Source organism: Amborella trichopoda, chromosome 8 (assembly GCF_054954075.1).
Source record: "Amborella trichopoda isolate Santa Cruz 75 chromosome 8, AtrichopodaSantaCruz75HAP2 v2.0, whole genome shotgun sequence".
NCBI classification, from domain to species: Eukaryota; Viridiplantae; Streptophyta; class Magnoliopsida; order Amborellales; family Amborellaceae; genus Amborella; species Amborella trichopoda.
Window position 1 is genome coordinate 8,591,934 of NC_142343.1, and position 72,089 is coordinate 8,664,022.

Genomic DNA, 72,089 nt, shown 5'->3' on the forward strand with positions numbered 1-72,089 from the left:
AAAAGTATAAATAATCAAGAATTTAAGAAAGGTATTTTTAATTTTTAAAATCATAGTTGAAAAATAAAGTCTTAGATTGAGTATAATATAAGGTGCCAAGCAATTATAGTCAAACATTTATAAGATTGGAAAAAGAAAATTTGTGAAAAAGTCTATTGGCCGAAATAACTAATAAATTTTATTGTGAAAGGAATAAATGCAAAATATAACTATGAAAATTTGGAAGAAAGTAATTAAGACAGAAATGAGCATATAATAAGCCTATAAAAAACCTACAAAGTGAAAGAAGGACTCATGTAATCTAGCTAGAGTATATATATATTTTTTTCTTTTTTTCAATTCTTTTTCTTTTCTTCATGGCCTATATCACTTACAAGCAGTCTTTTTAAAATAAAATAACTTCAAATAAAATAAAGGAAGAGAATACAATAAGATCTCAAGAACTTGAAGTTATTCAAACTTTACTTTTCATTAACAAAGAAAAGACACAACCTATGCTTGGCGGAGATTACTTCAATCGGGCGTCTTACACCTCACTTTGAGTCACCACCTTTCGATGGTGTAGGATCTAATAGTCAACCTTTAATTTCAACTGGGAAAGTAATTTTTAGGCCACTCCAATGGAACATGAACCCCTTTAATCAAAACTCAATAGCTAGGTGAACTCCCTTTGATAACCTAGTTTGATAAAGATGTTTTTCTTTCTACCATACCCTAAACCCTTAACCCAATATGAGATGAGATGATGGGAGAGATGAGAGAGAGTGGGGCGTGTCCCTTAGATTGAAGGGAGAAAGAGAGAGCAACTTTCTAAAGAGAGGTGTTTTCTTAGAGTGGGGCGTACCCCCCTAGTTGGCTTATGAGAGAGATGGAAAGTTTCAAGGTGTAAGAATATGGGTACGGTGCTCCCCTATTTATTGATAAATAAATAGGGAAGCATCCTATCCATATTTATAGTGCTTGAATAAACTTAGGGTTTCTTAAGGTTTTTCCTGACTTGCTTCTTTATGTGATATTGAATATGCACCATTGACCTTGGGTGACTTATAGAGTAAGAGATATGACCCGTTCATTCTATAGATAAGTCATCAAAAAACATATGAAAGATGCTATAACTACTATACCCCATTTCTTAAACCATTTTCTCATCAATTAATTCAAATAAGAAATTAATATATGATGATATTATCCTTTATTATTTTATGTTCAAGTTTTCTCATACATGCCAAATTTTATTCCAAAAATTTTCTCAAAGCTTAGCTTTCCAAAACATATCTTACTTATCCCGCAAAACAATAGCTTGTGCTCTAAAAAATAGTAAGTCACCTAGGTGGGGCATACCACCCTTTGTGGCACATAATGGGCCGTACCTAATTTGTCACTGTGGGTTCATAAGTTCTATTAGGCCTCTCATGCAATATTTAAAATAATATTTATTTTTTAAAAATTCATAAAATCATATTTGAATATTGAAATCGATATAAAATCAACATCTCTGTTTTTATAAATCCAAATATGATAAATGAAATATCTATAGATTTAGCAAAAAGCAAATAACAATTTTAAAAAATCATATATTATTAAAATAAAAAAAGTAAATACTATGATGGGAAAATAATCCATATGTTATAGGAAGAAATGTGCACTAAGGCATTCTCCCTTCAACTGTGGACTACGAACCATACATGTTTTTTCAAACTGACCCAGTGTTGCCTGTGACCCACAATCCATGTAGGGGATCATTAGTGGGTTACCAAAGTCTAGCCAATGGGCAAGGGGTCACAGTCCTAGTCTGTGAATTTCAGGTTCTCTCCTAGTCTGTGGACATGGGTTATCTCTCGCACATACACATACACATACACATACACATGCTTCAGTTTCCAAAAAATGGCTATCAATGTGCATACCGTGTGATGGTATATGAAAGAGACTTTGGCCCATCTCTGAAGGCCTCCATCACACACAATGGTCACACAGTCCTCGACCCACTTTTCTAAACATACTTGATCTTATTAAGGGATGACCCATCTAAACCTTATTGGTTTATTTTTCTACGCCCAAGTAATATGAGTTTTTTCCATCCAGACTGACCTACGTACAATTCAGTATCAGCAAACATCGTTTGCTTAATATGATCCATATGAGCTACTGAGTTCATGTTCCACTATATAATTCAGTTACAAAGACTCATGAAGCCTTTAATGGCCACACACACCTGACACAAAGTATATTTAAAATAATGAAAAATATAGAATAAAATGGAAAATATATCATTTATAGAGGATGAGAAGAGAGTGTGGGTCTCATCAACTAGGTTTTTATTATCTAAAGATATATGTAAATTAATTGATTTTCAGGGGTTTTAATATCTGAAATACATTCTAAATCATTACAAATCCATTTTTGCATAGGGTTGTTAATGGTATGGGCCAGGCCTTATTTTTGGGCTTTTGGCCAGGCTGGCCCGGAAAGCTCGAAAAAGAATGCGACCCTGCCCAATAAGCCTAGCCCTGCCCGACCTAGGCCATTTAGAATGCCCTTAAAAATAAAACCTCTACTCTTCAAATTTTCCTTGTTTGTAGTATGCATAAAAAAAAAAAGACACAAACAAACAAAAAAGCAAGATGCTAAAATATTTTAAAAAAAATTTAAAACCAGTAGAAACTCATCTCTCTTTTTTCTCTAAAAACCTGTTTTTCTCTTTATCTGGAAACCCAATCTCGCTTTCTCTATAAAAACCCAATCTATCTTGCTATAGAAGCCCAATATCTCTTTCTCTCTCTAAAAACCTAGTCTCTTGCTTTCTCTAAAAATCCCATTCTCTCTATCTAGAAACTCAATCTCTCTCTCTCTCGTTTTAAAAATCGAATCTCTTTATTGAAACCCATTTTATCTCAAGAAACTCAATCTCTCTTTCTCTCTTTTAAAAATATTTTAGCATTTTTTTTCCTTACCACCAAGAAAAGTTTGAAGTATGAGAAAAAGGCTTCTTAATGAGCCGCCCGGGGCCCGCTTAGCCCAATAGTCTTAACGGCTGGCCCGGGCTTTTGGGAACAATTTCGGGCTGGGTCTAGATGATTTTGGGCCTCGGGCTGGATTGGGTCTGGCCTGTCGGCAGCCCTAGCCTCATGTCCAGGAATTTACGACTCAAAAGAAGTAAATATGATAATTAAATGAACAACAAAAAAAAAAGACAATAAATAGACCAGTTTTAGGGCACAACATTAATTTTTGTTTTAAGATTCATCGTCATGGTTGTTGAAGTGATAGACCTTGGAAGTGTTGGATGATCCACAATTAATTATCTTTATAATGGGTCTTTGATAGGGATGCTCTAGAATAGGTACATCCCAAGATGCATTTAAACCCTACTCTTATTTGTTAGGACGGTGTTCATTTTTTTCATATCAAAATGGAATTTTTTTTAAAAAGATAACTTTATCATTTTTCATCAACAACCGCATTTAAAGTATTTTTTGTAGTTCAACAACAAAAAATACACCAATTTTGGTTATTAAAGAACTAAAAATTTAAAATTTTTGATTGTTGAATAACCGAAAAATGTTTTCTTTCTTGTGGCGTATTTTCTCTAACTCTCTGAAGTCATAGTTATCCGGTAAAATCAAAAGGGAACAACTAATTTGAGCTCTTAAATTTAGAAACAATTTTAGGGATTATGAGATTACAAGATTAGGAGAAATCTTGTAGCGTATTCTCCCTCTACCTCTTTGAAATCATGGTTATCCGATAAAATCAAGGGAACAACTAGTTTGAGCCCCTAAATTTAGGAGAAATCTCACAGATTATAGACTCACCAAAAACGCTCGCAAAAGGTAGAGAGAGAGTTTTAAAAAAAACCATTTTTATCCATATAATGTTGGGAGAGGTAGAAAGAGGATATGGAGAGCCACAAGAGAGAAAACAAATTTGGATTATGAAAGTTGTTTTTTTTTTTAAATTCCCATTTTGACATGAACAAAATGGACACGGTGGTAATAACGGAAACTATTCGATAGAGCTGTAATAACGGAAACTATAACGAATATGTATGTAATTTTCTCTAAATGTAATATGTGTAGCATAAATTTGACTATAAGCACCATAACCTTTCCAAGCCACTCTGAATAATGATTGAAAAAGAATTAAACATTTTCCATCTCTTTCTCTCTAATCATAAAACCCAAAAACATACTTTCTCAATAATTATTACCCCTAAAAAAAAATGTAACCCAAAGTAGTAGCTATTACAATGAGTTGTAATGGACAATTTAAAATGTAATTAAAATCTTTAAGAAGAATACACTGGGCTCTAGTAAAAACAGAAGCAAAATAGAACATCGTATTTTTCGTCTTTGTTTGCTTAAATATTATGTTTCTAATCTCTTCAGTGATTTTTGGCTGTAATTTTATACTATAGAATTAAGGTGCACATAAAAAATCCAGTAGGAAATAATGTTTCGAAGTTGGTAAACCTTCGACCTCCAAAAGTATGAATATAAAGAAAAAAAAGAATTTCAAGCCATAAAAATAGTGCATCATGTAACAAGTTATTTAGACCTTCTATTTCAAGATTTTTAAGTGTTCATAGATCTCTTTGATCTGCATAGTTTTTGAAATATTAAATTTCATTAGTTAACGTTGCATATGGATTTTCAAGCTATTGTAAAATTTTCGACACCAAAACCACATCATTTGGCAAATTTTAGAGGTGCAATTTACTTAAAGTATAAGATCCCACCTTATATGAACTTCACCCTTTATAAAAGGATGAGGTTTCTGTGAGATCTAGGCTGTATGAAAACAAAATAAAGCCTCACCTCAAATCTTCATCTAGAAAGTACTTTCGGTGATTGAAATCCCTATGATGGCTCTAAAATCAATTTCCAACGTTGACAAATAAAATTTGAAACTCAAAAAATGGTACAGATCTTACGGACTTGTGAATACTTATTTTCAAAGTAAAATGGACAATCTAGATAATTTGTTTTAATATACATTATTTTTAGAGTTTGAAATCCTAATTTGTTTTCACAACCATAATATTCAAGTCGAGATGATCAATATAAAAGTTTTCCAATGCTTGACTTACAATATGCAATGAGTTATGAGGTGAGGATTTACTTATCTTGATAGGGTTGCAGCCCTATCAAACCATTTTCCTTTAAAAAATGATACCCTAGATAATATAAGTCCTTACATAAAACATATCTTCCTAAAATGCTTTGTATTTAAGATGAGGTTTATGAGGCACTTACACAAAAGAAAAGAGATTTTTATAAGGACAAGGCTTCATGAAAACAAAATAAAGCTACACCTCAAATACTCGTCCGGAAAGCACTTTCACAAAGGAAATATCCATGATGGCTCTAACATCAATTTTCAACACCAACAATAAAAATTAGAACGAAGAAAATACTATAGATCTTGTGGTTTTGTGAACACTTAACTTTTGGGCGAAATAGACGTTCTAGATAATTTGTTACAATATAACTATTTTAGAGCTTACAATCCTAATTTTTTTTTCACAACCATAATGTTCAAGTCGAGATGACCTATGTAAAGGTTTTTCGATGCTTGAAATCTAATTTTGGATGAGTTATGCAGTGAGGCTTTACTTACTTCGATAGCATTGTAGCCTATCAAACTATTTTCCTTTTATTTATAGATGTAGTTTTTGTAAAAACCAAAACTTTACAAAAAAAAAAAAAGAAAAAAAAGAAGAGAAAAGAACAAAGAAAAAAGAAAAAGTAAAGCCTCACCTCAAAATTTTATCCAAAAAACACGTTGACTATGGGAAATACGTAAAATAACTCTAAAAACTATTTCTACTACTAATTATTAAATATATAACTTAAAAAATAGTGCAAATTTCATAGATAAATACTTGAAAATAGACAATTTTAGATAAAAATTTCAAAATCTTATCCAAAAAACACTTTGAGTATGGGAAATACCTAAAATAACTCTAAAAACTATTTCTACCACTAATTATTAAATATATAACTTAAAAAATAGTGCAAATTTCATGGATAAATACTTGAAAATAGACAATTTTAGATAATCACAATATACACTATTTTTGAAATTCTTATCTTTTAATAACCATGATAATTAAGATCAAAATGATCAATTTGAAGATTTTCAACACCAAAACTTTATTGAAGAATTTTGAAGTAAAATCTTTACCCTGTTTTTCGTATAAGAGAAAGTATATAATGTCTTATTTTAACGTCGACGGGCGCTTTACAGTTTACACGGTGTTTTCCTCCAACGTTATTGTTTCATTTGAACCTCTACAATAAGAGTCAAGGTCATTTTATCGGTGCGGTTTTCACAAGGTTGCAACCGTAAATAATCAAATGAAGGGGTATCATCAAATTTGATAATAATAAATCATTTTGATGTAAAATATTTTTAGGATTATCTTAAAATCTATTTTCATATATCTAATTATAAAATTTTAAACTCTAAAAATGGTTAAAATCAAGTAAATCTATAAACATTTAAAAATTTAAAAAATAAATGGTCTAGATAATGTGTTGTAAGAGGCACTATTCATAAGACTGAAAATCTCTTTTTCTTTCATAATCATACTTCATGTCGAGATGCTCAATTAGAAGACTTTTGAATATTAAAATAAGGAAAAAATTTATATGAAGTCAAGGCTCAAAACAATCAAATTAGAGCCTATCTCAAAAATTTCACTAGATGAGGTTATTATGATACTCAAATATATTCAAATTGATCATCTCGACATCAAGATCTATGGACATAAGAGAAAAATGGATTTTAGATTTTATAAATAGTGCATTTTGTAACGCTTTTTGGATTGTCAATTTTCAAGTATTCATAGATTTGACAATCTAAAATTATTTTAAAGCTTTTAAACTTTATAAATTAAAATTAAAATTTATTTTAAAGCTATCATAAAGGTTTTCAGTATTGAAACCACCTTTCTCGAAACTATTTGAAGGTAGGCACTAATTTGATTGTTTAGAGCCTAAGCTCTATACAAATCGCACCCTTAAAATAATATTTTCGGATAGATTTTTGAGGTCCATTCGTAGTTCATAAATTTTTTCTTTTCATCAAAGGTAAGGTCAAATTTAGTCATTCATACTTAACATCCACTACAAGCGTCGCACGTGTAACTCGGTTGACCTCCATAAAACTGCCACAGGAGGGGTGCTCTTGAATTTCAAAGCACGTCGCGAGGAAGGTCCCGTGTGGTAGCAGCAGCTGCTGTATCATTTAGGGTTTTTCTCTCTCTAAGAAGGCGTTTTAGGGCTTCTCTCTCTCTCTAAGAGGTCCATCTCTCTCGTCATTCAATTCCCAGAAAAACTAGACACAGTCTGCTTTCTTTGTTATTTATTTTTATATTTAGGGCTCGAATCAGGTGCTGTATTTGTTGTCTGTAGTCGGTTTTGCATGTTTGTCATGATTTCGGCATTGGTGTGAAACATTAGAGTTTTGATATCGGGTCTCCGAGTATGTGTTCTAGGGTTTGTACTTTGTACATTGATTCGAAATACTAGGGTTTTGAAATGGGGTTCTATGAGGTGCGTGTAAGTTCTTCTAAGGGTTAGGTTTTTTATTTTGGGGTTTTGTGGGATGGTTTTGTTTTCTTGCCTGTTTCAGTTTTGAAACCCTACTTGATCATATATTAAAAGCTTAGGCAATCTCTAGGGCAAAAGTTTTTTCTCTTCAGAATTTGGGATATTGGTGCGCCGGGGCTTGCTAGACTATGGTAGCAATTGTCTGGGTGTATTTATCTTTTAGAATCATGCCCCTGTCTTGATTGGGGATGCATATTGTTTGATATTTTGTTAGAAAAAGTGGGATGTTGATTAGTTTTGTTATGAATTGCGCAATGAAAGGTTAGCTTTTTTGTCTCGAGGTGTTACGTCAAGTGTGGTGGTTCCTTTTCATGATTGGTAGTCTTTGAACGATTTTGTTCCTTGAACTCCTGGTTTGGGTATATTTTTGACCCAGCCTAAACTTTGTCTTAATATCAGCTTAAGATCACCCTAAATACTCTTTAAATGGTTTACTCGTGTGAAAATATGAATCTTAAACCACGAAGTATGAATCCTTTTGAATCCTAAACCACAAATTGACCCTTAATTTAAAGTTTAAAAGAAACTATCAAATAACCCTTGGAGAGGTGGTTTGGACAGTAAAATATTGTCTTACTGGTTAATTTGATTCCATTTCATGTTGATTTTTCCCCTTTTTGTTATGTTTTATGTGGAGCTTACACGCCTCATTTTCACTTTCTCTGTGGCCAAATTGTCATCTTGTCCATGAATGGGTGGTTGTAACTGAAAATCGTGCTTTTATTTCATCTATATCAGATTATATATTGTGATTTTTCAGGCTTACAATGAGAAGGTACAGTCCTCCAAGGAGGGCATATGGGGGTAGGGGAAGAAGCCCACCCCGGGGCCGACATGGAGGATATGGTGGGCGCAAAGAGAGTAATAATGGTAGTCTTCTTGTTCGAAACATTCCTCTTGATTGCAGGTATCTATTTAATATAATTATTTTATTTCATTCTTATATAATTACATCTATTCATACATTTTCCACAAAATATTTCCATGAGAAGTTTTAGGGCTAAAGAAATGCAGATTTGTGTCGCAAATACTCATTGTTGTTTCTGTTTCTTTAATCTTTGGGAATTATTTACCATCTGAGATTTTATCAAAATTTACAGACCCGATGATCTTCGAGTGCCATTTGAACGCTATGGGCCACTACGAGATGTGTATCTGCCGAAAGACTACTATACGGGGTGAGCTAGACAGTCATATACTCATATGTAATGCATCTCTTAGGCTGACAATTCCCATTTCTCATCTTTTGCAATACATTTTTCCTCCATTATCAAACCATGCCAATAATTGTCATAATTTCTGTCTTGAACTTTAACTGTTAATTGCAATATCAGGGGGAGGACAGTAGCTATGTGGTCCTTCAGGCTTGTCCAAAATGTATTCTGAATGTTGTGGGTTGTGGATTTGATGATGTCGGAGTTTGATTTTGATACTGTATCATTTTGGCCTATTTTCTTTGCAACATTATTGCTTTTATAAATGGTATTTATGTGTCCTTCAGGTCCAAAAATTATTCTGAGTTGCAGTCCTGATGATGTAGGAGTGTGATTTTGATTCTGTATCATATAGTCGTACTTGATTTGTAACTCTGTGGTTTGCAATTTTCCCGCTAGGGTAATTTGAGAAGGAGCTGGATATGCTTTTTGTTTGCCTCTCACAATTCTTTTTCTTCATAGTGAGTTGCTTTGACCTGGTGCCCAGGGGTGAAACATTTCAAGTTTAAACACGTCCAAGACTCTTTGACTATGATGACTTTTCAGTGTTGCCTAACATGTTGGTATCTTCGGGGGTATATAATAATGTTCAAATGAAGAAGTTCCTTTGTGAAGAAAAATAACATAATATCCCACATTAGAAGTTATGATGAGAAGAGAACGTTGGGCAATTGAAGTGGGAAGCATGAGAAGATAGGTTTGAAGCAATGTTGAAATCCAGTGCTTCATGTATTATCAAGAATGTGAAGAATTTGAAGTTTCATGCATTTTTTGAAGTTGCAGTTCATACTGAATGTATTAGAAAGGTCAGCCACTAAGCTTGGTTTGCTAGCTGCTTTTACATTAAATGCACACTTCTTTCAATCGAAGTGTCATTGAGGTTTAGATGGTGCATAGGCAGCATCAGACGTTACAAGACATACTATGTACATAATTTGGCAAACTACTAGGAAATGGGGTTTGTAAACCTACATCTTAATGCCCATTGTCATCATAAATAAGTCTTGGTTGTTCTTTGGCAAATCTACTGAATTCTGAAATTTGAAAATGTGCTTGCAGGGAACCTCGTGGTTTTGCATTTGTGCAGTTTGTAGATCCTTTTGATGCTGCAGAGGCCCAATATCACATGAATGGACAAATGTTTGGTGGAAGGGAGATAACTGTGGTGCTTGCTGCAGAGACTAGAAAGAGACCCGAGGAAATGCGAAACAGAGCAAGAGTAAGGTACAAGTCCGCCGTGAAATCCCAAGGCTCAACCACTGTGATTTTATTGTCCATTCTTTCTATGCTGATGTGGTTCATCTTTGTAATTTTATTTTGTACCTGTGGAGTTTCCTTGTTTGTGTCCACATTTTCTTCCATTTTCTTCTGACAATAACATGTCTGATGCACCAGAGGTCCTTCAGGCTATGATGGACGGCGATCATCTTATTATGGTACACTACCTTCTTTCATATAACTAATATGTTATTGAATTTTTAGCTCTATATCTAATATGTACCAATTGTATTGTCTTATGTGCGAGAATGAATCTTTGGATACCTGTCATGGTATTTCTCAAACTTTGAGTTATTGAATATGGACTGGTGATTCCTGAACTTAAGGTTTTACAGAAATCAATGCAAGTTGTGCATGATCTGCGACTAAAATTGTTGAAGTTCTAGATTTCACAAAATGACATTTTGTGTGTTATAATTCAAGGGCATATTCTGTTTTTGGGTTACTTTCTTTTGGTACTTATTGTGTTCTGTGTTGTTAGTTCACATGTTTTACCCTTCCATTATGTTCCTTGGTGGTGTTAATTGAGATCCTGTGCATGTCATGTATGCAGAGACTTGCTATTGATACTGTTAAGTGCCATGATTACATTGTTCAAATGGTTGTATTTGATTTCTTTCTGATTATATAAGGTAATAGATGATACCTTTCCTTGATTCAATTCTTAATTTTCAATGATCTCTAGTTTGGTAGGGCCTAGGCATAATTTCTTTCCTCCCTGCACAGTTCATGTTTGATCCTGCTTGCGATGATTTCCAGGACATCCATATTCATCTCCATGATGGTTTGCAGGATATAGGGCCTTTTTTTATCTTCATGTTGAGGCCTCATGAAGCCTCTCTGTTTGTTCAGATATCTACAATTTGAACTGTTGACTTGTAAAATTAACTGGTCAATCTGCTTATTCTTCTGAGAGTCTCCAGTATGATCTGGCTATATCAGTAGTTGGTTGTGATCCTGTTTGCGAGGCATGTAATACTTGTACTAGAATTTTATTTTAGAAAAATTGAGAATTTCTTATTTGGATGTGTGTTCCACGTATGACAGGCGATTCAAATCCTGGACTCATGAATATGGCCACCTCTTTTGGGTGCTCAGACTTCCTAGGTCTCCGAATATAACTCATTTGAGAAATGCATTTCAAGTTGGACCTGACGCATAGGATTGAATTTAAAAAAAAAAAAAATGAAACGAAAGAATTTTTTTAAAACACAACAGGGATTATTATTGCTGTAATTTGATTGGCTAATTCTGAATGCATTTTATAATTTTGGCTGTACTGAATTGTGAGCACTATTGGCCATACATAGGATTGAGTTTAAAAAAAAGAAAAAAGAAAAAAAGGAAAAGCAAAATAAACTTATATATATATATATATATATATATATATATATATATATATATATATATATATATATATATATATATATCCATGAAAAGGGATTTTGTGAAGGTGCTGGCCATGAATGGAATCACATTAATTTATCTTTCGAGTGATCAGTATCCCTCAATAATCTGGTGCTTTCCATGAAAAGGGATTTTGTGAAGGTGCTGGCCATGAATGGAATCACATTAATTTACCTTTCGAGTGATCAGTATTCCTCAATAATCTGGTGCTTTCTCGACATTGTGGGGGGACTTAATTTTGAATTATGGATACTTGGTGATGCTTACATGCTGATTAGAGTAGTGCTACTTTGTACATTAATTCTTTTATCAGTGAGTAAGCAAAAAACAAGGTGAATATCCATTTCTGATTCTTATTATGATTGAAAATATGGCTGAATATTGTTATGACCAAAGCTATAATGGAATACTAATATGACCAAAATATTCAAAAATATTACTATGACCAATAGCCAGGGATGAGCAATCTTCTCTAGGAAGAAGTCATATAATAGCATGGTGGATATCCTGCAAATCAGTAGATGCCCTTTAACTTGCAGTCCGTGTTACCCTCCATTGGATATATTCTTCTAGTGCTTCAAATTTTGATATCAATCGGGATGAGGTTTGAAAGTATATCATGATCATGTTGCATTATGGAGCGCCATGATATCTTCAATGTGTTGAATACCCTTTCATGGTTGGAATTTAGATTGCTATCTGATGACCTCTTATTTCCATTTATGGACTTCATACTCTAGTGTCTGTGATTGAAAATTGAAGTGGATACCTGGTTTCTAATGTACTGATTTTTTCCATGCAAGGACTTTAACCACCATTGTCGAGGTTAATACCTTAGTGGTGGATAAAATGTTGCAAGAGGATTGCCATTGGGAAGGGACCACAGAAACGATTTGTTTCTTTTAATGGAAATGCATAGAATTTTGCAAGAGGGTACTGGGTATTATAGTGGTGAAGCTGCTGTGTCTGTTGCTTAAAATGGCGCAAACAGATTGATATGTGAGGTAAAAGAGAGACACTACTAGGAAAACAACAAATTGGTGGGGGACCAGGATCCATGAAAAATCCCTTCCACAACTTCTTGTGAGAGCTAATGTGTCAGTGAGGCCAGTAGCCAATCTCGGGGCATTCTGAAAGCTCACTTGCTAATTTTAATGCATGTTTATATCTCATCCAACGTGTCTGCTAATCGTGGGGTACTTTCGCATTTCAGGAGTTAAGGAATCACCATCAACTAGTAGCGGACCACAGAAAGGCTGGAGGAATATGCACAGTCCCATGAGAAATGCCAGAGCTTCGGCTTTATCTTTGATTAGTTACTCTTTTGGGAAAGGGGCTGGGGTCGTGGTGGTAGCACCCCACACATCAGTCACCACGTTGTGGTTTCCATCCATGCTACTAACACCATCCCACTAATATCTAAAAATAGCTAACTCTTAATCTACTCGAAAAAATGGGTAGCGGCCTGTCTTCCTCGCTGAATTACTCCCCCCAAAAAAAAAATGCCAGAGCTTCGGCCTTATTAGCATCTCCACTCCCAGCTGGCTTTGTTTAGATAACCAAAGTCTCTTCCAAATGGCCTCTATTCCCAAAGGGTCTGGGGTGCTCAATGAGGTCCTAATGAAATTAAGCTTGAGAACCCCAATTGGAGGCTTGCTCCATGAGACGTGTAGGTGCCCCGTTACGCTATTCACCAGTTCATTCCATCCTCTCACCAAATCCAATGCCCAAAGACCTTGGAATTCTTTTCTAGCTAAGGCCCATGGAATAGTCATGTGCCTAACTCGATCCCCTACTGTTGTGGCCTAAGAATGTATGCACTAAAAAGATTCTTCCATTCTGTTCTAACCATATAGCTTATAGGATGACAGCAAAGCTGAGTTTCCATAATGCCCCTTTTGCGAGATAGGACCAAACCTCCAGCTCGATAACACGTTTGTAATTGATTTCGGAAATATCATTTAAATGTCAAAGAGATCCAATATATAAAGTCAAAGGATCATACCAGAGGAGCAATGAATAAATAGGTGGTTCACTGAGTCTTAATCTTCTTGGCAACTGATACATATATGTGGATATATATGACTCTGTGCTAGAAATGATCCCCCATAAGAGTTTTGTCTCGAGAGCTTTGTCTAAGACTGCTCAACATCCAAAGTATCGCACTTTATGAAAGGTGTTAATATCCCACACCAAGTATCCTTTTGAGGGGCCCATGCCTCTTGGGATAAGGCACAGGCTTATGATTGCACTGAAAATTCCCCCTTTAAAGTCATGTCGACACATAAGTCTGCGAAGGCCATATCTGGGTACATACGTTTAGTTCGAATTGTCCAAGAGTGCACTAGGTTCTCAGTTTCTAAATCATTTGAATTTTCTTCGAAAGGCTCGGGCCCACAAAAACTTCCATAACATCTACCAATGCTTGCCTCTTGTGCTTGGGCTACACAATTAAAGAGTAGCAAAATTCTCTTGGATATGTTTCTTTACACCAACAGTCGTACTAAAACAAAGCCTGATCACCCTCCCACAACAATTTCGAGTTCTTCCCTGAAATGATTGTGCCCTTGATGGAACAGAATATCATACAGTTGATGGTCATCAAATGATTTCTTGGGGCATTTCACAATGGGTACTGTAGTTTCCTGTGGAATCCCCAAGAAACTGGGAGGCCTGGAAACCGGGGGAAAATGAAACTGGTGGCCTGGGAATTGGAACTCCTTGTTTGGTAGCCTGTTTGGGTTCCCTGGTGTAGGCAGTTTCTCCAGGAAACTAGGAGGCCTGGAAAGTAGGGGGAAATGAAACTGGTGGCCTGGGAATTGGGAGCTTGGGTTCCCTGGTGCTCCTCCTTTCTCCCGCGCTCCCCTTTCTTTTCTCTTGCCAATAGTTGCTTTGATGGTTTCCTTTAGGATGGGTTTTATTTTTTGGATTACTCATTTTCAGCTCAAATAACTTGTCAAATATTGGTATTGAATGTTGTTATCCGTTGTCAAACAATTCAGTGTCATCACATGTGGTCATCACTGATCAAAGACTCAATCCACATTGACCATCACGCGAAGGTGTCCTGAGTCATCCCCACAAAAGTCATCCACATATTTATGAAATAAAGATAAACGCTCATTCTCTGATACAGGGAGCCAGCGTCATAAGTCCTAATTCACATTGATCGTCTGTGAAGCACATAGTCATGAAGGGTAAAGTTTAATTCCCTCGTACAGAATTTTATCCCCATGAAATCAACATAGCACATAATTATGTAAGAAATATTGAAGTTAATCCCATGCTTCTTACTCCCAAGGCTTTACTTGTCAAAATTGTTGGTATGGAAAGAAGGGGTAATCTTGGATTGTCACCATTAATGCCTTTTGGATCATGGGAGAGGTGACATTAGGTGGTCAGACCCTGGGTGGTTTCTTCTACCACAGATTTTCTTGACAAGTAATGGCAGTGTCAAAAACTTAAGAGCTGTTTTTTTATGGGGTCTTGAATGCTGTGTGTTTCGATCCTGAACCCCAAAAATTGGAGGTAGGAAAACACCTTAAATGTAAGAGGTTAACAAAGAGTGAGTTCTGTACTCATTATGAAAAATCAGTCTACATCCCTATGTGGGTGGTAGAATTAAGAGGCCGAAGTTGTGGTGTTGAGGGCTTGGTGCACGTTTCAAGCAATGGGGACTTCGGCAGCTTTGTATGTGCTTGGCTTTGTAAAATGGTGACCTTGGATTTGGTTTGGTAGGAAAACTACTCTTCATGGTCACAAATGAGTTTATTACAGTCATTGAACTTCTGGCCTCTGGTGGGTGGTCCTAAGTTTATTTATTTATTTGCTTTCCTTTATTCTTCATTTATCTTTGGTGACAGTTCTCTGGGAAGGTTTCTAGTAAGCGGCTGAGTCTTTGGGTCATCCATCTTTAAGAATGATTTCTTGGCCTGGACATGGTTGAGTTCCATTTTTATTTGTTCGGTGAACATGATAAATTGTTATTATTGCCTGTGAAAGCCTAGCTCTGTATTTTTAGCAGAACATTAGATATCCTTTGGGTTTTCCTTATTGAACTTGGCGATTGTGTTCTTTTTAAACAACTTGCCAATTATTTTGTGCTGCTTGTTCTCTGATATTTTTTTGTTCTCCATTGGCAGATTAACTCGGGTATATGCTTTGACCTATATGATGTTTGACTTTCTAGACAAGTATAATGGATTATTGATCATCAGACTTTGGCTGCAGGTCGCTCACGCTCTCGTTCGTTGTCCCGTTCTCGCTCTCCACGTTACCATTCCACTTCTAGAGTTCGATACCGTTCAAGGTAATTTGAGAGACGTTACCATTCCACTTCTAGAATTCGATACCGTTCAAGGTAATTTGAGAGAGAGAGAGAGAGAGAGAGAGAGAGAGAGAGAGAGAGTATATAAAGCTTCAATGTTGTGCAGATCTTACTCTCCAGCTCCAAGGCGGAGAGGCGATTATTCTGTTTCTCCTGAAAGGAGAAGAGGTGGGGACTATCCTCCAGTGCATGACTATGGCCAGAGCCGTGGCCGAAGGTCTCTCTCTCCTCCACAGTATGCCAATGCAAATCGCAGCCCTGCTGGGAATGGCTATGATGAGTGAGTGGCTCCACTTCTGAACCTAGACCAATATTTCTGTTCCTAGGTAGTTAGGAATTACAGGCTCCATGAAAGAAAGGAAGCCATGTTGCATGATGCTATAAGAATCGTTAGAAACCCCTTTTGGATTTGCTAATTTATTTTTTATTCTTACCAATAGCAAAAGAAAAATTGTTTCATGCGGCAGGTACTGCATTTACGGTCCCCTAGGTATAAAGCATCCATCTTAAAGATGGATGCAAATAGGTGGTCCATCTAAACAATTGAAACTAACGGTCGAAATGTTTTCTTAATGGAATTATTATTTTTAATTTTCGAAATTTATTTATTTTAACATATTCATGATCTCCGTGTTAGAGATTACATATCCTTAAAAATTAGGTAGAAAAATTCATCTTAAAAATAGATGTTTTTAGAGGCGACTCATTTCTACATCGACTCATAGAAACCGTGTCCATAGAAAAGGGCCCCAAACTGTGATTACTTTGCTAAAATTGTGGTTGTGAGATAGATAGCCTTCTATTTGTTAAATGAAGAGGGGCATTTGCAGGAGAAATGCATATGATGAGGCTGAAGAGGAACGCCGTTTCCCAAGATCTTCAAGAGGCATTTCAAGGTCACCATCAGGCTCTCGCTCAAGATCTGCAGACTTGTCTCCAAGGCGTGGGAGGCCGTGAGGTAGCAACACTTCTTCCGCCTGCTCTTTTTGCTGATTCCCTTTCACTTTAGCTTTTGGATGTTGCTAAAGCTTATTATGTTTGATGTTCATTGTGCAGGCAACAGTAAAATGGTCGGAGTGATATTTCATCTACAGGAATGTAAATTGATAGAAATCTTTTGAATGCTAGTGATTTTAGTGTTTTAAGGAGTGTTACATGCAACAATCCTTAATTTTATTCCCTCTTCTGACTGGTAGACTCAGTTTGTTTCTTGTTAGCTATCAGTGGATTTGTCTTTGCGGTATGGCTTGATAGACCTGAGGCCCTCATGTGACAAAAATGGCATACAATTCCTTTGGATGGGGTGCTCCAGATGATCTTTATTTGGATGATTAGTGTGTTTAGTGTCATGCATATGCATGCATTATTGAAGAACATAAATGATTTTAGAATATTCATTGTGCACCTAAATTTGAATGGGTGTGCGTAAATGTCGGTTACCTGGAAAAGATGAAGGAAAAGAAATTCAAAATGAGTGGTTGTTAGAGTGCCACGGACTGGACCCATAGTTGAAAAAAAAAACCCCTTTGTGATACATCTTAAGCCAATGTAATTTAGCTCCTAATGACTAGGACTGATTGAGATCTCCTTGTAACAACAATAAGCAGTTTCATAATATGCTTACCAATAATACTTCAAGTTTCCTTAGTTACAAGTGGGTATCCGACCGGTTGACCTTACCATGTCTTGGTCTAGATCCCGACAATGAATCTGATGGGTTATCCATTGGACCATGATTTGATTTGGTTAGATTTTATTTGAAAGTTGGATTATGTAATAAAGTATGGTGTATAAATATTTTAAAATTTTCTTTTTTTATACCGGCATGATCATTTATAACGTCAAATTACAAATAAATCATTCTTAAAATAAGTAGACAACCATTTTCACTTGTTACCTGTTAAATGCACCTAAGATAAAAACAAGTAAAGTTTTTGGAGACTATTTCATTTGGGTTGGTACAACTTACGTCGAGTCAAAGTTGTTGGAGAGTATCTTAATTTAGGATAGCATGCCTCACATGGTGTTTCCTCATTCCAATGGTGTTATGGGCTGGTACGTTCCATGTTCAGTTTTCTCTTTCAATTGGTGCTTGTGATTAATGATCATATTTTTATTTTTACAAAATTCTATCAAAAGCATATGGATTTCGATCTAGAATTAAATTGTTAGGGCCTCAATATTTAGTCTTCTTCAAACCCTTTTGTCTTGATCTTATAGAGATGAGAGAGAAATGTTTTAGGCGGGATGTGTCCCCATTTCTACTCTTCTTATAAGAGAGAAACTAATCAAAAGAGAGAGAATTCTCATAGTGGGGTGTACTCCCTTTTCAAGCCACTAAAGGGGGAGAATCCTTAAGAGAGAGAAAGAGAGTTTAGAGGGAGAGAGAAAGAGAGAGCTCTTAGAGAGAAGAGAAAAGAGTTGAAGAGAATTACGAAGGAAAGAGCCTCTATTATAGATTTTTTTCGGTTTTGAGCCATTCGTTCTTTAGGTTTACCATGAAGATTCAAATGAAGGTACAATATAACTTTATCTTTCATTTCTTAAACTTATTCTCACAAAATATTTAAATAAAAAAAATATTATTTATACTTTATGTAAAATATGATTAATAATTTAGACAACTTTTTATAGCTTTCTTGATTTAATGCCTTAATGTAAAATTTGATTAATAAGTAACTCTTATCTAAATTTGATATGGTCAACTTCAAACAGTAGATCCAATTATTAAAAAGTAAAAAGTAGAAAGGGACGAAGGAGTCATGACCAAAAGTAAAAGAAAAATAAAAAGAAAAAAAACAGTGCGAGGCATAGATGTTTGTTCTTCGTAATGTACTAACGGATACAATGGAAATCCAAATCATTTTTATTTTTGTGGGATTGGTCATTGGGAAGGTCCCTTGTGGTAGGAATGAAATTTAGGACATCATATTGTGGTGAAAATGTAAACTATTGTTGACTATGTGACCAGGGAGTGTTTCAAGACTAGGCCCTTGGTTGAGTAACTTAGCCTCGGCCTATGGTCGACGCGAGTTCCAAGAGCCAACTTGCTCATGTTTAAAATTATTAAAAAATCCTAATTATTGTTATAAAATCTTAAATGCATTATTCAGAAATGTATTTCGTTATGTTTTATAGTTCTTGTGATGATTTTGAAAGTTTTGTCATTTGATGTTCAATATTTTTATTTAAAAGCTACTAATTGTTGTTCAAAACTAGAAAGGGATGAAAGTACAATGAGCAAAACTAAAAATAAATAGAAAAAGAAAAGTGCAAGGCATAGATGATTGTCCTTCATAATGTACTAATGGATACATTGGAAATCCAAATCTTTTTTTTTTTTTTTTTTTTGGGGCTACCATAGTAGGAATAGAATTTAGGACATGTAATCCATTGTTGACTATGTGACCAGGCAGTATTTCAAGACTTGGCCCTTGGCTGAGTAACTTGGCCACGGCCCATGGCCGAGGCGAGTACCAAGGGCCAACTTGCCCGTGTTTAAAATTATTAAAAAAATCCTAATTATTGCTAAAGAATCTTAAATACAAGATTCATAAATGTATTTTGTTATGATTTATATAGTTCTTGTATATGAGCGAGAGCTTTGGAAGTCTTACAAGTTCAAAATTTCTCCATATATCACAAAACATCAATTTGACAAGGCTTTCATCTACTTTCTCATTGAATGCTAGCAATTGTAACCTGAAGGGGATGATCTCCGATGACTTTGAAGAGTTATCTTCATTGAAAACTCTGGATCTCAGCAAAACCAATCTCCGGAGCTTGCCCAGAAGCATTAGGGGCCTTTCTCAATTAGAAAGTCTGACCATAAACTATTGCAAGCACCTGGTGGTTATCCCTGAGCTCCCCAACAGTATGAAACTTTTGGATGCTTCCGGATGCAAACATTTGCAAACCTTGCCCAAGCTATCTCACATATATAAACTAGCAAAGCTGCTTATATGTGAGTGTGAGCATTTGATAGCTATCCCTGACCTCCCCACCAGTCTGGAATATCTAGACCCTTGGGAATGCAGAAGTTTACCAACCATGCCCAAGCTATCTCACCTTTTTAAACTTCAAAGGTTGGATGTTTCAGATTGTATGTTGCTGTTAACTATCCCGGATCTTCCTGCCACTTTGAAAACTCTATATGCTTCCAACTGTACGTCTTTGCAAAACATACCCAACCTCTCTCAACTTGCAAAACATACCCAACCTCTCTCAACTTGAAGTATTGGATCTTCTAAATTGTAAAAGGCTGATTGAGATACAAAGTCTCAGTGGTTTGAAATCCTTGAGAGCTTTGCATTTGAATGGGTGCAGCCCTCGCATTTTGCACTTGATTCAGCGAGGCCCTCACCAAACAATATGCGTATTTGATTCCCCAGCTGCAAGAAGCAACCCAATTTATGATGCATTCGAGCTGCAGTGGCTGATTCAAACACGAGGGCAGAAGCAATTAAGCCTTGAAGCTTCTGGCAAGTATCTCCAGAAGATCCTTGGTAAGCAGCAGATGTTCAGTGACACCTTCAATACTAGCAAAGCTTCAGATGAGTTGGTTCCCCATGCTTCTGTGACCGGAACCTCAACCCAACCATTTGTTAAGGATCTCCCTAAAAAAGAGAAGGTTGGTGTTGAGCTCTGGGATAATGATAGCAATACTAGTAAGACCAGTCATGGTGGTTCATTGGCCAATGAAGAAGAAGAGCATCAACAACACGTAGTGGCAAAAATATGATGAAAATCTCTATTTTCTCATAGTGAAAAAAATAGTGAGCCAAATCCTGATGTCCTGAGGCTGTTATTGGTTGGAAGGAAGGGGTTGGGGATTTAAATAGATAGGTTTTGAAGCTTGGTGAAGCGATTCTGGATTAAAGGCAAGGGAAGCTGTGTAGGGCAGAGAGAGAGGTTTCAGGGGAATCTGCCAATGTAGGTCAAGAACTCAGAGAAATGAGGAAAGTACCACCTTTGAGGATCTAATACACACAAAGGAAAGGCAGCGGGGAAACTCTCCGTCTCTCTCTCTCTCTCTCTCACGCACACACTCTCTCTAGAACAACATTTTTTCCAACTCCTCAAAGGGTGTATTAGAGATTCGAAAATCCAAACTCTGGTGGAATGAAATGGGAAAATTTGTATTCATTTGGTTTGTTTGATTACAAGAGAGAACCTCTTTCTATTAATGTAAGGTCCAAACAAGGCAACCATATCTTGTAGATCTATATTCCATGCAATGTTGAGGGAGTGAGTTTACTCTTTTCTGATAGATGAAGACCCTCATCTTCAAGCCCTTCTCTAATATAGTCTATGAATTTGATATATGATTGCCTCAATTTTCCAAGATGGTTCCCATTTGTGTTTTGTTTCCATTCTTTTATGGCGAATTTGATTGATTACATGGTTGGCTTCAATGCCCCCATGGAAGCTGCGACTAGCCATCTTTTTTCTGCTATTTTGGCAGTCACAGCTTCCAAAACAGTGCATCACTTCCCACTTTCAAACCCATGAAGTGCTACAATTTCATAGAGGTGCAATTTCGATAAGCCACGTCTTCCTAAAGCTGCCAATTCTCCAAAATAGGTCGTTTCGACATTGTTTTGGAAGTTGCTGGAAGCCGTGATTTCTAATGCGTTGTTGCATTCCCATGGCTTCCAAAACATTGTACTTCCATAAACAAATGCAGGATGCACTGCAGTGATGGAAGCTATGGCTTCCAGTAAACAAACACCTTTAGAGATTTTTCTTGTGAGTAGTCCAATTCAAATCTGAATGGAGAAGGCCCAATCATTCCAAGAGATCTCATTGTATACATTTCCTATAGATATAATTAAAAAAAATAACTCAACGGGCACGAGGTAATTTGGCACCATTGAAAAGATCATGGGAACCTGATGCTCTTTGCTACCAATATAACAAGTATATTGACAGAGGATCGCTTTTCGCTTTCCTCATGTTGATCTTGCCTAAGCTTGAAGTATGTAGAGGGTATTTATTTAAAGCAGAAAGTTTCCGTGCACCCGCCATGCATTTTATTCTTCCTCCCCAATATTCATATTCGAGATGGATTTTAGATCTAAACTATCTCCTGGATTCTCCACAAACCAATCAGTTCGATCAGAGCAGCCCTTATTTTTTAATCTTAAGATTCAAATTGATGGATCCAATGCAAAAATATATATTTGGTAATATTGCAGTACTTTAAATCAGTACACTGATTTGAAACCTGCCCGAGTAGAACCAGAACCAACAAGTAGCTGTTCCAATTTTATCCCTTTAAGTCAGAACTCAGCCAAATAGACCAAAAAATGGTATTAAAAAGTGATTCCTATTATTAAACCATTGTTACAGGAATAATTTTAAGGTTCCTAAATTTTATTTAAATATTTTAAACTTTATATATTTTGTTTCAAAGTTGGCTGAGTCCAAAATACTGCTCTTTACCAAACCCATCCAAGACTAGGCCACAATAACCATTTCCTCATTTAAATTAATTAGAATGATTCCTAACTTCCTGATATTATTCGGCAGATACCTTCGGGGTCTAACTTGACTGACTATTATATATGCAACTTATTCCCTCCCTCCCTATCTAATTCAAGGTCGCATTTTTATTGTTTGGAAATCTCCTTGAAACTTCAACTGCACGGCTCAGAAATACCAGAAAATGAAGTCAGATTTTTTAAGGATCAACACGTAATATATACACTAATGTGAACAAGTTTGGCTTAACAAGGAGGCAGAATTTATAGATTTTCAGTTTCTAGTTAAAATAACTCTCAACCTTCAAACTCTCGATTTCTTCTATTTTGCCTTTTGATCTAACAAGTTATTATAAGGATGTGTTAGAAGTATTGTAAACTAACAATTTAAAATAATTTGTGAATGATTTGTTTGATAAATGAGATAGAGATTGCAAGAAAGGTGGATCAGATTGCAAGGCTCAAATAGTATCTAGAATTTGATGAAAGAATAAGTTATGAGATAAAAAATGATATGAAAATAAAATTTTAGAGCTAAGAAGGATAGATTTGCGTTAAAATGAATGAACTGAAGATTTAAATTAGAGCTTCTTTTATGATTTCCTTTTTTTTTTTTTTGGGGGAAAGAGTTTATATGAGGTATCAAACTTATATAATAGAATTATGGTGCCGTCTGAACCCCAGTTAAAGGTCATGACCTCCATTCTCACTAACCGATTCAAAAACTAAAAAAATTGATAGTTTTAAAAAATGGGTAAAGGTCCATCATCCCCATTGACTTACAAAAAAAAGAAAAGAAAAGGTGTGCCTCAAAAACCCATTGAAAAATGTTATTTTGGTGCTATAAAATCCTCTAATTGATCATCTCGACCTCAAGATATTTAGATATGAAAAAAAAAGAATTCAAATTTTAAAGGTATCATATCTTATAACACATTATTTGGACTGCCTATTTTCATGATTTTCAAGTGTTTACCGATCTGCTGGATCTACATCAATTTTGGAGTTTTAAATTATCATAAATAGAGAAAAATAAATTTTTGGGCCTCCTAATAATATATGATACAAAACTCGTATCGTTGGACCCAGCATAGAGGGGTGCCTTACTTTAATTGTTGTTGAAGGCTGACGCCTTGTGCAACCCACACAACTTGGCGAACTAGATCTATCAAACGACTCACCTTGGTTCGGTCAAGAATCGGTCTAGGATCCACATGCCCAAAACCAATTTTGGTGAATCCGAGTCCAGGTCCTAAGGCAATCCTGGGGATTCGGTAAAAAGGGTATGTTACCATCTCCTCCATTTGCTTGCCATGCCAAAGGAATCAAAGGATCATTTGATGTGGATAATGCTAAAAGACACAGAGAGAGAAAGAGTGTCACTTGATAACAGGGTGAGGTTTGCATATGGTGTCCACCTTATACTATACAAGTAAGGCGTAGTACCTTTAAATTTTGCTGGAAGATGTAATATCCAGAACATTAAGATGGTTTCAAAATTCATATTCCGCCTTAATTATAAAATTTAAAATTTTAAAAAATGGTGCAGATCAATGAGATCTATAAGCACTTGAAAATTTTGAAAATAGACCACCCAGAAAACTTATTACAAGATCCACTATTTCGTGGACTTGAAATTCTTTTTTTTCTCTATTTACATCTTGAGGTCGAAATGATCAATTAAAAGTTCTCCAACTCAATGTTAGAAAAACCAAGCGATCTAACTGGTAACTGCCTGGTTAGATTGGAACCGGCCCCTTGCCGGTTCCAATTTCATGCGGTTTTCGTGATCAACCGGTATTTTTTAAAAAATAAAATAAAATAAATGTAAATAAAATCCCAAAAATAAAAAATTTGGTTTGTAATACATATTTTAATATTCTTTACATTATGACAAATATTAAAAATCGTTTTGGTCATTGATACTCACTTTTATATCTTCCCATCTTTCTTGAAGATTTTTAAAAATACCCTTAGACACGAATCGATTATTTAAAATCCATTTTCTCCATTAATTTTCAACTTCATTTGAATGTATTTTGTTTTAATCACTCTTTATATGCATTTTATATTATAGTAGATTTTTTTTGTATCTTTTTTATTTTTTTCAAAAAATTTTTACCATCCAGGACTTACCCGGTTAGAAAGGCTAAATTAGCTAGTTTACCGGTTAGACCGGTTAAACAGCTTCTGGCCCAATATCTGGTTAACCGTTTCGATTCGATTTTACGAACACTGCTCCAACTTCACAATACTCTTTTCTATTTTGAGATCCACCGTATTTCTATAGCATAAAGTTGCAACCTTACGTCAACTTTCTCCTTTGATAAACTTTTCTTATTTAAATTAATTAGAATTATTCCTAACTTCCTTATCTTGCGCAGGTAGCCAGTTGCATGTCCCCCCATAACCCTTCTCAAACTCGTATTATTTTAATGGTGAGCAAGAAATCTGTTGGAAGCAACAATGGAGGCAACCCGAATCTCTCCCTCAACATATATGCACGTTGAGGTAAGGCAAACGCCTCCAAGTCCTGCCATTAACTGGAAAACACTGTAAAATACCAGTACGGCTTGCCTCACCAGCCAGAGAGGAGAGAAATAAAACCAGAATCAAATCTATGGCAGTGTTCCTGAACTTCTGTGATGAAGACACGGGGAAGAGCTTCACATCCCATCTCAACAAAGCTCTCGCTAATTCCAGCATCTCCACCTTCTTCTTCTCACCTACACAACCACCCAGTGATATACAGGGATCGATGGAAGAGTGCAAGGCGTTTATAATCATAGTTTCCCCCAACTATGCTTTCTCTTTCTTCTGCCTTGACCAGTTCTCTTATATACTGAGTGTGCAATGGAGGAGGCCAATCCTTCCTGTGTTTTATAATGTTGAGCCTCTGCATGTCCACTGGCAAAAGGGGCCTTTCGAGGGAGCTTGAGAGGATCACAAAACTAAGAATCAGTTTGATGAGGAGACGATCCAGAGGTGGAGAGATGATTTAAAACAAGTTGCCCATCTTTCGGGTTTCGATATGAAGAATTACGGGTATAACCAATTATATATGGTTTCTTCAAAAATAATCTCTTTCATTTCTCTCTCTCCCACACAACCAGAAGGTTGCGATGAGGAACTCAAGAGAAAACAAGTATAAAGTCTGGAACCACTTGTATAGTTGTGTTACCATTTTCAAGTCCTGCAATGATAGTTAAAATTTATTTGGTTTTTATCTTTTGATATCCCATAGAAAGAATTCATGGGACAAAGTTTTTTAATTTGTAGCTTTGATTACTTTTATAGATCTATGAGGTGGTGCTTAAATATATCCATCTTATTACCCTGGGGCATCACGTCTGTCGCATCACTCATATTTTGCCCACTTATCAGAAAAGAAATGTTTAATTTATTATTATTATAATTATTGCCTAATGAGGAAGGATTTTCTACAAGAGCAAAGCAAAATTGCTAGAGGAACTTGTTAAGTGAATTTCTGCCAAGTAGGAGTACAAAACACCAATTCATGTCGCTAAGCATCCTATTGGGCTTGATTCTCGGATCGATGACGTGATGACACTCTTAGATGTTAGTGCGGATGGTGCTCGGATGATTGGGATCCATGGCATGGGTGGCATTGGTAAGAGCACTCTTGCCAAGGCAGTGTTCAACAATATACGTTTCAATTTTGACCCCAGTTGTTTCCTCTCAAATGTTAGAGAAAAGTCGCAAACAAATGCTGGTCTTGTCAGTTTGCAAAAACAACTTCTCAAAGAATTGTTTTGTGAATAGATCCAGATATATATGATGTGGATATAGGCATCAATCTTATCAAGAGAAAGATTGGGTCTAAGGATGTTCCCGTTGTAATTGATGATGTTGATCACTACAGGCAGCTCGCAAAATTGGCTGGTAACATTGATTGGTATTGTAAACAGAGTAGGATCATCATCACTACCAGGGACGAGCATGTGTTAAATGTGTGTAACAGAGTGCAACACCATCATATCTACAAGACTAAGGCATTAGATGATGCACAATCTCTCGAACGCTTCAGCTGGTGGGCATTTGGGAGGGATCAACCAATGCAAGAATATGCGCAGCTCTCTAAGGATGTGGTATCCACTGCTGGGGGGCTTCCCCTGGCTCTCGAAATTTTGGGAAATTACATATGCGACAAGACAACTATTGAAGAGTGGGAAGTTGCAGTAGCAAAGTTCAAAATAATTCCTGAAAATGATGTTATGCAAAAGCTTCAAATAAGTTATGATGATTTGGACCAAATAGAGAACCAAATATTTCTTGAACTTGCAGGCTTCTTCACTGGATAGAACATGGATTATGCAATCGATATATGGAAAGGTTGTGGTTTCAATGCTTTAAACTCCATAGAAAGACTCCTGCAAAGGTCACTAATAAAGATTGATGATGAGGATAATTTGTGGATGCATGACCAACTTTGTCAAATGGGTAGATGGTTTGTTGAACTAGAAAATCTCGATGATCCTGGAAGGCGTAGTAGGTTGTGGTCTCAAGATCAGGTCATTGATGTGTTGAGGAATCACAAGGTGAGGAATTCCTAAGGAAGTTTGTTTTTTCTCTTGCTCGATCAAACTTGCAATGAATTTATATGTTTGGTATGGATTTAACTCTAGTTCATCGAAGATGATATGGTTATGTATATTTATTTCATTTTAACATCTTGCTACTTGTTTGACATTTACTTTTACTATCAATTAGGGGAGTAGTAAGGTCCGAGGCCTAATCCCCAAGGGAAAGAAACATGAGCATAATTGGGAAACTGAAGCATTTAGACCAATGACCAATCTGAAGCTACTCAGCATCCGTGATGCATATCTTAATGGAAGGTTCAAATCTCTCTTATCAGAATTAGTGTGGCTAAAATGGCAAGGATGTCCTTTGCAGTGCCTCCCATATGATTTTAGCGATGAAAAGCTTGTTGTCCTTGACTTGTCAAACAGCAAGGCTATCCAGGACTTGTTAAGGAGCGATATCAAGCAGGTGTGGTGTTTAACTTTAATTTAACATTCTCGTGTCAATTCCTCTTCTTTTTTTCTTATTCTGTTTTTTCTTTTTCCTTTTTCCTATTTTTTATCATGGTTGTAATCCTCACTATTAATCAATATTTTTTGGACAGCCCATCCAAAAGTTGAAGGTTCTTGATCTCAGTTATTGTGAGAAATTAGAAAGGATTCCCAACTGTTCTCTACACCCAAAACTGAAGAAGTTGAAACTCCGTGGTTGCTCCAAGTTGGTTGAGATTCCTATCTCCATAGGCTTACTAGGGAAATTAGTTTTTCTGGATCTTAAAGGATACTCCACCATCAAGGAACTACCAAGTAGTATTTCAGGAGCAATCTCTTCAAAAGCTTGATATTTCAGGGTGTTACGAAATTAACAAACTGCCGGAGCAGTTGGGTTCTATAGGGAAATTAGTTTATTAGGGTCTTGGAGCTTGCTCCGCCCTCAAGGAACTGCCAAGCAGCATTTCAAGATTGCATTCTCTTGAAAAGCTTATCCTATATAGTTGCCACAAACTTAAAAAGCTACCTGAGCAGTTGGGTTCCATGCATGCTTTAATGGAGCTTGATAGGAGCCATAGTGGCATAGCACAACTACCTGATTCGATTGGGAATTTAACCAACTTGAGAAAGCTTTACATGAGAAATACAATGGTAAGAGAACCGCCACATTCACTAGGTGCATTAGTGAACCTTGAGGTGTTGATTGTGTCTCAGTGCAAGGTACTCAGTAAATTCCCAGCATCAATGGAAAGGATGACATCACTACATTTGTTAAACATGGAGAAAACTGCTGTAGCCACATTGCCTAATGAATTTGGATATCTTTCTAACTTGGAATCATTGTATATGAGCGAGTGTGAACAGTTAAAGGAGTTCCGAGAAAGCTTTGGAAGTCGTACAAGTTCAGAATTTCTCCATATACCACACAACATCAATTTGACAACGCTTTCATCTACTTCCTCATTGAATGCAAGTAATTGTAACCTGAAAGGGATGATTTCCGATGACTTTGAAGAGTTATCCTCATTGAAAACTCTGGATCTCAGCAAAACTAATTTCCAGGGCTTGCTCAGAAGCATTAGGGGCCTTTCACAATTAGAAAGTCCGACCATAAAAAATTGCAAGCAACTGGTGGCTATCCCTGAGCTCCCCAACAGTCCAAAGCATTTGGATGCTTCCGGATGCAAAAGTTTGCAAACCTTGCCCAAGCTATCTCACATTTCTAAATTAGCAAAGCTGCTTATATGTGAGTGTAGGCGGTTGGAAGATATCCCTGACCTCCACACCAGTCTGGAATATCTAGACCCTCGGGGATGCCAATGTTTGCTAATTGTGCCCAAGCCATCTCACCTTTCTAAACTTGAAAGGTTGGATTTTTCAGACTGTAAGAGGTTGTTTACTATCTCCGATCTTCCTGCCACTTTGAAAACTTTGTATGCTTCCAATTGTAACTCGTTGCAAAATATACCCAACCTCTCTCATCTCTCCCAACTTGAAGTACTGGATCTCACAACTTGTACAAGGCTGACTGAGATACAAGGTCTCAGTGGTTTGAAATCTTTGAGAGCCTTGCATTTGAGTGGGTGCAGCCCTCACATTTTGCAGTTGATTCGACAGAGCCCTCACCAGGCAAAATACCTATTTGATTCGCCAGCTGATAGTGAACATGAAGAAACAACCCAAATTAGGATGAAATTGGAGGGGCAGTGGCTGATGCAGACACGAGGGCAGAAGCAATTAAGCCTTGAAGCTTCTGGCAAGTATCTCCAGAAGATCATCACAAAGCAGCAAATGTTCAGTGGAGCGTTCAATACTGGTGAAGCTTCAGATGAGTTGGTTCCCCATGCTTCTGTGACCAGAACCTCAAAACCACCCATTTGTGAAGGCTCTCCCTTTAAGAAAGAGAAGGTTGTTCTTGAGCTCTGGGATAATGATAGCAATACTAGTAAGACCAATCACGTTGGTTCAATGGCCAATGAAGAAGAAGAACATCATCAACACATAATGACAGAAATAGCAAACCAAGTCGAATTTATAACACTGTGGGATTACTTGGAAAATGTAAGAGATAAGGGGTGGAAGCTTGGTGAAGCGATTCTGGATCAGACACAAGGGAAGCTGGGCTAGGGCAGAGAGAGAGATTTCAGGGAAATCTGGCAATGCACGTCAAGAACTTAGAGAAATGAGGAAAGCACCACCTTCTTTGAGCGTCTGATACACACACAAAGCAAAGGCAGAAGGGAAACTCACACACACACATACTCTCTCTTTAGAACAATATTTTTTCCAACTCCTCAAAGGGTGTATCAGAGATTCCAAAATCCAAACTATGGTGGAATGAATGGGAAAATTTGTATTCATTTGGTTTGTTTGGTTTCTTTGAGTACAAGAGAGAACCTCTATCTATTGATGTAAGGTCCAAACCACATCTTATATATCTATATTCAATGCAATGTTGAGGGAGTGAGTTTACTCCCTCCTGATAGATGAAGACCCTCATCTTTAAGCCTTCTCTATAAAGACTCTCAATTTGATTTATGACTGCCTCAATTTTCCCAGATGGTTCCCATTTGTGTTATGTTTCCATTCCTTTATGGAAAATTTAATAGATTACATGGTTGGCTTCAATGCCCCCATGAGCAAGCTGCCAGTATTTCTGCTATTTTGGCAGTCGCAGCTTCCAAAACAGTGTACCACTTCCCACCTTCAAACACATGAAGTGCTACAATGTCATGGCAGTGCATTTGATTTTGGTAAGCCATATCTTCATAAAGCTGTAGCACTTCTATGTATTAGTATGGACGCTGCGAATTCTCCATTTTGGAAATTGCTGGAAGCCGTGACTTCTAAAGCATTGTTGCACCCCCATGGCTTCCAAAACATTGTACTTCCGTAAATAAATGCAAGAAGCACTGCAGTGATGGAAGATACGACTTCTAGTAAACAAACACCCTCTTAGAGTTTGTTCTTGTGAGTAGTCCAATTCAAATCTGAATGGAGAAGGCCCAATCATTCCAAATAATTTCAATGAGGTATCATTGTATACATGTCCTAAATATTTATAGGGCAGTGATTTCATGCAACGGTTGTACAGTAATATGATGCAACAACTTACAAAAACTATGTTAAAGCTATTGTTTGATCCAAATTTTAAAATATACACAATTGTCATTCTAATGAACACTCATAAAAAAGAAAATTTTGAAAACGCTAACTAGAAAGTATTTTTTTAGCTCAATTAACATAGATTGGCCATTTTGGTGAGATGCTTAGATCTAGGCCTTAGAATGATCTGTTTTCTTTCCAAATTTTTTAGATAATTTTATTATCATTAAATTAACAATATTAAAAAAGGAAAAAATGATTTTGAATTCATAAAGGCCTAGATTTTGAAATGCATAAAATGGATGATCTAGATTCATTGTTGGAGGAGACTCATTTTGACCATATATAGGGTTGCAAATTAGTTTTTTTTTTTTTTAGATTGAATATTGAGATGATGAAAGTGTTGAAAATTTTGGGTCACACAAATACCACAAACATGGTTTTCTAGAAGTATGGTTGCATTGTATCGTTGCATGAAATCGGTGCCTATATATATATGAGTTTGTCTAGAGTTAACAGCTCCTCAAAATACAAAGGTTCAAGTTAGAAGGGGTTGTGATGGGCGTATTTATCAAAACAATCATTACTTTTTCATTAAAAAATTATTTAAATAGGTAAATTTACCATTAACCAAAGGCAAATTTGAAATTTTCACAAAAGTACAATGACATTCTGGAAGTTAGTGTCCTGAAACTTCATTTGTAGAGTGCCCTTGTCCTTTAGTTAAAATTTCAATTTTACCCCTTATAGAGATGACAAAAATACTCTTTGTCTTTTAGTACCCCACAAAAGTAACTTTTTTTAAAAAATAGACAACAAAAATAAAAAATCCAACATTCACAACTCTCTCTATCTTGAACCTTTGTAATTTGAAGGGTTGAGAAGTTTAGAATATCCCTATATATATATATATATATATATATATATATATATATAAACTCAATGGGATGAGGTAATATTGGCACTGTTGAAAAGATCATGGGAACATGATGCTCTTTGCTTCCAGTATAAAAGGTATGTTGATATAGGATCGCTATTCACTTTCCTACACGTTGTCTCACCAAAGCATGAAGTGATGGAGAGGGTATGTATTTAAAGCACAGGGTTCCTCCCCAAAATTCATATTAGAAATGGATTTTAGATCCGAACTTTAATCAATCAGTTCAATTGGAGCTGCCTTTATTTTTTAATCTTAAGACTCAAATTGATGGATGCCACACAAAAATGTGCATTTGGTGATATAACAGTATCTCAGTTATCAGTACACTGACTTGAAACCCCGCCCAAGTCGAACCATAACCAACAAGTAGCTGTTCCAATTTTATCTAAGTCAGAACTCGGCCAAATAAACCTACAAATTGCATTAGAAAACGATTCTTATTATTAAACCATTGTTTCATGAATAATTTCGTGGTTCCTAAATTTTATTTAAATATTTTGAATTTTATATATTTTGTTTCTAAGTTGGCTGAGTCCAAAAGAACTGCTATTTACCAAACCCATCCAAAACTAGGTCACATTTCCTCATTTAAATTAATTAGAATGATTCCTAACTTCCTCATGTTATTGGGCAGAGGGGTATTATACATTCAACTTGCTCCCTCTCTCCCTATCTAATTCAACTGCACAGCTCAGAAATAGCAAAAGATGGAGTCACATCGTGAATGTCTTAAGGATCAACAAATAATATATTCATTAATGCCCATGAGTGTGTGCAGAGAGAAAACCCTGCACTCCTGCCCTTTAACTGGAACATATTGTAAAATCTGTGTGACTTGCTTCACCTCAAAATCTTGTTAAAAGATGTATTCTCGGTGCCGAAACTCTCATCATGGCCTAAGAGTCTATTTTTCATCTCTATTATGAAATTGAAAGTTCCAAAAATGGTACAGATCCAGCAGATCTATGAACACTTGAAAATCTTAAACTTGGATGGTCCAAATAATTTATTACAGGATGTAATGTTTCTAAAACTTAAAACTCATTTTTCCGTTGATACCCATACATAGAGAGGTCAAAATGATCAATTGGAGAATTTTCTAGTGACAAAACAACATTCTTTGAGGTGCACCTTACTTCTACAATATACCGTTGACACCTTATATAAACTTTTTCATGAAAAAACATATGCGTAAATATTATGTTTTTAATATTTTTTTTTTAATTTATAGAACGTTATTCATTAAAGGGTGAGGTTTTGTATAAGGTTGCCTTTGTACCTTCTACATGCGCTTCTAAAAGTAGCTCAAAGATATCTTTCCAATGACGAAAATCTTATGATGCTTAAAAATCTATTTTTATCTCTAATTATAAAATTTAGAACTTAAAAAATCGTACATATCAAGCATATCAATAAATACTTGAAAATCTTGAAAAAAAAAAATGGTCCATATAACTTTTCTTGAAATTTGCTTGTCTTCATGTCCGTATGTCTTGAGGTCGAGATGATAAATTAGAGGGTTCTCTGACACCAGAATACTCTATTATGTAGGATTTTTTACGTGCACCTTACTTCTATAATATAAAATTGCAACATTATATGAACTTTAAAATACAATTAGTTTTAACTAAGACAAAAACCCTCATCAAGACCTCCTGGGTCAAGAAGGGCAACTCCATTGCAAGGCCTAGGCCTCTTAATATACGAAATAAGTATTGACACCATTTTGATAGGAGTCTAAGTGTCGACATGCGACACCATGGTTTTTATAGAATCCAAATAACACTGCTCAAGTTCCGATAATATACACAAACTGAATTCAAGATATTCATGCAGATAACTTTTGGTTTACGAAGTAACTGATATTGGAAAGAGAAATTTATGATAAATTAGTTAACAGTTACTTTAATCGTCCATTTTATGACCTTCCCTGTCAAACAACATAATAAAGTCACCTGATATCTCTTCAAAAGATAATGGCATAATCCATTTGAGAAGCTTCAAAGAGCAGAAGATGGACAATTTGATGTAAACAATATAATAAGACATTTTGAATCGTTTTAAAAAATAATGCAATGGCTCACCTGCGAAGCTGAAACAGACAATTTTGCATATGATCCGATATTTTCATTACCAAGCTGACAATGTAGGTATGGATCCGGATGACTCCCATTCTCTAGCTTTCATTGCCCTTTTTCTCTTCTTTTCCCTGCACAATCTCACAGACAAATGCCATGTTCCTTTCTTCTTTTCAATGGGTAATGACTTGGTATCCAAGACCATATGCAGTGGTTCTAAAACCCCTGACCAAAAGATGAGAGCTTTTGTGCAATAGTTATCAGTACAAAAAAATACATAGCCAAAATCTTACCTTCCTGAGTATTGCGGCAAAATATCTCTTTCTTCAAAAAAAAATAAAAAATGAGAACTCTCTCTCCCCCTCGCAAGTTTACAGCGCCCTCTTCACGGACCGAAAAGGGTGTCACCAAGCCTCTTCTCAAAACCATGCTGCCCAAAGCTCATGGGCAGGCATTGTATAGTAATAGAGGGTTTTTGTTTCTACTTTACATTTCATTTAGCTTATCTCAAGACAGAAAGGGGGTCCTTTTGGTGCTCATTTCGCAGCTGCCCACAGGCAGCACTGGCATCCAACCCACGTGTTTGCCGCACACTCGCAGTTATTTTACGGGATTCAAGAGCCGCCACAAATGCAAGTATCTGCAGATTATAGAAGAAATTAGAGTGCAAGTAATATGTCATATAAGAAGTAGAAATACCAATGGTTCTAAAGAAATAACAATATATTTGCCATTTATAATATAATTATGGGACTACCAATAGTGTCCTAAAATGAAGAAAATGGCTAGTGGCAAAATTTTGAGAAATGCATTTATTTGTTTCAATAAGACCATGACACTGAATGAATCTCTCTCCCTCTCTCTCTCTCATGCAAACTGTTTGGCTGAAATGCCATTTTGAAAACTGAAGGCCAGAGCTATTTCGAACAGTAGACTAGAATACCAAGGATGACCAACCAGAAGTGGACTTGATAGTCCATAGAGAAGTGGAAATGCCCTTCACTAACGACAAAAAAGAAAAGCATATGTATTAACAGGATTTCAACAGTTTTGGAAAAGTTCAAGTACGCAATGATCAAAATATAGGACAATCACATTTATTCTTTATAATACAGTAGAACCGAAACTTCTCTCTCCATTGGTAACTGAGATCATAATCGCCATAAGATAATTTGGCAGAAGATATTCAAAAAAAGAATAAAGTTTGCACTTTTTGAGAGACCGGGCACTGCCACAGTATAATATTTTAAATCCAGTGACAGTCTGGTTTACCATCTCCTTCAAAACAAGTTTCACATGGAAAATGGTGTTATTGGCAGCAGGCCTAAATGTGTTCCAGTAGCATTTGATGAAGCAGTTATGCTGGTTAGGTCTCTACTTATCCACCAGTATGAGAAAGTAGAGAGAGAGAGAGAGAGAGAGAGAGAGAAAGGGGAAGGGATTTACTGGTTTCTTGTATGGCCGCCGAAATTGTGATCCTTCGATGGGATTGAAAGGTATAATATTCACATGATAGCCACTGCCCCATCTGTGAAGCAGCTCTGCAAGTTCTATAGCATGCTCCACACTATCATTTATTTCAGCTGTGGAAAATAATTTAACCAATTAAACAATGTAACTTGCAGTTCCAAAAAACATCGGGAGGCACCTAGGCAGCCGGGGAGTGGCGCCCAAAACCTGGGCAGCCGAAAGAGAGAGAGAGAGAGAGAGAGAGAGAGAGAGAGAGAGAGAGAGAGAGAGAGAGAGCTCAAATCTTCAGAAATTCCAAACAATTCAAGACAAATAACATGATAATTCAGAAAATGCATTACCAAGAAGAGTGTATTCAAATGAGACCCTTCGTTTGGTCTCAAGAAAGTAGTCCCTGCAATCCTCCATCAGTGCATCCAAGGGGTATGATTTTGCGCTGGGAACAATTGTTTCCCGAAGCTTCTGGTTAGGAGCATGTAAACTGCAGGCAGGTTTAAGGGTGATTGATGCAAAGAGCATGATGTAAATACTCTGAGCCAAACAAGCAATGTAGCCACCTCAAATGTGCTCTCTCTCTCTCTCTCTCTCTCTCTCTCTCTCTCTCTCTCACACACACACACACACACACACACACACACACACACACACACATGCGCGCCCGCCCTCCCGCCTACACACCCAATTGTAAGGAGCGTTATGGGCATACCTCACTGCCAAAGTGGATTGAAGTTTGTGTGAAGCTAATTTCTGTATTGTGTTTGGAACACCCACTGTGGAAATTGTAATCATCCTTTGCGCAATTTGAATATCCTTCAAAAAGAAAAAAGATATTAATACACGTGAACATGGACTTCAATGCTTGGCAGTATGAATTAGCCAATGATGACAAATACACGCTTAACACCAAGCCAAATAATGCATAACAGAAGCTAGTTTGGTCACAGTATAATACACAATGCATAATTAATGCTAGTTGATTTATGCTTGGATGGTGCAAAATATGACCAAAAACATCATTTTGGTACTAAATGATGTTTTAGGTGTAACTACAAGCAAAACTAACCCTCAATCTTATATGTGAGAAGATATAGACCACATATCATGTTTCATAGGCATCTCAATCTCAAAAAGTATGCACGTCCATAACGTAGATATAAGAAAGTTCATACACCACTAATTATTCCTATACCACTAATTACAAGAGCACGGATGTGAGATGAGGATGTGTCTAGGAGTGAAGCCTAGTTGGTTTTCAACCCCATTAAATTCAAGTGATGTGCAGAATATGTTCCAAAAGAACTATAAAGAGTGAGATTTTATGGCCCATTTTAATAGCACCTGAGTCATGCAAACACGCCATTGAAGGATGTGAATTATATTTGGTGTCAATAAGTAAAACCACATATACTGGACCATGCAAACAGGCAACATAATATGCCATAATCAGAGGCTCCTAGAAACTCCCTACAAACATACTGATAGTTGATTACCAGTCTCCCATTGATATATAGAAAGAGAGTTGGTGTATCTTTTCAGTAACTTTAGAGATAAGTATACAAGTTCGGAAACTGAAACTCCAATATAAGAAAAAAAAGATAGCAGCGTACCTTCTCTCAGCAGTGTGGTACTGCAGAAGATACCATCACATATATGTTACATGTGAGATCCTGAGGACGGCTCTTAAATGTTTGGCAAGGTCCGTGAGAGCCACAGGACAAGAAGCAAGCCATAATGGAAGCTCAAGGTAAGTATAAACTTTGCTCACTGGCCTTGGAGTTTTAAAATGGGTAGTTGAAAGTCGTTAGTAAATCGGGGAACAATATATCGGCAAACCAAAACATTGGCAATCAATCGATTTTGCCCTAAAAAGTTGGAGGCAAAACTTGGCTGTAAAAAATATGGATCACCAAAAATTAGTCAAGTGAGAATCAGGAATATTTCGGATTTGGCTCAAAAACACGGAGTTAAAAAATTGGGTATATAATGATAACAAAATGCAGGATTATGACTAATGTTTATCGTATGAAAACATTAAAACTATTGAACTATAATTTTTATGTCCTTACCTGATGTCGTAAGAGTCATACTTGACAAATTTTTGTCTGAACTTTCAATAAATACAACAACAATGCTTACTCTGTTGTCATGATAGATTTATTGGGACCATACAACCAACAACTACAAAACCAATACTGAACACAAGAACTACATTAGGAAAACAAACAAGAATGGAACCCAAGGTATGGGATTATCATTGGAAGAAAAAAAAAACAAAAATAACCTTTAGTATAGGATTGCAGTTAACTAAAACACAAAAACTCAAAAATGTAAAATAGAGGTCCATCCAATTTTTATTTTTTTTGGTTATGTTAGATACACTAATGAAATATATACAAAAAGAAAAAAGAAACGGTGAAATCAATCAAACTTCTGTATGCAAAAACAAAGCAGCTAAATGCTTAAGCAAATCCAAATATTCAAAGCTCTCTATAAATTCCTAGCTGCCTAAATCTTTAGGTTTCACTGAATCCCTCTCTTACTCTTTATAGCGATGTTTTGTGTTTAGAGGATAAAAAGATTTTTCATTCAGTTATTCTTCATCTAACTCTAACTATTATTTTAAGATATATGGTCACTTTGATGGACTACTTTTTTATATTGGAACGTATTGTAGGAAATTTTGATGGAAATTAGTTAAATCGAGATTCTCAATTTACTTTCACTTTTAATATGAAATCTCTAAACCAAATTTCAAAGATATTAAATAAAGTGAAGAGATAAAGTTATAGGGAAGAAGTTTTTTTGAAATTTTTTTTTGAAAAAAGATAAAATACAGATTTATATTGGTTCCATTAAAAAAACGCAATTTTTTGAATATCTTTTGAGAAACTCGGAGTTCTTAATGGATTTTAAAGAATCGGAAATTTTGTGAAAAAATTGTGCTTTAAATGGAGACTTGCTAACTATGGTTGAAACAGAGAAAATGGAATTTTTAAAACTTAACTATTGCTTGGACCCAAGAATGATAAGTTAAAACAATAAAGAAGCCCTGAAACAAAAACTTTCGACTCACACATGGACAACAAGACCAGGAAGTGACTGCAAACTTAAACAGTATTGATCCTCTCTTGTTAGGGTCCGTAAGGTTCCACATAATCGATCCTCGCCTTTCAATATCAAGCCACTAATTGTTTGGCAATATATAAATGATATAAATCTTAAACATAAACTTCGTTGCCCTAAATTAATCACTAGAATGAGTAGATTCGGTTAGGGACCATGTTGAATCCCAAGTTGAGTTCAAGTTTTACAAAATTGCGCCAAATTAGTTTGGTGCCAAAATCCCACTCAATTTGAGCAGATATCTTCAAGTTTGTGGAACACCCAAGCTCGTAGATGGCTGGGTTGTTTACTAAAAGGAAGATAGTGACATAGTTGTGTGTTATGCAGAATTGGGAGGAAGGGGCACTTAAAAGCAAGATGAGGTTGCCTCAGATCTCTTTAATAAAGGTCAAGAAGGGGTTTAAGGGGGGAAGAGTCAATGACGTCTTGAGTGGTTAAGAAGTGTGTGTGGTTGGGTGGGTGTAGATGTGCACCACAGTGAGTGCGTGCATGCATGTGTGTGTGTATTAAGGGGCAAAAAATGAGGGGAAGAAGAGCTAGAATAGGCTGACAGGTGGGGCATTAAAGCTCATAATCACGGCAATTTGAAACGTGACCCTGGCCATTCAGGGTTGTTAGTGGTAGCTAGAGTTGAGGGGGCAACAGTAGGGTATGCCCTTTCATACCATTGAAACTCCATCGAATATGTGCTACAAGGGCCAAGAGAGCAAACTGCAGATCATCTCTTTATCCATTGCACCCTTGTCCCTTCCATTTGGCTATACTTTCTCTCCAGTTTCGAGTTTGGGTGGACCATGCCCAGTGCTATAGTCAGTCATATCAGTAAGCTGTAACTATACCTTTTCTTAAAAAGGGAAGACACATTAATGATGGTTATTTTGGTAATCTTATTGCGCCTGTGGAACAAGTAGAATAAAAAGTTCCAGAAGGTAAACAGTCCAGATATGTCAATGGTCTTTGATTGCATAAGAGTATTCACAAGTGGAATAGAAGGATTACTGCAGTGATCATCCTGACCTTTGGAAGATGGCAGATGCTATGAAAGATATTATGGACCTCCAAAGCCAGAGTGGTGAGTTTCCATCATGTGCTGAGGACAGAAACTGATTAGGATGACTCTTCTGCTCAATGGAAGGCAGTAGAGATTCACATATTTTGAGGACCAACCTATCTGTCTCGACAAAACACCCCCCCCCCCCCCCCGGAAAAAAAAAAAGCACATGGGCCACATATGTCTCTTTTATTCTTCATTGCAGAAGCCCCATGATGTACATGATTTCTTTTATGAATTGATTGTATAGATCGTAACTTCACAAAAGAAAACATTACATGGCTCCCTAAGACATGTGAATTTGTTTAAGGTGTATTGCAACATTGTTTACAGAACAGACACCAGCTTCCAACAAGGTTGGTCAGTTTCAAATTTTGAGCTAAATGCAGATCTAATCACATCAATTGGTTGGTTGTCTATAAATACCACAAATATATAGATAGGATAATATTCTCTGAAAAGAAAGCAAAAAATCTTACACAAATCATATTGTAATAGCTTCATTCATATAAGTCAAAGAAATGGACCTTGTTCAAACATCGATGAGCTTCCAAAACGGACGTCAAGTTCAACATTGGTTCTCCCATTCCCATGAACACAACATTTGTCACCCTACGCTTAAAGAGCTCCTCTATGGTCAAGACCTACAAAAATTGAAACTAAGATCAAAGAAAATAGACAAGGAAGAAAGAGAAAAGTACTCAGCCAGCTTCAGCTAGTTCACGGTACTGCAGCAGGAAACAACGTATTTGAGGTTTTTCTTGACAACCTGCTCAACAATTTCACGAGGCTGAAGGTTCCTTGAGTATCCTCCCTGGCCAGTGGCACAAAATGCACAGCGCAATGGGCACCCTACCTGCACAGATTATGTCAAGGGAAGAAACAAAAGAGAGAATGGCTATCCATCAGAGAAAGAAAGAGAGCAGTCAAGAAATAATGTGCATCACTCTTTGTCTAGAATCACTAGACCTACCCCACTAGATGGGTACATAGTTTGATTCTTTGGCTACCTGTGATGAGACACAAGCAGTAAGCCGGTAACTACCATCATCATCTTCAACTGGTATGCCAACAGTTTCAACGAGTCTGCTATCTTCCAGCTTTATCAACGCCTACAAGAACAATGAAGATGAGAAAAAAGAAAGCAGTTGTCACAATATCAAGGCAAAAATGGAATATTTGTCAAAAGTTGGACATATGTCTTTTAGGGCCATGATATTTATTGGAAAAATAAGGTTGGTTATACATTCATAGATACAGAAGGCCAACTAGCTAGGAATCAAGATAGCTAGTGAAAGCAGGATTGCACACTTATATCACATGAATAGAATTTTCAGATATGTTGTATACACTGTGCCAGATGCTCCAACATTAACTTTCTCTTCTCTTTTAGATACATGCTTTGTGTGTCCTAAACTGCTGCCAAAGCCCCGTCCTACCTACGGAACCTATGCCAATGTTCTGCAAAAGGCCCCATATAGCCCCATCTCAGAACTCCAACTTAAATATGATTGCTAGCATCCAATGAAGCCCTTGCATCCACACCTACCATTAAAAATAAAGAACTGAGCAGTCTTCACTAACATGAGTCTCCTTTAGTACAATTCAAAGCCATTAGGAGAATGAAATCCATATTCATCACTCAAATCGCCCTCCGTCCACAATACACAAACCTCTAACTGATCACTGGCTGAGGAACTAGATGAACCCTCACATCCTTCCCACTCAGCTCCATAAACAACCCTTCCAGAAGAGAAGAAATTTCAGAAAAGGACAAACTACGGGAAGATTGAGCTAAGATCATGTCCCTCACTGAGATTCAAACCACTCAAACAAGTCAACATTGGCGCATGCAAGGGGAACCGATATATAGTGGACAACAGTGACATGATGCAAGTGATCACACATAGCATATCAAACCATGTTAAAAATCTTGTGCCAGAGCCTCTGAAATCGTTCAAGTTGTGACTCAACTCAACCACCTAACAAGTGCCAATTTTTAAGTAGACGACAAAACTCAATCATGTCATGTCATAGTTTTCTTTTGAAGCTTTTGTATAATTTAAAGGCACTGTTCAATTACCAAATCTGGAAATTTGCTAGCAAGTTCCAAATTGTAGTCCTTAGTTGTGATTTGAGGAATTCTCATTTGCTGTCTGGGGATATTCCTCTGCGCTGAACTACAATTGCTTAAGTTTAGATTGCATCATCTGTTAACTATAGGCATTTCAGGCCAACAGACACTCTTTAAATTGCCACTTTCTTATAAGGCTAGTCCCTTTTCAATAAATGGGTCCCCTATCTCCTTTGACCACTTGCTCTATCCATGTCTCTAAACTAGAAATCGCTAATAAAAACTGCAACCCTTTTCAATGAATAGGATCCCTTCTTGTTTATTTTCCTCACAAACCCCCCCCCCCCCCCCCCCCACACACACACACACACCACACACACACACACTCTTTTGACGTAATCTAGATTCCTAGTCACTAAACATTACATGATAATATAGGAGAAATATACGTACCCACTTCATTAGTAATATCATCACATAACATTGATTTATTAAAAAAAGAATTAGGATCACAAAGGTTATCATAGTGCCCATCAACTCATAAAGTATTACCGTCCTCGAAGTTGGCAATAATCTTCCCGTGTTTAATGTGCAGTATGATCTTGCAAATCGTTAGCAGCTTGTTGCACACTTCCTTCCATAGACTCATTTCTTAAGGAGTTTGTCCATAGACACATCTGGTTCATGTGGTCCGTCTCTCTCTCTCTCTCTCTCTCTCTCTCTCTCTCTCTCTCTCTCACACACACACACACACACACACACACACACACACACATACACACACACACACATATTTGTTGTATATCCTGTTAACACTACATGTCAGGATCTGGATAAAATTATGTAGGGTGAACGTACATTCACTAACTTGACATGTGTCTTCAATGTCTACAAAACAAGATAGCTTCTTAATACACCAAATATTCTCTTGATATCATTGTGCACGGAAGAGTGTCGTAAGTTGAACAATTCCTTCCGATATTGGGATGCTTGATGATTATGAGCATATTCCTTCAAATGATAGCAAACACTTCTATATGGAATGAGAGAACCTAAGGTATTTGCATATCCTGCATCAACGAGGTATTGTAACATTGTTTGTAAAAAGGGGACTGTTAGATACGATATCCATTGCAATTAATACCTTCAGGAACACAAAATCATTTTCCCATACTAAAGCTTGCTGCCTACGATAGGGCCTGCAAGCCTAAAAGTGGAGGCCTAGGGATCCAAAAAACTGAAGCAATGCTACACCGGCCTTCTAGGGAAATGCTGGTGGCGCTTTGCCAACGCGGGCTACTCTAGCAAAAGCTCATTGCACATGAATATGGCCTTGATTATCATGGCTGGTTCCCGAAGCATATGGACCAGAAAGCAAGCATTCGTGAGGAACATAAGATTTGCAAAAGGAGACAGGGACAGGGTACGCTCTGGAAAGACCTACTAATGAGGGAAAGAGTTTCTCCAACAATTTCAATCCTCTTCAATTGACAAGCTCACACGAGACTACAATCGACCACGTATGCAAGAAACTCAAAGGGCCGATATCAATGTTTGGAAGGGCCCTAATAGACTCAGAAGCTGAAGAACTTGCCAAATTACTGGGGCCTCCTAAAAAATAAAGTTCCTATCTAGAGTAGGGCCTGACAGAATCATATGGTCCAAAGCCAGCAATGAGAAGTTCTTGGTGGCCTCCTCCTACCAGCCCCTGGAGCCCTCTCTTTATAGCCATCCAGAATTGAGCATGGCATACCATTGTGCCACCCAAAGTCCAAGCATTCATTTGGGTCATTTTGCAGAATTGAGTGCTCACCATCAAACACCTACAAAGAACAAGATTTCAATTCTTAAACCGATGTACTATTTGCAGAGGGGAGGGAGAGACGAGTGAACATCTCTTCCTACATTGCCTGGTTGTGATGTAACTATGGGCCTCCGTGCTAAAGTCCTTTGAATGGTCATCGGTGACTCCTCACAGTGTTTGTCAACTATTTAAAGCCTTTTACTCCACTAGCTACCCCAAGGTCCTGCTGCTGTGGAGGGCACCGATAATGACGACCTTTTGGAGCATTTGGATTGAATGCAATCACCACTTTTTTGAAGGAATAATTAGTACAGGCAATCAGGGCGTGAATCAGCTCCCTCATTATTTATTGGGTTAGGGAAAAAGCTCAATGCTTTTTCAGTGGTGGACTTGGCACAAATTGGAAAGCCATCCTCTTGTCTCAGCTCATGAGAATCACCAGATCCTCCCTGTGGTGACCACTCAAGTCTCCGGATATCTCAGAATTGTTGATTCAACAATGGCTATGGTACTCGCACTCCTAGAAGGTCTCAAACGATACGATGCCTCTTAGGGTTCACCACTAGTTGTTGAGGGAGGCAGCTACAAGGTTTTTCTTTAGGTGACCAAATCTTTGCCCTTGGAGTTTGAAATCGATTTTTGACAATATACTTCACATTCACATGCTTCTTCGAGTGAGCTTCGCCACGTGTAGAGGGAGGAAAAATCTGTTGTCCATGCTCTTGCGAGAGAGGGCACCACTAGGATCAGTGCAACATCCTTAGCAGTCATGGGCACATTTTGAGGGATGTGCTGCTAAGGAGCTCCACCCACTCTCTTTTGACTGAGAAAAAACCACACCATTGATCTTTCATATTCTCTATATTCACCGCCATTGTTAAAAAAAAGGGCTGCACATTGCCTAGGAGCCCGAAGGACCCTAGAGCGCATCCTAGGCCTGGATGGTCCTCCCTAGTTGCTAGTACCTGCACGACCAGGGCCTGAGCGCAGTTTTGTGTAATAAAAGTGGCCCCATAAGGGCATTTTGGGTCCTTTTGACCCACAAATTTGTCTTCAAAGAGTATTGAAGGTAATCTAAACCCCTCAAGTGAAAAAGATGAAAACAAAATAAAAACTCTGAACCCTACAAACACCCCAAATAGATTGCTTTTGAAATGTATTGGATATTCGGATTATTGATTGTATAATTTTCTTTTGTATTTCATCTTATCTTTTATTTGTGTATCATGATCATGTGTCACTAAGGAGTATGGATTGAAGAGTTTCAGACTATACACCATCGACTTGTTGGTCTTTTCACTAAATTTTCAATGATTTAAGGTTTTGAACGTGTTTCAACATTCATGTGTATATATCTACTTGGAAAAGTTACTTGGGATATATATAAATGCAAAAAAATACAAAATTAACATAAATATCTGCATATATGTGCATTTGAATGACACATATATACATATTTCTAAAATTTTCACCTTAGGGTGCCCGAGGTTCTGGGCATCCGCCCAGCGCCTGGGTGCTCGGCACCAGGCCAGCCGCTTGGTGTTTTTTAAGACATTGTTTTTTCTTTTATAAAGAATTTTTTGTAACATTGTTCACCGCCAACCTTTCCTTCTGCTTCTATATATATCTGCCCCATTTTCGTACACAGATCATGTCACCCCGAGCATCTGACATGTGGGTTGCTTTTTGCTATAATCATACCTCACAAAGTTTTTGTAATTACCATCATATTAATACAAGTCGAATGTTTCTAAAAAAAAATAAAGTTTAAAATCACTATTCAATGTTGTTAAATAGAACCCTTTAAATATAATGACGGTTTGTTCCAACCAGCACAAACATACAAGAATTTAAGATTAGAAAAACATGCTGCCATCACATCTTGTGAGATACCATCCTTTTGATTGTGAATGGAACAATATTCCCTTCATTTATAGATACAAGATATGTGTATCATCAATTGAACCGATATAAACATATAAAAGACATAACATGCTTGTGGCATTAATTAAAGGAGAATTACACGGAATAATCACTATTATAGAAAGTCCAGTAATTTGCTCCCTTGAAATAAAATATGGGTTGATTGAGGATTTCAGGATGGGTATCAATTCATGGAAGATGAATGAAGTTATGTGAGGGTTTACAAATTTAATTAAGAACCTTCTTGAAATATATGTACTCGTTGGGCTAGAATGCCATAAAAATGACAATAGGGAGTACCAAATTCATTGTCCATAAGAACATCGCAAATTCCCTTCATTTGAGATTTGAGACACTATAAATATCATCAAGAGAAGCATCACCTTGAATGATGTCACAGAACTTATTACAAATCAAATTATTCCTGCCAGAGTTCTTAACAACAATGCACTTTATTGTTGGAATATATTTTTCATCATCATGAGGCCCCCGCAATAAAGGCCTAGCAAACAGTGGAAATCCCGACAGTCACAGAATAGCCCCGAAACTAGCCAAGATCTTCATGAGGTCTCTCAAAGGTCTCCCACCAAGTTTCGTCACATTCTGATATATCTAAGGTAGTGCAGACTAAGAAACATTTATGGTAAAATCGGCCTTTAGCACCCTGAAACGGCCCCTATAACTAGAGCTACATTTTCGGTATCTCAAATTATTGTGGGACCATCACCATTGGATCCGGCACGGTTGAAAACCCCCAGGGGCCAAATTTTAGCTCGAACGGACACTCCAGGAAAAAGTTATAGGCAAAAGAGTGAAACAGAAGGAGTTGCACGCTATTCCCGTGCAGCCACCCTGCAACTCCACACCATTGAAGGGACAGTCACGAACAATGACTTTCGACGCTCATATCTCATCCATCCCAAGTCGGATCGCTCTCAAATTTGGTGAGCATCATCAAGACGAGCGATTCGATATTTGGCACGCCTTGTGACAACACTCAAGCACGAAGAAAAGCTAGAGAGAAGTTGCTGATCCGTGAAGAAAGTGCAGAAAATTCAACAGCGTCATGCCTCGCTCGAGCTGCCGAATCACGCCGCTCGGGAGCCCGATCGACGTGAGACCAATTCCATCGCGTGCATAAGGTCTCGAGCCATCTCTAACTTGAACCCCGTACATGATGAACGGTCAGATTCTACACACGAAGCTGACGAAGCCACTGTAAATTCCATCGCCGGAATTCCAGATTCCGGCCAAAATTCCAAAGTTGAAAATCTTCGTTCGGGCACAAAGTCAAGCTGCGTTTGTTGCCCCACAATCAAAACAGCATGCTCAGTGTGATCTAGCAAAGAAATCATCGAAAAAATGTCAAGGAACGAACACACTATCGATTTGAAGTTTCAAGATCTATTCAAATTTCAAGTCACATGATCGTGCACTAAAAACACTATCCATGGCTCGAAGTTGGTATCAAATCGATCGCTATGCCGAGCTCTATAAGAAAACAATCATCTTTCGATCAACTAAGCATCGTAACGACCCCGGATCATTCATGAAAAATCATGCACGTTCTAGGGCAACACAAGGATTGTTCTAGAATTCCACGAATTCTTAGGAAGGGGCCAATCTATCATTTTGCACCCTATTTTCTAATTTCTTTTAATTCATTTTAATCTTAATTTTCAACAATTAGGGTTACTTTTGATCATTCATCCATGTTTGGGGCAAATTCTATATATACGTACCATCATTGTACGCAAAAAAAAAACACACACTCAATCCCTCACAAGAGAGAGTTTTTACTTAATACAGTTTCTTTTTCTTACCATTGTTGGGTCACGTTTGGAGAGAGAGAGCAAGGTGAGAAACTTTTGATTGGTACCCTTAGGCTTGAGGTGGATCTTCTCTCTCTTTCTATTCTTTTCTTCTCTATCTTCTTCTTCTTTCTCTTCTTCTCTTTCTTCTTCCTCTTCCCTGTCAGAATTCCTCTCAGAGGCCATGCACAGCAATGGCAGTGCCGTGCATGCCTCTCTGGTGGTCTCACAGGTCGCGAGCTTCTCTCTTCTTCTGTTCCCTCTCCCACCGAGGCGTGTAGACGGCGCTGCTCATCACCGTCCACAAATGTACCCTAGGCGTTTTAGTGAAGAATACAGACAGCGAAACTCGTTGCCGCCGGTAGGGGACTTCCTCTGTTATGCGTCTAGCGCAGACGGCGATACCTATCGCCTCCCACTAGAGGTCTCGGCAACACCTATTGCCGTCCATGAGCTTCCTTCGCGTGCTCGGTGCCCATCGCCGTTCGTGAGCCTCGTCCGAGCGTTTGGTGCTCGTCGTCGTTCCTCCTGCATCCCACGCCTATCGCCGTGCGCCTCATGAGAACTATCGCCGCGCGCTCCATGGGAGGCTATCGCCGCCCGCGTAAGGCCGTGTTCCCTTCTCATGATGCCAACGACGATGCCCATTGCCGCCTGGGTTTTGCCTCCTTCTGCCTCCTCGTTCTCTTTCTCTTTGTCCCCTTTTCTTCTCTTCACTCTTTTCTCTCCTCACTTGACTAAGGGTAGACTTAGCCTAGCATCGCCATATTGGTCTCGGTTTAGAGTAGTATTGCCGCCGTGCTCGTCTCGAGAACCATGCCCATCTTGCTACCACTCCGAGTCGGTAGCTTTCGAGCCGTCATGCTAGTCTCGCCCCTTTGTCAAGTTTTCTTCTCCTTTCTCTCTTTATTGGAACCTTGTGTTTCATCACTCCCTCATATAAGCGTACAATGCCCTAAGACAAAGGTGGGTCTCTTCGACCCACTTGTCTCGCTAATTAACCATAGAAGTGTTGTGTAGAAAACAAGAGGATTACAGCTCGAGGGAGGCGATTCCGAACCAGCTAAAGCAACTGGGGGGCTTTCTTCGTGATCTAAGAGGGTGCCCACGCAAGCTAGCCCGAGTAAGTCCCGAACCCATCTTAAATTCCTCTCTCATCGGTTGGTATATCTACCCTTATTCTTGAGTAAGGTTCTGAGAGAGCGATCTCAAATCCCGGGTTCGTTAAAAACCCGAGATACGTGCCGCCAGATCATCTAGATCCGGAAGGCGAGATCGAGGGGCCTAACCATATATTCCTTGTGATTGTTATTTCCTCAGGGAATTTAGCACCTATGTAAGACGAGTCACAACCTGGCTTGTTCTTCATGCATAGCTTCTAATATTCTGCTACAATAGTGGCAATTATCAAAGAGCTCCTAACAACCACCTTCCTCCCTAACTCACCATCAATATTAAAACATGCAACTAATATTTATATAATACCTAAAAAGTACTAACTTATTATGCAAATAGCTGTTACTTAGAACTAAGGTGAAGCGCAAGGTTCGAACTTGTGACATTTTAAAAAGGCTGAGAGGAATGGCAGAGTCTACTACCAATGAAATCTTGATCCCATGTTGGTCGGACCATAGTTACTGGGATTGGAAGCGAGGTAAGATCCTGGACCAGGACCATGTGATCAAGAGATGCATGTAAATCTATGGGATAGGGATTGAGATCCGTATACCATGAGTTAAAGGGATTGTAATCCCAATATGAAGGGAACACAATCCAAATTTTTTCAGGATGAATAATAAAGTATATGAGATTGAGGTCCATTCAGCTTATAATTGAGGTCCCCCAAGAGCACTTAATAGGGTACTCTAGCTCAGGAATGAAGTCACTTGAACAATATGATTGATGTTCTTTTTTAATTCAAAAACCAAAGCATTGTTTAAAAAAACGGTCCGTCCATTTTTAACAAAAAAGTGCATGCCTCATGAAAAGGCATCCGAAATGGGCGTTTTTTACCTGGGCAGGTGCCTAGTGAAGTCAGGCAAAAATTGCTTTTTAAATTCGCCCAAAATGGTAGAATAAGTCATTTTGACCACAAGTTTGTATAAAACAGTCATGGGGTTTATTTTTGAACTCTCAAAGTAAAACATATGTTGCAAAATGGAATAAATTACAAAATTTGACACTTATATATGCATATATGTACATTAGGATAGCAAATCTTTTTAAAAATGCTATGATTTTCCACTACAGAGCTAAAAATGGATGATTTTCCACTATAGGGCGCCCAAGGATCTGGGCGCTGGCAGCCTAGCGTTTTTTGATACCTTGAACCAAAGTATCATTAAAACAAGGAATTCCATTTTTAATTTTTCAATGTTTTTTGTTGTTGTCATTGTAGTGTGTTTCATAATTGAGAAGTGAAACCGAAATCCAAAATGAGATTCCAATTTTAAGTCCTCAACCCTCATGCATGAAAGAATCTCCAATGTTTGATGAAAATGTGGTGTCCTTATTATCCCTCATTCGGGTCTTTTCACTTACATGCATTGGGCATGCAAATGGTTAAACGGTATCTAGATACAGAGGGAAAAAATGGTAAAGAAAGGGTCAACCTATATAGGTCTTTGTAATGGTCGATATAGTCAATGACAGGGTATTAAAGACAAAGATCGACTGCATAGGCTTATAGAGCTTCCAGTAAGTGAAATGAAAAGATTTAGGGTAGGACATGACGAAGATCTAGCTTTGCAATTTCTCGCCTTTATGTACAGGTTCCATAACGTAATATGATAGCAACTTTTATGTTGTGGTGCTTATTTTGGTGACTTACAAGTTTAAAGTTCAAACTTCAATCTTCAAGCCCTAGTTGCCGTTGTGGGCATTGGAACTGTTTCTCAACTGGTTGATCTCTATATTGAAAGCCGATTCAGATTTCAGAATTTCTATAGAGAGAGAGAGAGAGAGAGAGAGAGAGGGGGGGGGGGGGGGGGAGATCATGACACCCGAAATGTGATGGTGATCTTTGGAATCAACGCAAAATAAACTCGATTCCATGCTGGTGAAGGCTCAATTCCACTTACTTATGGACCCACAATTTGAATGAGAGGGATTGATCCCATAAAATAGGGATCTTGATCCCCAATTTTGCATATCCTTAAATTCAAAAAGGATCTGGAATAGGGTTCCCTTGTCTGGAAGTGTAGGGTCGAGCTTCCGGAGCTGGAGAGACCACCTTCTTGGTGATTCCGGTAACTATGGATGGAACTTCAATTCAGTGTACCTATAAACCCTCAGATATGATGTTAAGCAAACTGGATTCTGCGTAATTCAGGACCTTAGTTCCTAATACGAAGGATCGAGTTCCCCAAGTTTAAAAATCACAGAGGAGGGAGATCCACCTCCCTGTAACGCAGGAGCGAGCTTCTGAGAGGGATTGACTGTTGGTTGGGCAAACAAGTAACTATTAAGGCCCCAAAAAATGTCTCTATTAAAAGGAAAAATGTTTTATTATGAGGAGGGGGATGTTTTTATTAGAAGGATGGCATTGAAATTTCAGAGTGAATTCCCTGAAGTCTTTAGATTGGAAGCCTCAGCAAAACGAAGAGAAAACCTCAATTTTAATTTCTCAGTTTCCTTAATAAAGTTGTACCAAAAATGTAATGCAGGACTGATGAAGTCATACCAAAAACATTACATATGACAAACACGTGTACAAGAAGCTATGGGAATTTTCACAAATTCATCTCAAGTAGGTGCCTGTGCCATCATGGTGATTCATCTCATCTCTTTGTCGCTCGTATTCATTGGAATATTTGTTTTGATTTAATATTATATTTGTGATTTATCAAAACAAATATATGCAAAAGCAATTCAATGAACACTAAGGTAAGTGACAATTTAATCATGCATGATGCAACTGGAAATTTCCCAACTGGGAAGGGAATGCAAGAGGTAAAATATTTCCTTACGAAGACAATAAAACAAAAAAAAATCTCATAAAACAAAAAAAAATCTCATGAAGCTTCAATTGAATGGAAACAGAGCGTAGTCCACACAAGTTATGGCACAGAGGGTGGAATTTTTAGTAACATAGCAACAAGAAAGTTGTTCCATATGGAGTGGCCAATATAGACAAAGCAATGATTCTCAACAAAATGTGCTCTTGAATTTCAAATTATCATGTTTTACTCATATGTGAAGACAAAAGTCTCTAAAGAGCCTAATACAACAAATTGTCTAAAATAAACCATTCCATGTGCACAAGCTTGGGCAAGAGAATCAATCAAAAATCAATCAATTCTGAAAAATTAGATCTATTGAAAAATACCATCCAAGAAAGTGTATCAAGGTCTACCAATCACTATTAACTCAACTATAAGTCCTTTTATATCTTTCTTTACATAGAAACCGATAATATAAACAAATAAAATAAAGATAGTGGAATCTAAATCCCATCTTCAGTGTGACAAATACACCATACCTTGATGGTTCCATCTGCTGCAGTAACGACTTGATGAATAGGAGAGCGACCAACCTTCCAGCCTGCTTCTTTGAGAGAGTCTCTAAAAGCTTGAGGAACTACTCACCATCATACCCAGAATACCGAATGCAATTGTCAAAAGTAATAAAATCATCATAGAAACATCATAAAGCATATATATAATTAAGAAAATAAATTCAAATCCCGACAATCAAACATGAAACCACAAATGAGAAAGTAGTTTTACAAATGATAGCATTTCAAAATGCAGAGATATCAAATCATTAGTAATGCACATATAAAATGAAGAGATATCAAATCATTAAGAATGTACAAAGACCCTGACTTCTTGAAAAGTATCCCATTCCTCAAGCTCCTATACCTAAAAGAGCACATGAAATTCATTTTGTGAGATTTTAACTTACTGTGACTGAAATCCTGGATGTCCTTGGCCTTTCTCTTGTAAAGCAGACTGTGGATTTGCTTTCCCCGATAGCTTTGCTGGTCAAGAGATCAGAAGAATGAAAATTTAGTTGTGAAATAGACTATAAAAGAGACACATTAGCTTGTTTAGTTGATTAAACTAATTGTAAGGTAGCACCTAGCTTATGTAATAGAAATCTTCATCAAAGATCCAAAGTTGAAGCTCTGAATTCCATGACTACCCAATAGTACAGCAGTACTAGAAGAGGTGCGGGTAGTAGTAGTAGTAGAAGAAGAACAACAACAACAACAACAGAAGAAGAAAAAGATGTTGCAGTCATAATAATAGTAGTAGCAGTAGTGGTGATGGTAGTAGTGCCATTACTTGTAGACATAAATTGTAGTAGTAGTGGTAAACGAAGTAGGAGTCAATTGTGAAAAATTGTGGACTCTGAGTTGGAATAGGACTGGCAGAATGCTGGGTAGGAGTGAAAAAACAAAGGAATCGGCAGGGTTTCACAGATTTCCAAGGTTCCTTTGCTAATTTTTCGAAGACAACATCGAGTCTGACTTGCTTACTCGAGCCTAGGCCTTGGAAATCAGACTCGACCGAGTCTGGGTCACTTTCTCCGTCACAGCCCTGCCTGGTTCCACAGCAGGATCCAAGTTTAAAAAAAAAAAACTTGCTATCAGTGTTTGGAAAAAGTTGCTGAGTCCAACTCAGACTTCGAATAATCACTTGGAATGGTCATAGAAGTAAGAGAAAGTAGTAATAGAAGTAGTGTAGAAATTTTACTGGTCTTAGTACTAGTAGTAGAAGTAGTAGCGATAATAGTAGTTAGTGGTGATGGTGATGGTGATGGTGATGGTGATGGTGATGGTGGATGAGAGAGAGAAAGAGAGTACAAAGGAATTCGTTTAGTCGAGTAAAGAAATTACACTTTGCATGGACGAACACATGGAGAAACCTCAACTATTTGAAACAACAATCACAAATATGAAACTAAACCACAGTGTGCACATCGCAGAACACCAATAATCAGTCAATAATGTGCTCAGAGTGAATCCAAAACATTCCAAAAATAGTCTAAACCCCCAATAACCAAAGTTTCATATCCCATTTAATCCCTTCTCTATAATTGCAAGGCCATAATCACAGTAATCATTCCACTTGTCACAATTCAAACTGCAAACCAAATTAAACCTTAAAATACTCCTAAAGATATTCACAGTGTGAGAACTCACAATCTTCGAGCAAATTCGAAGCAACAAAATCACTGAGAAATTAAGAATCCATCCAAAAACTCCAAAATCTTTCCATTTTCCTCTAACTGTAGCAAAAAAGAAAAAACAATAACAATCTTTCTTTCCATTTAGTTCTAAACTCTACCAAATCCTTAAACAACCATCTCTCCAAAATTCGACAAGGATTCCTAAGGTTTTCTCTCACAAATAAAAAACTCCAAAGAAAGATTGTCAAACTTCAGCACATGACCATGTTCAGTCAAATGAGTTGCAGCAAATGATTGATTGTTTCCTCACCTGTCCAAATTCAAGAGCGAGTTGCTGAAGCTCCTTCTCAGCCATTCCAAGAAGGATATGGCGAGATTCAGAGGACATAGAGGAAAGGCAAGCATGGCAACTGAAAACAGAACGCCATTGACGCCTTGGCCCCAATCTGACGGGCAAAACGTTCAGGCCATGGCTAATTCTATACCTAAACGCCATGGGAGCCATGCACAAGCTCTGCAACATAGCCATGCACTAGAGAGGGAACCTTGCTTCCACCATGAGAAATTCTGTGAGATTTTTTAAGGGTTTTAGATGGGGGAGAGCTTTCTAACGACCCCAAGGTGAGGGGGAATTCCTATATGCCACCCCTCTCACAGGCCGTCCGATATGAAGGAACGGCTGAGATGGCCCCAATTTGTCTAAATATTATTTTATTTTGAGAATATATTATATGCCATTCCTACATTTGTGTCCCCTAAGGTATAAACCGTCCATCGATGTAAATGATGGTCCCCCAGAAAAAAAGAATCAATAGTTTAAATATTTACTTCAGTTTTACTTTTAAAATTTAGTTTACTTTTACATATGAATGATCTTGATATTAGGGATTGCATATTACTTCAAAAATTGTCAAAATCTATTTTAAAATAGATTATTAATGGGGCCGCATTTCTACGTATGAGCCCGAGCATTCATAGAAATTAAGTACTTTTATTTCCTATCTTTTTTATGAAAATGATATTGACACCAAAGGTAGGTTGTCTAATCCTCTATTGAGCTCGCACCTACAAAAAATAAAAAAAAAATAATGATCAAAATATTTCAAAAATTTCAATAGTTTGGTTATTTTTTGAAAATAACTCTTATATTTTTTAAGTTCGTCCCATTGAGATGATGATACGCGTCAAATTTCGTGTTCATATAATTTTTAGAAAAAATAATAATATGAGATGTTAAATCTAAATGATCAATAACTTGCTTATGCCATTATGGCTGAAGCTATCCTAGCTAGCCATTATCGCTAAAGCTATCCTAACCATTTAAGTGGTATATATAAAATCCCTAAACCTAACGGTGCATAGAAGGTTCTCCCTTTAGATAGTGCAAGATAATGTGAAGCTCTGCTGCAAAAATCATGTCCTTACGTTTATCGTCCGAAGCCCGTATAAATGATGAACGTTGACGGAGAAAGGAACTCACCGGAATAAAATATTATAAAGGTTTCAAGTGAAGACTTGGAGATCTCATGGCTCGGAATCAGGTACAATCCAATTGGTGTTTAGGCATAAAGAAACCGCACTTCGTTCTTGAAAGGATACATTTCAACCTGAATCTATATGATCCAAGTCTATGGTTCCAAACGGTACCAGTCGACCTAGCATAAAGACTTAAGTGGCACATTGAATATGTTCTTAACTGTTAAAACCTGGTACGTGGTCTCGGATTGCTCCTCTAATGGACCAATTTAGATGGATGAAATTTGTACAGGCCTAGGTTTTATAAAAGCAAACTAAAGCTTCACCTCAAATCTTCATTTCAAAAGCACTTTCGGCAATGGAAATCCTCATGATGGTTCTAAAATTAATTTCTAATAGAGAACACTTATTTTTAGGGTGAAATAGATGGTCTAGATAATTTGTTGTAATATAAATTATTTTCATAATTTGAAATCCTAATTTTTTTGCACAATCATAATGTTCAAACTGAGATAATCCATTTTAAAGGCTTTTCAACACTCGAATTGTAATTTTTTATGAGTTATGAGGTGAGGCTTTACTTATTGTGATAGGCCTGCAGCCCATCAACCATTTTCTATCTAGATTGGTGATTTCAATGTGGATCCATTGATTCTTTGGATTATAATAAAATAAAATATTAAAAAAGTCAAGACTAAACTAGGTGGGAAAAACCTGATCGTAGATTCTATTGATAGGAATCATTTGGATGATTTATCGAACTTGCCAATTTCCACTGAATTTGATGATTATAGAACTAGCTATGTGCCTTTAGAACTGATCGGGGATCTCCAATCCAAATTAGTGATATATATGTTGATAAACATCTCAATTTATGTGTCACTCTTTCTGAAGTAGAAAGTACATAAATCAAAGAATATAGAGTGGTCCACTTCGGTCTGGCTAGCCCCTTTGGCCTATGTAAAGTCCTCTCTTCCAATTTTTACAAGATCATAATCACTAGTAATTATTAGATGTGAAATTGGGTAACTAGTAAGCTCATCAATTGGTCGGGCCTGACCTAGCACAAGCTTGTGCCAAAACTTTCGGGCTAGGCTAGGGCCAAAATATTTTTCAAGGCTAGACCCAGCCCACCTAGTCATTTTTTCCAATTATTTTATCATACAATGTAGGATTGAAAAAATAAATACAGTAAGAAATAAAAGGGATTGTCTAATTTTACCTTACAGTATAGGATTTTAAAAATGGAAAAAAAAATTAAAACGGATTGTCTACAAAGAGACCATTTACCTTTTGTATACGGAGGTCACAATCATTTTTATCCTTTACATTTCTAAATGGGTGGTTGTAAAAGTGTCATTGATTATACATAAAGTTCCAAAAAAAATTTCTCGAACTTTGTTACTCGCCCCAAGCCATCCAATTTAACATCTAATGAGTGGGAATAGTTGTGACCTCCTTGTACAAAAGGTAAATGGTCTCTTTGCACACAATCCCATTTTAAAATTGTCAAAAAATAACAATAGTAGTATTGATATCTACATTATGGTATTACACACATTTTTCTACAATATATTATAATGGATACTGACAAAAATAACTTGGAAGTGCTAGCACTCACATTACACACACCATGGAAAACAACATATGCATAAAATTAGACGAGAAAGACTCACAATAGAGCATTCAACTCATAAAATTAGAGGAGAGAGAGTTATAATAGAACATTTCATCTTTATGAAAAATAAAAGAAACACACATTCAAAGATTCATGGATAATACTTGCCCCCTCCTCTCTCTCTCTCTCTCTCTCTCTCTCTCTCTCTCTCTTGACCAAACAAGCAGTAATTGTTGGGTGATTGTAGCTATTGGAGGCCTTATAAATGCTTGTAATAAACATTTTAATATAATTGAACATGAACTCAGTGCGAGTGCAGTTCTTCGTGGACCACACTAAACAAATAATATTTACTGATACCAAATTGAGCTTTACGAACTAGGTCAGTCGGTTGGAAAAAACCTATGTTACATGGGTATAGAAAACTATATGATAAGGGTTTTAATAGGTCATCCCTTGATGCGGTCAGAGAATGCAAGGATAAGTGAGCCGAATGATTGTCTGGCTCCTGTGTGTGATGTGGCTGTTAGAGACGTGGGCCAAAGCCCCATCCGCGTGTCATCACATTGCATGTATATGTAATAGTCATTTCGGGAAAGCGAACCACCTTTCAGGGTGAAGTTTATGCATGTGTGAGAGATACCTCTATATGTCATATGAGATGTGGTTGCATCAGGTCTAGGTGATCTTGGTACGTCTCTAGGGGAGAACCTTAAATCCACAAACTGGGATTATAACCCCTTGCCCATTGACTAAACTTTGGTGACCCACTGATGAGCCCCTGCACGGACTGTGGGTCAAGGACAACACTGAGTCGGTTTGTCTATAGTTGAAAGTGGAGTGCCCCAATGTTTATTTATTTCATTCCTATATATGGATCTTTTTCTCATCTAATTAATTTAATTATGTTTGTTTTAATGATATATGATTTTTAAAATTATTATTTGAATTTTTCTAGATCTTTAAATATTTTATTTATCAAATTTGGATTTATAAAAACATAAATATTGATTTTAGAGTGATGTAATTATTTAAATTAAGTTTTTTGAATTTCTAAAAATCATATAATATTTTAATTAATTTGGTTATTGCATATGAGACCCAATAAGCTATATGGGCCCACCATTGCAATGTGGGTGGGGCCCATGAGTGCCACCTAGGGTGGCACGCCCCACTCCAAAAATTTTCCTTATTTTGTTGGATCAAGCTTTGGCTTGAAACAAAAGCTTTGTCATGTTTTAGAAAGCATTTTCCTTGAGGAAGCTTTGAATGGATTTTTGGAAAGCATGATGAGGTTTGTACATAATTTTGGTAAACACAATATTATAATGAAAATTATTTTATTTAATTTATAATGATGGGAAAATAGTTTAGAAAAAAAGGATAAAGGTTCTAGCACCTTCTATATGATGTTAATGGCTTATCTATAGAATAGATATTTCAAATCTCTTATCCCACAAGTCACCTAAGATCAAGGGTGCATATTCGATCTCACAATAAGAAACAAGCTATGAAAAACTCTAAGAAACCCTAATTTTATTTTTGCACTATAAAAAAAAGACCAATGCCCATAAATCTCTACACCAAATATCTCTCTTTCTCTCTAGAATTTTGGTAAGGGGCACGCCCCACTTATATCCTCTCTCTCTCTTTAAAGTAGATCTAAGGGGCACACCCCTCGTAGATGGTTTTATCTCTCTCATGTTATGTTATGTTGATCCTAAAGGGTTTGGTAGTAGTAAGTAGATGTTATCTCTCTTAAACTAGGTTTTATGGGTTACACCTAAGTTTGAGATTTGTGATCAAGAGGAGTTCATAGATTTATGATCAAGAGGAGTTCATAGATTTGTGATCAATAAGAGTTTATAGTTTCATTGGAGGGTTTGGCCTAAATTTCATTTCCCTAGATTGAGATTAAAGGTTGATCGTTGATCCCGTACCATCGGATGGTGGTGACTCGGTGTGGGGTGTAATTAGCCCGGTTGAGGTAATCTCCAACATTCTCTTTTTGTTTCTTGTCATATTTAATTATATGGTCTTTATATTCTCACGCATAAGAATTGTAGTTATTTTTTTTATTTAAATAAAAATGATTTAATGCCATTAAGGTCTTTAAGATCATAGATTTGCTAGTTTTATTTTAGTTGAAGCAAGAGGTTATTGTAATAAGACTAGTTGTTTTTAAGATATTAGATTCACTAGTTTTATTTTATTTGAATCATGAGTTTATTATAATAAGACTACTTGTAAGTGATCTTTGCCAAAAAAAATAAAAAAATAAAAATAAAAAGAAAAAAGCGGTGAAAAAAATAAAAAAAAAATATATATATCCTCGAACAATATCACATTAGTCTTTTTTTCAGTAACATTGTCTGCCAATCTTCTCTCACTCAAACTCATAAACAAGCAATAACTTTGACAACTGTGGCTCTCCTTCGAACTCTTAGTGGTTGTACACATATCTATTGATAATCACTATTTTAAACATGTAATAAATATATCAAACCATTCAGTACTCAAATTTTAAAATATTTATTTGCCTCCATTCAAGTAATATTGAAATCAGTTTTGCTCACAAATCAAAATCTCTTCAATTAACAGTTTCAAGGAACTAAAGTGCTAATCAAGAACTCAGTTTCAAGGAACTAAGGTGCTAATCAAGAACTCTATCACTCGTGCTAAAGACCGACTCTAAGGGGACACTAGGCAAAATAATGGTCAAAATATCTCCGGTCATCTTAGATGTGAGGACATTTTGCTGCATTATGTTTCCACCAACCTCACATGTAAAAATTCTCATCTTTTTCAAGAGAAAATACATCATCCTCCAAATTTGATTTTTAAAATGACGAACTAAAGTTTGACTAGAAATTTGGCTAAAGCCTTGATGAAGTTTCTTTTTCCTTTTACTACTATCAACGCTACCTGAATCTTTTTTAAAAAAGGATAATCGAGTTTGTGTCAAACTCATATACTCCTCATTTAAGGCTATCATGAACAACTTAGAATTCAACATCACATTTGTCGTTAGATGCTTTTAAAGGGCAATTTCCTACAAACCTTAGTTTTGGCCTAATATCCCAAATTCTGTAATTGCCATAATAATATTGCATTCACCCCATTACTTGTGTTTTTTTTTTTTGTTTGCCCTTTTTTCTTGCATATTTGAAGCTACGGATCTTGCAGTTTCTTCTTGACTATGACCTTCTTCTATTAGCAAGTTTTGAATGTCCCAAACTTCTTGAAAATAAATATATACAATTGGATATTTGGATCGAGAAAATAAATTAGTAGCTTAAATAAAAACTTACGAATACTTGCAAATTATTTCTGCCTAATCTAATCATTTGCAAAAAGAACACTATGATAATGATCACACCCATGTCGTTTAAATTCCTCTTCATAAATCAATGTACTATAAAGTGTGTCAAATATAAAGTTTCATCTTGCAGAAACATCCAACACTAGAACTCTTAATTGTTGTGCAATTTTAATGAATGATTGCAAGCGAAAAGGAGATGCACGTCCATATTTCACCATCTCATGCACATGATCCACGTATGTTCGAAGTATGTGTAGATCTTACATGAAACTGTTTTCCGCCATTAAACAAACATTATTTTAGTTTACTCACAACAACATACGGCTTCACCCTTTGGGACTGGCTTGAGGAAACTCAGGGGTGAGATCTAGGATACGTTGAAATTCATGTCCAGAAAGAATGTTGAGGATGCTAGCATCAATTCGAATGAGTTTTTTTTGCAGAGCACATGAACCGAATTAAGCTGAGAGAGAGACTCGAAACTTAGACAGAGAGACTCAAGACATAAACTCCCCCAAAGTTGAGGAGCAAACTCCAAAATAGAACCTCTAGAAATTTGTTTGGCGAGCCACCGCGATAAAAATAATATAAATCGAATTGTTAAACTAGCAAAACAATATCAAGTTCTCTAGTGGAGTCATTAAAAATTTGTTTGCCACGAATGTGTTTGTTTGAAAGAATATGACTCCTTAGCTAAACAAATAACTAGAGAAAAAAAACAAACACAAATGGGGACAAATTTACCCAAAATTGCATATGATCCAGGCTTTTTCAGTAATATTAAAATTTAGATATGAGGAGTTCATAGGACAAGCTTGAAACCTCATTAATTAACACTAACATCATTTTTACAACATTGAATACACTTGATTTGGATTGAAGCATGTATTGAGACAATTTCATGAAATGGAGGAATAAAGAATATCCTAGGACCTGTAAGTGTTCATTATTTTATGTATGGATGCAAAGGTTACCTATTGCTTTTATCCTCTTCAAGTGCTTTTCAAGGCTTGGTAGTAAATATCTATATCCAAAATGGAAGCTCCCTTGAGTTGCAGAGCCTGTTCATATGCAATACTCCTACTCTAGGTGCCCATATAACGTTCAAAATGTCACCCGATACTACTTATGGCAGTAGAGAGAAATTAATTGATTTTTGTTTTGTATACTTATCCAAAATAAGGTAATTTAAAAGCCATCGCTCTCCCACGAAAATGAGAGCGTATAGATTAAGTGGGTCTGTATTTTTACCTAAACCTAAAAAATTCATATTATCCCACAGAAAATCTCGTGCAGATGGTTATCTTGTCCTTGATAAAAATCCATTGCAGAGTCCATGAATAACATGTACCCTTAATTAGATTTCTCTTGAAGTGTGATGCTTTTGATTATGATCTATGACAACTTATAGAAGACTCCAAAAGGAATCCAATAGTACTAAGTTCAGATCAAATGGATAGGAAATGTAGGAGATATATTCCATCAAATTTATTACTCAGAATTTTTTATCAAGTTAGTTCCCACTTCCAAACTATTTGTTTTGCAAAAGTATAGAATAAAATCATTTACTTTTGATATGAGGAGGTCATAATTACTCTTATCTATTAGATTTAAAATTGGGTGGCCAAAAGTGTGCCATTGACCATGCTCAAGATCCAAAAAAAGATCTCTCGAACTTTGTGACACCCCCTAAGTGCTCGGATTTTAAATCTCATGGCTACAGGTAACTGTGACCTCCTTATTCCAAAAAAATAAATGGTCTTATACTATAATATCCTATTTAACTACCGCGATTCTTTTATACATCTCATACTTCTCTTCTGAACTAAAATATTACTTTTAATTTTTTATCAAGTTAGTTCTCACTTCCAAACTATTTGTTTTGAAAAATTATACAATAAAACCATTTACTTTTGATATAAGGAGGTTATAATTATTCTTAGCCATTAGATTTAAAATTGGGTGGCCAAACGTGTGCCATTGACCATGCTCAAGGTCTAAAAGAAGATTTCTCGAATTTTGTGACCCCCCCTGAGCGATCGAATTTGAAATTTCATGGCTAGAGGTAATTGTGACCTCCTTATTCTAAAAATAAATGGTCTCATAGTATAAGATCTTATTTGATTACTTCAACCCAGAATTCTTTTATATCTCTCGTACTTCTCCACCACCATTTAGTCAAGAGAGTTGTGTTTATTAATTTTAATCTTCTAAAGTGTAACTACTATCTTCTTCTAAAGCACACACTAGATCCCATTTTATCAATTGAAATTTCTTGCTTTCTTTTCCATTATCCCAAGGGAAAGATTTCATCAGTCCTTCAAATATTTCACTACATGTATACAAAGAAAAAATATAAAATATATCAACAGTTTGAGAGAGTGGATTTGATGAGAATAATTCACCCACCTGGTGATAGGTACAAGGTCTTCCATAGATCAAGCTGGCTCTAGAAACTTTCAAACAATAGCATCCCAAATAACTCTAGATGGATGATTTAGGGATAGTGGAAAGACTAAGTATTTGCACAACAAAGAGACAACCTCATAGCAAATAATTTATGCAATGTCTGCTACTGTTTGATCACCCTATCTCAATAATATTTGCTTTCTTGATTGACTCTCAATCCTGTGACCACTTCTAGGCATTTGAAGAATAATAATAGCTTTCTAACCTGAGCCTCCACAATATCATAAAAAATAATTGTGCCATCTTCGTACTGCATATGAGAGATGACATGGCCGTGGTTCAAAATTTTAAATTATTGATCAAGTTCCTTTCCTTCACTAAGGAGAGCATCAAACTAAATGATTTGAACACCATAGCATATAAGAAGGGGGACATTGGATCTCCTTGCCTCAAGCCTCTTTCCGTTTTAAAAAAACGCATAGCTCTACCATTGACCAAAACCAAGAAGTATGTACTCGATAGGTAGTCATCCATACATATTCTCCATCTACCACCAAACCCTATTAAGCCCATTATTTCTCGAAGCACATCTTGTTACACGTTATCATAGGCCCTGAACAATACTGATATGTGTGAGTCGAGACTAAAATGAGAGTATTACATTGCCCACATAATGAAAAGGGAATTGTGCAATTGAGAAAGAAGTTTAAGGGTATGGTGGATGCTTGAGAGAGAAATAGGAGGATAAAGAGATTTTAGGATGAGGATATGAGAAGGAGAAGCTAGGGTACGTGGGATAAATCTAAGCACGAAACATATAAGAGAAGCTTAAAATACTATCTATATCTCTCCAATAAATAAAATGAGAAAATTTTATAAGTCATTCCCATATTAGAAAACTTTTAATTGATCATATAAGCCTCCAGATGCATGGATATAAAAAAAAGAGGACTTCAAATCCTAAAAATAATGCATCTTGTAATATTTTATTTTGACCGTCTATTTTCAAGATTTTCATGTACTCATAAATCTTCCTATTTGTTGAATGTCTAAATTTCAAAATTAAGGTGAAAATAGATTTTAGACCATGATAAAGATTTAGAGCACCGAAATTCTATATTTTTGAGAAGACTTGAAGTCCTATATGTACCACTAGTTGCATGATTAAGCTCAGTGTCTCTCCATCTCTCCTAGTTTGCCCCAACATGTTGTGTGGTTATCTATTTCACTACTTTCAAATTAATATTAGGATATGAAATATTCTGGTGAGATATTTTCAAAATTTTTTTTGAATTTTTACACGAAACTATTTAAAAGATATATGTATTATTTGATTTTTAAGATGCTTTTAACATCTAATTACTATACTAAGCAAGGTTTGAAAATTTGGCAATCCACATCAAAATCACCCTCCGGATTGAAAATCATCGATGACGATCCAATTACCTCCATACGTTGGGGATCCCTCCATATATCAGGAATCGGCTAAGTCCCCTCTAAAACTGATTATATCTTTGACAGAACATGCCGGTTTCGGTTCTTGTCACTCGGTCTCTCTCCCTCTCTCCTCGTTTTCCCTAGCATGTTGAGTGTGTGGTTTTCTAGTTCACTACTCTCAAATTAATATTAGGACATGAAATATTTTGGTGAGATATCGTCAAATTTTTCTTTGAATTTTTACACGTAACTATTTATAATGTTATTTGATTTTTAAGACGCTTTTAACATCTAATTACCCGATGTTAACACTAAGCAAGGTTTGAAAATTCGGCAATCAAGATCAAAATCACCCGATCTGAATAGAAAATCATCGATGGCATTCTAGTTGCCTCCATATATTAGGGAACCCTCCATGTATTAAAAACCGGCTAAGCCCCCTCTAAAACTGATCATATATCCGACAGAACCGACCGATTAGCACTTTTGAAATTTTGTTGTAAAACGATGGCAGCAGCCGTATTTTTTAGATTACTTTTGAAATTTTACTGTAAAACGATGGCAGCAGCTGTATTTTTTAGATTACTTTTGAAGTTTTGTTGTAAAACGATGGAAAGTCTTCTCATGCTTTCCAAAAATACATTCAAAGCTTCCTCAAGCCAATATCTTTCCAAAACACATAGCAACTTGGCCTATAAACGAAAGTCACTTATCACAAAAATAGAAAGCTTCTAAATGGGTGGGGTGTGCCACCTATGAGAGGATCTCATGGGCTCTACCATCTAGGTCATGGTGGGCTAGACCCCATGTAATTTTAAATATTTTTAAAACTCAATAAAATAATTTTAAAATTTATTTGAATATTTAAATCAATGTAAAATCAATATCTTTGATTTTATAAATCTAAATTTGATAAATAAAATATCCAGAGATCTAGAAAAATTTAAATAATAATTCTAAAATCATATATATCATAAAACAAAAATAATTAAATTTATTAGATGGGAAAATGATTCATATGGTTTAAGAATTAAATCAATCAAACACTGGGGCACTCCACCTTCTACTGTGAACTACAGACCACACTTGCTTTATCAAACAGACCCAGTGTTTTTCATGACCCACAGTCCATGCAGGGGCTCATTAGTGGGTCGCCAAAATCTGGCCGATGAGCCAAGTGGTCGCAATCCCAGTCTGTGGATTTCAACTTCTCCCCTAAAGATGGGCCAAGGTCATTTAGACCTGATGCGACCACAATTCTTATGACGCATAGGGGTATCGCTTGTACATGCATACGCTTCATCCTGAAATGTGACTTGCTTTCCCGAAATTGTCTATCATTATGCATATCGTGTGCTGGTCCATGGATGAGGTTTTGGCCTCTGTCTCTAAAGACCACCATCACACATGGGTCACACTGTCCCTTGGGTCACTTATCCAGGCATACTCCGACATCATCAAGAGATGACCCATTAGAACCCTTATCAGTTTATACTCTATGCCCAGGTAACATGATTTTTTCCAACCGACTGGCCTAGACCGTCAAGCACAGTCTGGTATCAACAAACATCGTTTACTTAGTATGGTCCATGAGGGACCACACTCCCACTGAATTCATGTTCCACTATATTATTTCATTTTACAATCACTCATAAGGCCTTTAATGGCCACACTCACCAAACAATTAAATAGGGTGGGTAGAAGAATAAATTTTGAGGTAAATAATGAAATATAGTAAGTTTGTCAAAAAAAAAAGAAGCTTTGAGGTAAATAATAGTAATTCATGCAATAATAAATTTATTTATTTATTTTTATTTTCATTAGAACATTATTACAAATTAAAATTTTGAGCCATAAGAAAATTAGTATTTTATTTATTGATTTATTTATATTTTAATTACATAATGCATTATTTTTTTGTTATAGTTATACATAAGATTTTTTAAAATTAGATGATATTTTAAGATAATTTAAATTTATTCTTATTTGTATAGTAAATTAATAATAAAATATGAAGTAATCATTCTAATTTTAGTATAGAGTATTATAGTTTGTTAGGTTTTGATTATTTTAGATGAATAGATAGAACTAACAAATGTTTGATGTGATACTAATTTTATTTTATAAAGGTTATAATTTATTTTAATCTTATAATATAAAAGTGTTTTTTAGTATTTTTTTTAATCATGTTTATTGCAATTCATAATATTATATAATAATCAATTACTATAGAGATATCTAGATAGAGAAACAACATATCAATATTCACCTATTTGTATTAAAATAACAAAAGTACATAATATAACAACCCCAAACTTTTTCAAAACCTAAAAACTACTATTTTACAATTTTTAGGGATTTTTCTATGAACTGACTAATTCGATGGTCTTTGATGTCAACGGTGGACAAGTTGGATTCATTCATTCCTCTAATAAAAGTCAATAGCGACTATTGAGTGACGAACAGTAGTCCCCAGTCTTCCTTCATGGGCTTGAGACAATCTGCGGAGTTGTTCAAATTCAAATATAATATAAACAGGTACGACTGTCTATTTTACCTCAAATTTGATATTTACGGCCGTTTTAAAATGTTCTATGAACAGGTACCATTGTTTATTGGAAAAGGCTTATATAGAGCCGAGGCTCCAAACAATCAAATTAAAGCCCACTTAAAAAATTTCACTAGAAGATGTTGTTTTGATATCTAAATATCCTCAAATTGATCATATCGACATCAAGATCCACGGACATGAGAAACAAATAGATTTCAAATTTTGGAAATAGTGCATTTTGTAGCTCATTTTTGGACCATCAATTTTCAAGATTTTCAAGTTTTCATTGATATGCTCGATCTATATTATTTTTGAAGCTTTAAACTTTATAATTAAAGATAAAAATATATTTTAAGGCTATCATAAAGATTTTTAATATTAAAACCACATTTCTCAATACTATTTGGCGATGTGCTTTACTTTGATTGTGTGGAGCTTGGCTCCATATAAACCGCATCCTTGTCTATTTTACCTAAAATTTGTTAATTTCAACCGTTGTTCGAGTTAAAATACCCTACCATATTGTATGACTATGACCCAACAATTAAAGAAAATAAGCACCACACCCACTCTTCAAAACCACACGCCCCAATCAAGTGGAGGATCACAATCAAGCCTTGTAAGATATTTTCTTGAAGCTGTCATGCCTCTCATTCGCTCCACTCATAATGCTCTCTCCTTTTCTCCTTTCTGCCTCCTTTTATACAAACACCAGCAAAAGATAAGAAACACCCCAAATCTTGTAGTCTCTCTATCATAGAATTTCTTTTCTCTCTATCTCTTGTGCTGATTATTCTAATAATTTTTCTCTATTTACTCCTTCACCTTTTCAAATTGCAAGGAATATATATATATATATATATATATATATATATATATATATATATATATATATATATATATATATATATATATATATATATATATATATATATATAAGGGGAAAAAACATATAAGGTCGTTGTAGAAGTAAGGTTCACTTAAAAAATAAGTAAAAAAAAAGAGTATTCCAAAGTTGAAAAACTTTCTAGTTGGTCATCTCGACCTCAAGATGTATAGATTTAAAGATTTCAAAGTGTTTATAGACCCGTTCAATCTACACCATTATTAAATTTTTGAAGCTTTAAACTATCTAGAGCATCTTTTATAAGATTGTTTGTTACAAAATAGTGTATCTTGTAACAAACTATCTAGAGTGTCTATTTATAAGATTTCAAAGTGTTTATAGATCCGCTCAATCTACACCATTATTAAATTTCTAAATTTCATAAGTAAGACCAAGTATTGATTTTTGAGCTATTACGAGGTTTTCGACATCAAAACTATATATTCTAGCAAAAATTTGTAGTGCGCCTTATTTGTATAGTATAAGATAGGCGCCTTATATAGGCCTCGCCATGTATAAAATTGTTAATAGCTAAAGGGGGCGGTTTCTATAAGGTTGCAACATTAAAAAATTCAATTAAGGTGTACCTCCAAATTTTATCATAACATATAATTTTGTTGTAAAAAATTATTAGTATTATATTAAAATCTATCTTTATATCTAATTAGAAAATTTTAAACTCCAAAAATGGTTAAAATCAAGGAGATCTATAAACATATGAAAATCTTGAAAATTGATAGTCTAGATAATATGTTGCAAGATGCACTATTTCTAATACTCAAAAACTTTTTTTTTATATATTCATACATCTTGATGTGGAAATGATCAAATGAAGGATTTTTCATCATTAAAACAACCTTTCCGATAGATTTTTGAGGTGCATAAGTAATTCTACATTTTAAGGTTGCAGCCTTATATAAACATTTCCCATATGACTAAATCCTGCTTCATACTAATTTTGACTACTAAATCCTACTTCATGCCAATTTTGACCATAGAATAGTCATATAGGCAAAAGAAGAGGGAGACTGGAAAAGTAAACTTTAAGAGAAAAGCACACAATAGTCAACATGAGAGACAGAAATAGAGATTAGAATGGTCATCAAATGCCCGTGAGAATGGGCAACAAAAGAGAAAAATAGAGAGAGAGAGAGTTGAAATTGTGGGCCGTTGAAATGATAATAATATGATAGGGTTGGTGGTTGGTTAGGGTAAATGCATGAGCATTCTATCCTCCTCTTCTTTCTAAGCTATTTTCCCAAACCTAACTCACGTGACCCAGTGCAAATCATCTTAGGACCAGCCCCAAAAATGGAAGGTAATAAATTGGATTTCATCATAAACACAATCAAAACATAGAAGTTGCCATTGTCAATAATAATAATAGAATGGATGCACATGAAAGACCTTGCGTGTCAGCTTTCACTCAATCTCTCACATTTTGTGGCCCTTCTCAGTATATGTATGCGAAAGGGAGAGCGGCATTTATAGTAGATAATCTTTTTGTATACTTTTTCGCATTTACGGTATATGATCTCTTTGTATAATTATATATGGCTATTTCTTTATTGTATTCAATATTGTTGGATCACTTATTGCCCTTTGTTTTATAATACAAAATTTTTTAAACAAATGTATTTGTTATCATTAAGAGGGATATAATAGATATTTTTACAAAAAGTAGTTATTGTTCCATGAGTGATGTAACATTTGTAATCATCCTTTATAGTTGATAATTTTTTTTATTTTTATCAAGAATTTCGACTTTCATCCTGATTAATTACTTAACATATGCTTAAATAAAAAAATTAATGCTTGGTGAAATACAAGCATTAAATATCCAACCATGCTTAGTACTTTAAAAAAAGGGAAAATATCCAACAATGTTGAGTTTTTTTAAAAAAAGTAAGTATTGAATGAGATCATTTACCTTTGGTACAAGGTGAAACATTAATCTTGACCATTGGATGTGAAATTGAGTTGCTGCAAGTATTCAATTGACCAAGGTCAAACTTCAAAAGAAATTTTTTCAAACTTCGTGACACATCCAAACGATCAAACTTCACATCGAATAGTTGTAAGTAATTGTAACCACCTTGTATCAAAGGTAAATGGTCTCATTGTATACAATCCCTTATAGAAATGCTGCTCACACTATGAAATAATTTATCATTGTACTCAACAATTTTGAATACTTTTATATCCATGTTTTGTGCATATAGAATTTTTTAACAAAGATATTTTTAATCATTAAGAAAAAATGATGTCATCTACATGAAGTATGATATCACCCATATGGAGCACACGAGTGACATTTAACATTCCATATAATTGATATCACATCCCATAAGAATAACATCACACCCTCTAAATAACAAAAAATACTCCTATTAAAAAAAAAATCATGTACAAAACAATGATATAAAAAAACCCACTATTGTAGATTAACATAATCCATATATATATATAAAGACTGTCTATTAAAAAATCATTTATCTTTTATACATAAAAATCACAATCATTTTTACTTAATAAATGTCAAATTAAATGTCTTGAGATAAATCACGAAGTCCAACAATTTTTTGTTTGAAACTTTATATCTATTCAATGACACTTTTACAACCATCTATTTAGAAATTTAAAAAACAAGAATGAACATAACCTCCACGTACAAAAAAATAAGGGAAAGTAGTCTCTTTGTAGACAATCTCACACACACATGTTTATATATATATATATATATATATATATATATATATATATATATATATATATATATAAATGATTCACAAGAATGGTGACCTCCTTATGCAAAAAAAAAAAAAGATTCACAAGAATGATGGCCTCCTTATGCCAAAAAAAAAAAAAAAAAACGTCCATGTCCACTTTGTATACTTTTCTTGTATCGGATACACAGCATAAACGAGTAGAAAGTGGTTGACAGCGAGCTCATAAACACCAGAAAGAGAAAAGAAGAAGACACATATTTCACAAATGGAGGACAAGTGGGGGACCAATCAAGATGGAGCCCATTACACAAAACGCGGGGTGAGGGGCAAAGCAAGAGAAACCACTACTAAGTAAGAAGCTAAAAGATTTTGTGCACCCAGGGGAGCATACTTGTTGAGTGTTTTCTGGGACTGCAAATTTCAGGAGGTAACATCTTCAACTTAATGACTAACCTCTTATAAATAGGGGCGTGGTTTGAGGTTCTAAACAATCCAATTAGAACCTACCTTCAAATAGTGTCGACAAATAATGTTTCTAAAAGCACACTGAATACTAACTTGAGATCTAAGCGTTACAGAATTTAAAAAACAAATTTTTATTTTTTTTCTTTTTTGAATAATCAGTGCTGATATTTGGATCCCAAAACTTAAGCTCTTTTGCCAGTAACATATAAACACATGGTACAAATCATGAACCAAATGAATTACACATTAATCAAATTAAAAAAAAAAAATGCTCGTGAGCGAAAAAGAAAAAACCAGGCTTCAACTCTATTTCCCTCTAAAAGAAGTAGAAAACTACACAACAAAAAGCTTACAAACACCTGCAAATAAAAAGACATGCAGAGGAATCATCTTCCTCTCGGTAAGTTTTACAGAGGTGAATAAAAACTTACACTAAAAGGAGGCAACATCAGACAAGGAAATACCTTCACCTTTCAACCTTGGGTTAGCAATCATCCCGTGGAAAAGGGCAATTCAAACCCATGATCCAAACATAAAAATAAAATTAAATCAAATTTTATCAGACAAAAAAAATACAGACTATACAGCAACCGCCAGTATGTGCAGACTCAAGCTCCTAGCGAAGAGCTCAGCATCTCAAGCCGCCTCATCACAAAGAGAGAAACTTCTTCATTCTTTCCCTTGGATAGTTCCTTGTTCCTCTCATTACGAGTAAAGGGGCGAAGCCGAAGGCCTAGGATAAGAAACAGTGCCATTAGGTCTACTTGACCCATTCCTTGTAGGCATACTTTGGGGCTCGGGTTGAAAGGTTCTTGGTGCATCCTTTGATTCTTGAAGTTGTTCAAGCACCTCGACAACCTCTTTCATAGAAGGCCTGTACTTGGGTTCACTGGAGAGGCATTGTAGAGCAAGAGCAGCAGCTTTTTGGGCTATTTTTAATGAATACTGACCCTCTATTCGACTATCCATGACTCGGAAGAGTTTGCGTTTGTTGGATAGGTAGGGTTTTGCCCATTCGACTAGGTTGTGCTCACCAGTAGGGCGGTTCTTGTCGAGTGCTCTTCGGCCTGATAGCATCTCGAGCAGGACTACTCCAAAACTATACACATCACTTCTGGTTGTCAAATGCCCTGCAATTATATAAACGAGAATTCAGCAGGGGACCTTCAAATGTATAAAGATCAAAGACGGTAAGAATTGATAATCGTCAGGAGCAAATCTACTGGATGATTTTCAGCTATTGACAAACAAGATTACATGGAGAACTCAGATGTAACATATATAACAATACATGTGGTTTCTAGTATCCAATACAACATTAGCGCTCTCTCTCATAGACACAAAAACACAAACATACTTAAATGGGAAGGAGAATTATATTGGCATGGAATATACCTGTGGCAAGATACTCTGGAGCAGCATAACCGTAGGTCCCCATCACTCGGGTCGATACGTGTGTGTTTTCACCAGTTGGGCCATCCTTAGCCAATCCAAAGTCAGAAATCTTTGCATTATAGTTCTGCAAAAAAAAAAATTGTGAGATTTACTTCTTGACTCTACTATCAAATTCTAGGGACAAAAAAGAGTTTTGAGTCAATCAGGTGTCCACATACCGAATCAAGAAGCACATTAGATGCTTTGAAATCACGATATATAATCCTTGTTTCAGCACAGTGTAAATATGCAAGCCCCTTTGCGGCTCCAAAAGCGACCTTCATCCTAAGCATCCAAGAGAGTGGTTGGAAATAAGAACCTCCTGCACATGCATAGCAAAACATGGAAGAGAAATAAGAATACAAACAAAACAGGGGAGAAAAAAGTTTTAACTAATGTTCATCATCTTCTTATCTAATTTTCAGAAAAGTTTAGGTCAGATGGCTTGTATTTTTCTCTTTCTTTCACCAAAAAACAAGTATACAAGTTGAACCCCTCCTCTGAGATAAGTGATAGTAAACAATTTACTCAACTTTCTTTTCTTGAAAATAACAATTTTCAAGAAACTTTCAGAAGTTGAACTTCAAGACCTCTCAAGGCTTCAGACCTGAAAGGCTCTTACTTAGGCAGGAATTTAGTTTCAAAGAAAATCATACAGCATAAAGAGAACATACTTCTAAATAAATGGTTTTCCAAGCTTCCTCGAGCCATGCACTCATAAACCAGTAGCCGATGCTCATCCTCCAGACAGAATCCAATAAGCTTCACAAGGTTGGGATGAGAAAGCTGCCCCAAATAGTTCACCTCCGCCTATTGGTTCACATTTTCCAAACAACTAGTAAATTCCCCAGCCCAAATTCTTCAAACAATTATTGCAAAAATAACACG

General features: G+C 36.2%; 3 protein-coding genes and 1 non-coding gene across 13 annotated transcripts in view; 2 read left to right on the forward strand and 2 right to left on the reverse strand.

Annotated features, from left to right (window-relative positions):
• The first annotated feature begins 7,200 nt into the window (after positions 1-7,200).
• Positions 7,201-17,233, forward strand: LOC18436119 (serine/arginine-rich SC35-like splicing factor SCL30). 3 transcript variants are annotated; one of them, XR_016061516.1, is made up of 9 exons: positions 7,201-7,307; positions 8,377-8,523; positions 8,717-8,794; positions 9,890-10,054; positions 10,226-10,266; positions 15,746-15,875; positions 15,949-16,122; positions 16,673-16,800; positions 16,899-17,233. XR_016061516.1 is itself a non-coding variant. In XM_011625801.3 (9 exons), exons 2-8 carry the CDS (start codon positions 8,384-8,386, stop codon positions 16,797-16,799), a joined length of 804 nt encoding a protein of 267 aa, XP_011624103.1. In that variant the 5' UTR covers positions 7,201-7,307; positions 8,377-8,383; the 3' UTR covers position 16,800; positions 16,899-17,233. The 3 variants fall into 3 exon arrangements, 2 of the variants coding, with proteins under 2 accessions (XP_011624103.1, XP_088730963.1); XM_011625801.3 differs by having other exon boundaries at positions 15,746-15,824; XM_088874837.1 differs by lacking the exons at positions 7,201-7,307; positions 8,377-8,523; positions 8,717-8,794 and adding an exon at positions 9,293-9,636 and having other exon boundaries at positions 15,746-15,824.
• An 8,558-nt stretch (positions 17,234-25,791) lies between these two features.
• Positions 25,792-29,896, forward strand: LOC18436117 (uncharacterized). The gene is made up of 3 exons (XR_016061517.1): positions 25,792-26,883; positions 27,056-27,337; positions 27,474-29,896. It is a non-coding gene; the product is annotated as an uncharacterized LOC18436117 (transcript).
• Positions 29,897-33,270: 3,374 nt separating this feature from the next.
• Positions 33,271-53,433, reverse strand: LOC18436115 (Radical SAM superfamily protein). Of its 8 annotated transcripts, XR_016061515.1 has the most exons (13): positions 53,185-53,433; positions 51,645-51,720; positions 51,220-51,317; positions 40,138-40,239; positions 39,897-39,983; positions 39,655-39,771; positions 36,561-36,840; positions 35,660-35,763; positions 35,295-35,434; positions 34,930-35,066; positions 33,777-34,123; positions 33,490-33,614; positions 33,271-33,335 (listed from the first exon to the last, which is right to left on the reverse strand). XR_016061515.1 is itself a non-coding variant. In XM_088874834.1 (10 exons), the coding sequence occupies exons 1-10, from the start codon at positions 53,401-53,403 to the stop codon at positions 33,986-33,988; spliced, it is 1,173 nt and encodes a 390-aa protein (XP_088730960.1). In that variant the 5' UTR covers positions 53,404-53,433; the 3' UTR covers positions 33,271-33,985. The 8 variants fall into 8 exon arrangements, 3 of the variants coding, with proteins under 3 accessions (XP_088730960.1, XP_088730958.1, XP_088730961.1); XR_016061512.1 differs by lacking the exon at positions 36,561-36,840; XR_016061514.1 differs by having other exon boundaries at positions 33,271-33,614.
• Positions 53,434-70,053: 16,620 nt separating this feature from the next.
• LOC18436114 (receptor-like cytoplasmic kinase 176) overlaps positions 70,054-72,089 on the reverse strand; it is a 4,449-nt gene continuing 2,413 nt past the window's right edge. The window contains exons 3-6 of the mRNA XM_006846139.4: positions 71,876-72,011; positions 71,381-71,523; positions 71,163-71,286; positions 70,054-70,897 (exon numbers count right to left, since the gene is read on the reverse strand). Coding sequence (XP_006846202.1) covers positions 70,473-70,897; positions 71,163-71,286; positions 71,381-71,523; positions 71,876-72,011 — 828 coding nt within the window. The 3' untranslated portion in view covers positions 70,054-70,472. The remainder of the gene's footprint in view (positions 70,898-71,162; positions 71,287-71,380; positions 71,524-71,875; positions 72,012-72,089) is intronic.

Excerpts from the sequence above, each read along its gene's own strand:
- LOC18436119 (XM_011625801.3), top strand. The coding sequence starts at position 8,384 with ATGAGAAGGTACAGTCCTCCAAGGAGGGCATATGGGGGTAGGGGAAGA. Across the intron at positions 10,055-10,225 it reads CGAAACAGAGCAAGAGTAAG|AGGTCCTTCAGGCTATGATG; the intron begins GTACAAGTCCGC and ends CTGATGCACCAG. Across the intron at positions 15,825-15,948 it reads AGAGTTCGATACCGTTCAAG|ATCTTACTCTCCAGCTCCAA; the intron begins GTAATTTGAGAG and ends AATGTTGTGCAG.
- LOC18436115 (XM_088874832.1), bottom strand. The coding sequence starts at position 53,403 with ATGGCTATGTTGCAGAGCTTGTGCATGGCTCCCATGGCGTTTAGGTAT. Across the intron at positions 39,984-40,137 it reads CTGCTTGTGTCTCATCACAG|GTAGGGTGCCCATTGCGCTG; the intron begins GTAGCCAAAGAA and ends TAATCTGTGCAG. Across the intron at positions 35,067-35,294 it reads ATTTGAATACACTCTTCTTG|CTGAAATAAATGATAGTGTG; the intron begins GTAATGCATTTT and ends TATTTTCCACAG.